The sequence below is a fragment of the Dipodomys merriami genome, unplaced genomic scaffold (assembly GCF_024711535.1).
Source record: "Dipodomys merriami isolate MVZ:Mamm:240054 unplaced genomic scaffold, mDipMer1.0.p SCAF_596, whole genome shotgun sequence".
Classification (NCBI taxonomy): Eukaryota; Metazoa; Chordata; class Mammalia; order Rodentia; family Heteromyidae; genus Dipodomys; species Dipodomys merriami.
The window spans coordinates 3,523-75,611 of NW_027206175.1; the positions used below are offsets into that span (position 1 = coordinate 3,523).

General features: G+C 41.2%; 1 long non-coding RNA gene across 2 annotated transcripts; it reads left to right on the forward strand.

Moving 5' to 3' along the window:
* Positions 1–1,309: 1,309 nt before the first annotated feature.
* On the forward strand, positions 1,310–33,045 carry LOC138813394 (uncharacterized). Of its 2 annotated transcripts, XR_011367769.1 has the most exons (6): positions 1,310–1,419; positions 4,183–4,333; positions 14,360–14,444; positions 23,507–23,727; positions 24,814–25,587; positions 32,581–33,045. It is a non-coding gene; the product is annotated as an uncharacterized lncRNA (long non-coding RNA). The 2 variants fall into 2 exon arrangements; XR_011367768.1 differs by lacking the exons at positions 1,310–1,419; positions 4,183–4,333 and having other exon boundaries at positions 14,054–14,444.
* Positions 33,046–72,089: the final 39,044 nt, after the last annotated feature.

The following is a 72,089-nucleotide window of genomic DNA, read 5'->3' on the forward strand; positions in this document are numbered from 1 at the left end:
ATTATTACTAGATTATTTATTATTACTAGAGTAATTTGTGTGTTTGTGTGTGTGCATGCACAATGCCTGTGCTGGTCCTGGGGCTTGAACTCAAGGTCTGCTTGCTGTCCCTGACCTTCTTTGCTTGAAGTTAGACCTTTAAGGACTTGAGCCACACCTCTACTTCCAGTTTTTTTTGTGATTAGAGATAGGAGTCTCATGGAGTTTTCTTCCTAGGCTGGCTTCCAACTATGATCCCCAGATCTCAGCTGCCTGAGTAGCAGTCTGACAAGGATAGCCACTGGTACCCTGCATCTCTCTCTTTTTTGCAGTGAGAATTTTCATGTAGAATTCTTTTTGCAACTTTCCCCCATCTAGGTGTTCAGACACATCAGCCTCTTGCTTATGTCTTCTTTTTTTTTTCCCCTGTCAGACTCCTCTTAGCATCCCTCATACTGATATTGTTCATACCAGTGAGTACAGTTAAAGATTGCTCTTTTCAGAGTTTGTCCTCAGTTTGGCTGATGTTTCTTTATATCTCTAGATACTTCATCTGTGCCTCGTGACTTGTGGGATCCTTAATCCCATCTTGAATTGAGGCAGAAAAGGTGGTAGTACCTAAAACATGAGTGACACTCTTCCCCCTCCCTGCCTCCACAATTTAAAGCCTGTATCTCTTAGAAAATATGAATGTTGAAACTGCTCATTTTTTATAGTAATAAGGTAATGTGGCAATTAGTATAAAATGTAATTTCTGGACAAATGAATCTTAAGGGTTGTTTTATTTTAACATTTAATTAGATATATTTCTAAGACATATTCTCTGCTAATTGGCTATTTTAAGAAAGTGGAATCCAATGAATTCAGTTTTAAGCTGGTCCTAGAATTTGAACTCAGGGCTTGGATGTTGCCCTAAGCTTTTTTTCTCATGGGTAGTGCTCTACCACTTGAACCACTGCACCACTTCTGGCTTCTTCTGAGTAGTTCATTGGAGATAAGAGTCTCACAGACTTTTCTGCCTGAGCTGGCTTTGAACCATGATCCTTAGATCTTAATTTCCTGAGTAGCTTGGATTACAAGCATGAGCCACTAGTGCCTAGCCCTTTTGTAGTGTTTAAATGAACTATTTACTTTGCCATGGAATGACATTTTCACTCTGAAGTATACAAGTGGTCATAGAGACTAGAATTTTATTTGGTGAACATTTCTTAAAAGTGAATGAAATGAGCCTTTACGACAAGAAAAGCAACGATGTATGAGTCATGATACACATTCAAACTAAGTTTCAATTTTATAGAATGTATTTATTGCTCTGTTGAGCTTTGTAGCTTCCCAGTGCTGTTTACAGACTATGCTGATGAAATCTGTGTTGATAATAACAGCTATATTCATTGATTTCAGGACAGTTGGTCAGCATTTGGAAGATTTGTGTGACTCAGTGTGAGTATTTTCCCATTATTTAATGTGTGATGTTAGCAAATCATGTACAGGCAAAAGAAAAGAAAAGACTAACTGATTTTAATTTAATACATCCAAGCAGAAAATCTTATGGTATAGCTTCAGGCTCATTGCTATGTATCTCATTACAACTAAATTTTAAGAGATGACCACTAGTTGAGTTTTAGTGTAATATTAAGGAGTATGCCAGCATTAGCTTTATTGATAATCTGAGAAGGCAACTAAAATACTTCTTCCTTTCCTAACTAAGTGACTTTGTAAGGTAGATTTTCTGCATATACTTGAAACAACATAACCCAACAGACAGTATAAAAACAGATGAGAGAATACAGGTGTCTTTCATTAGGCTAAAGGATGAAGTGATTTATTAAAGATGTAAAACAATGGGTCTATTCTGCTGAAATTTTACCTTTTTTGGAAAATACAGTTTTTTTCAATAAGCGTATATTAATAAGTAGTGTTTCTTTTCTTTCTTTTTCTTTCTTTTTGGTGAGTTGTGGGGAGTGAACTCTGGGCTTGGGTGCTGACCCTCAGCTCTTTAGCTCAGTGCTAGTGTCCTACCACTTGAGCCACAGCGCCACTTACAACTTTTTCTGCTTATGTGGTGCTCAGTAATTGAACTCAAGGCCTCATGCATACAAGACAAACACTCTACCACTGAGCCACCTTCCCATCCCCAGTGTTTTTGTTCTTAAGTTTACAAAACTACCATAAGCACTTGAGTTCTAAATTTTCTTTTGTTTGGCTTGTGAAACTAGGACTCAATACCTGATGCTTTGCTCATTAGCTGAGTTCTACTTTTTAATATATCTGTCTGTTTCTCTCGTGTGTGTGCATGCACATGCGAATGCATGTGTATACCCTATTTTTTATTTAATTTATTTATTTTTGTGCCAGTCCTGGGGCTTGAATTCAGCACTTAGGCATTGATTCTGAGCTGCACTCTACCACTTGAGTTATAGTTGTACTTCTGGGTTTGTTTTGTTTTGATTTGTTTTGTTTTCTGAGTAGTTTATTGGAGATAAGAATCTCATTGACTTTCCTGCTCCAGCTACTTTTTAATAGCAATCTATAGATCTCAGTCTCCTGAGTGTGTAGCTAGGATTACTGGTGAGAGCCACCAGTTCCTGGCTCTACTTACATTTTTTTTTGTCAGTTCTGGGGCCTAAACTCTGGGTCTGGGCACTGTCCCTCAGCTCTTCAGCTCAAGGCTAGCGCTCTATCACTTGAGCCACAGTGCCACCTCTGGCTTTTTCTACTTATGTGGTGCCGAGGAATCGAACCCAGGACCTCATGCATGCAAGGCAAGCACTCTACCACTGAGCCACCTTACCTGTTTAATTAGCTCTTTGGGAGCTCTCAAAATTTAAGAGTATTAGGAGGTCCTGAGACTAGCAAGTTTGAGAGCTGCCAAATTAAAATTTTCCACATGTCAGTGCTTTTAAAGATGGCTCTCTGTTTTACTTCTTTGAACTGTCAGTGTGCTTGCCACTAATATCTCTAAACCTCATTTGATTTTTTTCTATTTCTCATCAACTGTAAAATAACTAGTCTTCAAGTTTTCTACAAAGCGAATATTTCTCAGTGAGAAACTTTTCTTACTCCTTTAGTATGGATTTTATGCAGACTGGGACATTTTCTTTTTTGTTTGTTGTCAGACTAGACAATTGTTTAACATCTTACTAATAAATGATTCCTTAGTCTATGTAAAAGCTTGATTCCTTTTTATAAAATGTTTTCTGACCAGGTACTGGTGGCTCACACCTGTAAACCTAGATACTCAGGAAACTGAGACGCCGGATCTGGGTTTAAAGCCAGCTCACCAGCAAAGTCTGTGAGACTCTGATCCCCAGGTAACTATCAAAAGCCCAAAGTGGAGCTGTAGCTCAAGTGATAGAGTGTTAGATTTGAGCTGAAGAAGCTCAGGGACAGCACCCACGCCCTGAGTTCATGCCCTAGGACTTGCACAAAAAAAGGAAAAAAGATTTTTTGAACATAAGTATTGAGATGGCAGTTAACTATGATGGGCTTTGGAGTTATCCACTGAGTCAAAATGAAGATCTGTCTTTTACTAAAGCCATGTGACCTGCGATCCTGAACTCTTTTCTCATCTGTAAGGTAACCCAATCTAATTCCTTACAGGTTGTTAAAATAAGTACTAAATTAAATACTTTATTCAGAGGCTGGGAAGGTGTCTCAGTGGTAGAGTGCTTGCCTTGCATGCATGAGGCCTTGGGTTCGATTCCTCAGTACCACATAAGCAGAAAAAGCCAGAAGTGGCACTGTGGCTCAAGTGGTAGAGCACTAGCCTTGAGCTGAAGAGCTGAAGAGCTGAGAGACAGTGCCCAGGCCCAGAGTTCAGACCCCAAGACTGGCAAAAACAAAACAAAACAAAACAAAAATGAAATAATGTATTCAATAAGTGGCATAATAGTCATAAGCAAGAGATGGTAATTATTTTAATGATTCCAAAGATATAATAGATTAAAAAATCTGCTTTTTAGAAGTCTTAACTTAGGAAACACATAAAGCCATTGTGATGTGTTTAGATAGTTGCATTCTTTCTAATTACTCCTCAATATGACAGTTGTGTTATTTATAAAATTTTTTCTGCAATTAACTGCATTTGTTCATGTAATCAGCATCTGTTTGGTGTAGGAATGGGAATCTTGAACTTTAAATACCATTCAGAGGACTCTGAGGGATTTTCTAAACAGTTGGATTTTTGTCTAATATGTTCACCAGAAATGACTCTGAAAAGAGACTCCTGCCCAACTCCTCTCACTCTTTGCCAGCCCTCCTCAGTGATATTTGTTGAGAATTCAGCAGTGATGTTGGCATTTAATGATATCTCAATGAAGTACTGAAAAAATGGAAGTAGCTGACGGGGATAAAGGTAGGAACCTGCTGTTGTGGTAGTGTTGGTCATCTTTTTCTATCAGCATTCTTGGTCCTTGCCATCCCTTTGCCTAAGAATATGTCTTCCGATTTTGGGAGAGTCCTGCCTTTCTCCAAAGTCCCTCCAAAGCCCACACTTTATTCCTTTATTTATTTATTTTGTTATTGTTGTTTTTGGTGCCAGGACCACAGCTTGAACTCAGCTGATGTCTTACTAATCTGAACCACGACACCAGTCTGTCTTTTTCTTGCTAAGTCGAGATAGATCTAAACAGAATTTTCTGCCTGGCTGGCTTTAAACGTCCATCCTCCAGGTCTCAGCCTCCTGAGTAGCTGATTATTGTCGTGAGCCACCAGCACCATCCTACATACTTTTGATGCAACTTCTCCTCATCTCAATGCCAGTCACCAAGCCTCTGGCAAGTACTCTACCATGGAGTTATACCCCTACCTAATATTGGGCCACACTCCTGCCCAATATATACTTAATTCTGTGGAAAGTATTTGGTAGTGATCTTCCACCATTGTTTTCCTTTGTTATGATGGTACTGGGGTTTGAGCTCAGCTCACTCAAACTTAGTAAGCAGACACTCTACCACAGAGCCATGCCTTGGGCCCTGCTTTCCCTTGACTGTTTTCAGGGAGAGTATGGTTTCCTGCCTGGATACATGCCTGAACTACAATTACCGATTTCAGTCTTCCTTTCATTGTTAGAATCACAGACACTTGCCACTGTGTCCAGCCTCTCTGTTGAGATGGAATCTCCTAAAATTTTCTGCCCAGGCTGGGCTGGAACTGAAATCCTCTTAATTTTGGACTCTCACATTAGTGTTGGAGGATGAGCACATACTAATGTAACAGGCTATGGCTGAGAAGGGATCTCACAAACTGTGCTGCCAAGGCTGACCTCAAATTATAATCCTCCATTCTCAACTTCCCAAATAGCTAGGTTTACAGGCATGAGCCACAGCAGTGACCTGCCTCATTTTGTTCACAACACTTACCAAAAAATAAGTTTATTAACACTCAAACATAATACATTGTATATCTGAACATTGTAAATTAAATGTATATATTGGAATATTATTTACATTTTAAGTATACACTAAATAATTTTTTAGAACAGAATGAGATAAATATAAGTGAAAAAAATTCTGCATGCTATTGGATCATTTTGTCAATATTTTGTGATATAGGTATGTCATTATGTTTTCAGATTAATTTCTTGCACCCAGTAGGATTTAGTTGGATGACCCTACGAGTCAGGTTTTAGATTTTTATTCATATTAGGATATAGTTAAATGTTGCTTAAATGAGTTACATTGGTAAGGATGGTATTAATGAGATCACCTTCACAATCCATCTTATACTTGGGATTGCTAAGTCATTTTAATTCTTTCTCTTAAATGCCAAGGGAGAGGCACAAATGAGCTATGATACATTCTTCCCGCCAATCGCGGGAAATTTTGGGGACAATGGTCAGATAAAGCAGTAACAATTTGCCCTTGAAGCTATACACTGCTGATTAAGAAATATATAGATTCTAAAGGCTAAAACCTTAGGCTGGTCTCAAAGTGAGTTAATGGATAGGATTTAGGTGTGTAAAGAGAGAAGGAATATTTCCTGACAGTATGTTTGGCTGTCTTGATTACAGTTTGCTCTTGACTTACCCATATGTTTACATGTTTCTTCAGTGAGGTGTTCTGTTTTCCCATCATCAAGATAACATTTTCCTTAGCACCCTTCCAACATTAATCCTTTCTCCCGCTGATTTAAACATCACCTTGCTCACTTGAATCATGGATTATTCCCTCAATTTTACTTCCTTTTTTGTTCCTAGATTAGTGCTGATCAGTTCTCTACTCAGCCACTAAAATGATCTTCCTTTGATTTAAATTTGATCTTACTTGTCTCTGTTCTAAACATCATTCAGTGGTTCCTCATCTCTTTGTTAGAAACTTTGAAATCTTACCAGGGTGTAAAGGCCCAGTCTTTGCTGGATCCTACTTTGTTGCTTTTTTCCTTTGTTTACATTAAATGCTGTGATCATACTAAACTTCCTGCTATGCTTTCACCACCTAATCTTGGCACTCATTTTCTCTGCCTGAAACTCTTCCCATAACTTGAATTCCATTTTTTAAATTCTTTTTCTTTTCTTTTTTTCTCGTTCTGGGGCTTGAACTCAGGGCCTGGGTTCTGTCCCTGAGCCTCTTTGTGCTGAAGGCTAGTGCTCTACCATTTGTGCCACAGGGTCACTTCTGTCTCTTTCTGTTTGTGTGGTACTGAGGAATCAAACTCAGGGCTTCATGCATGCTAGGCAAACACTCTACTACTAAGCCACATTCCCAGCCCTGAATTCCATTTACTTTATACAATATCTGCTTCATACTCTCCATTCATTCTTCTGTAATGTGACGCAAAGAGCATTGAGAGTGGAGGCCAAGGTTTAACTCCTAACCTTTGCTAAGAAATCTTGTGGAAATTCTTGACCTCTTCCAGCCTTCATTATCTTTATTGCCAAAGTGTGATAATGCCCACCTCTCTTATAAGCCCATTAAGAACATCTATCGACATACTATGCACAAAAAAATTCTATAAGCATGTCACCCAAAGATGTTTGGGGTGGCAACGTGGGTGATGACAACAAGAATGATTCACCCAAGGAAACATTTAGCTTCACTGCTCAGGTGACCTTCCTGAACCATCCAGGCCAAATCAGTGCTAAATATGCCTCTGTCCTGGATTGTCATTCAGCGTAAATTGCTTGCAAGTTTACTGACTGGAAAGAGAAACTTGAAAAGAGATCGTGTAAGAAGTTGGAAGCTAGTCCTAAATTCCTGAAGTCTAGTGATGCTGTCATGGTTCATATGGTTCCAGCAAGCCTTGTGTATGTGGAGAGCTTCTCTGACTATCCTCCTTTGGGTCATCTTGCTGTTTGTGATAGGAGACAGTTGCTGTGTGTGGCATCAAAGATGTGGACAAGAAGTCTGCTGGAGCTGGCAAGGCCACAAAGTCTGCCCAGAAATCTCAGAAGGCCGAGTGATTATTATTATCCCTAACGCCTGTAGCTTCAGCTTAACCAGTGGTGGAAGAAAAGTCTCAGAAATGTTTGTCTTAATTGGACATTTAAGTTTAATAGTGAAAGAATGGATAATGATAACAATGCATCATAAAAACTTGAGAAGGAAAGGAAAAAATTCTATAAGCACTCATATTCCATGCTCATTAAATTGTTATGCATACTTCTGCTGCCTTCACTCCTCTTCCTTCTCACCTTTCTTGTGATCCTCAGCAGTTTTTCTGGAATGTTTTTCATGTAAAACTTTGTTTTTTTCAGGGGATGAAGATTTTTCTGAAGAGATAACAGAGATGTTTTTCCCAACACATCTCCTGCAAACCAGACAAACTGGCCAGGGTAAGTTATTACTTCTTGGTGATTGTGATTCATTTATTTGTGACACTTCAGTGAATAAAAACTGAGATAGTAACCATTTACAATATGGAAGTAAGAGCAAAAGCCTTGCTCTTTGTTGGTGACTTGTGAACTATGTGCATATCCAAGGTCAGAGTGGGCAGGGAGGTTCTATATCCAAAGAAATATTTAATACAACATATATTCCATTGCCTGCTCATGCACAGGACTTGGGATGCTTTTTCCTTTTATGCCTGTCTTTCCCAGGCTCAGGAGACATTCTGTAAACCAGTAAGCCCCAGGCACACAATGCTCTCTGGACAGAGGGAACTGATATAATCAGGATGTCCTGTTTGCTCCTAAGTCCTAGGGTAAGGACCTTAATACTTGATCTTTTTGGTTGTTGTTGTTATTAGAAAATAAATTTTGTTATGGAATGTCTTGGGTAGAAGAAAGACATTCCTCAAGCAACAAAGTAGCAGAATTGCAAGTTCCAGGCTGGCCTGTGCTAGCAGGGTTTTACCTAAAAAAAAAAAAAAACAATAAATATATGAATGTAAGAAAGAAAGAGTACAGTTTCCTGTGAGTATATAATGTCAGAGAGTTTCCTGGAAACAGTAGCCTCTAAAATGGGATGATTGTTTTTCTTTATAGGGGAATAGTAATAAATTTATTATTATAACCACAATTCAGTGACTTTCATTACATTTCCAGTATTGTAGAACCATCACCTTTATCTTGTCCCAAACATATCCATCATCCTCAACAAAAATTTTGGGCCATTAAGCCATTCATGCCTCTTGCCTTCCCTCAACCCACAGTAGTCCTGAGTTATTTTCTGTCTGTGAACTTACTCTTGGTACTTTATTGTTATAGTCTGAATGTTTGGATTTCCATAATTTTTCATATGGTAACACTTGATCTTTTATTCTTATCCCCTAATATTTGCATTCTCCATGAAACCCTCATAGAACACTCGTCGGAAACTCATCTTCTGCAGTTCAAGTGCATCTCTTCACTATTCAATCTAGTATTGTTTAAAAATGGTCAAATTGAAGAAAAGTCATAAAAAGAATATAAACAGTATTTGTGTGCTTTTTATGAAAATTCACTATAGTTAACATTTTCCTTCATTCGCTTAATCACTTATTTGTGTGTATGTTCTCTTTGTGGACATACATTTGAGATTAACTTGTATATATCATAGTCCTCTATTCATACATATTTTAATCTTGCTCTCCTCAGGATAAAAATGTCCCGTTATTACATAGCCACAGTAATTACCGGCTTCAGTAAATTAATCACAATGCCATACTTTTGCTTAATCTTTGTCTATATTTCAGTCTTGCCAATTGGCTCAATTCTGTCCCTGTCATTTTTTTTCTCCAGTACTAATACCAGTACATAATCATGAATTATATATAGTTGTGTATACTTGATCTCCTTTAGTCTATAATAATTTCTCGGCTTTTCCTTATCTTTGTAACATTACTTTTTTTTTTTTTTTTTTTTGTCGGCCGTGGGGCTTGAACTCTGGGCCTGGGCGCTGTCCCTTAGCCCTTCAGCTCAAGGTGAGCGCTCTACCACTTGAGCTACAGCGCCACTTCCAACATTACTATTTTTGAACAACACAAGCACCTGCTTCCCTTTAGTAGCTAGGATGACAGGTATGAGTGACAGCTGACTGGCAAATGTAGAGTTCTTGAGGGTTAAATGTGTTATTTGTTTTTGTTTTTTACAAAGTATGAGGCTCATTGTAAAAAATGCTCAGTGTTGATGACCCCATATAAACCAACTTATTATCCCAAATATACATGTAGATGTTCAATAAGCAGATATGTCTCTATATTTTTATTCTAGTTAATTTGCTAGGTGCTAGGGAAGTAATGATGAGAAGGACATAGAAAAATCACAAGAATAAAAGAAATCATGTTAATAAATATTTTTGAGGTCAATAATTCTCAATGTGGTCCCTATGTGGCAATTCTCGGAAGGCAGTTTTCAAATAATTGAAATTTTTGGCATTGAGATACAGGATATAGCAGGGGCATTGGCCTGGTTGTCTGCACACTAAGGATGTAGGGAAAAGTGCACTGGAGCATGTGGTTCTGGGAATAATTTTTTAATATTTTTGTTTACATTTTTTACCTTTTTTCTCCAGGTTAGCAGGCTTCATACCTTGAACCACAGCTTAATTACTCACTTTCTTTTTTTCTTTGTTCCTTTTTGCCAGCCTTTGGGCTTAAACTCTTCTGCCTGGGCTCTGTCCCTGAGCTACTTTTGCTCACCACTTCAGCCACAGCACCACTTCCAGCTTTTTCTGAGTAGTTTATTATGTTTCTTGGACTTTCCTTCCTTGCATCAAACTGTGATCCGCAGAACTCAGTCTCCTGAGTATGAGTAGCTAGGATTACTGGTGTGACCCTTTGGCACCTGGCTAGGTTTTTCTTATGTTTTGGTTCTGGACCTAGGGCTTGAACACAGGGCCTGGTCAGTGTTGTTTAGTTTTTGTTTTTGATTTAAAGCTGATAGTCTATTTGAGCCAAAGCTCACTTTCTGCCTTTCTGTTGTTGTTTTTATTCTTTGTGTTAATCCCAGGGCTTCAAAGTGGCCTGGCCAGTCTCCAGTCTCCATGCTTTCTCCCACTCCGCACCCCACCCCCTCTAAGTTAGCAGGCACTACATCTTTAGCCAGTGCACTACTCTTCCTTTTTATTTTTGGTGGTTGTATTTATTTCTTTGTATTTGGCTTTTATTTATTTATTTATTTTGGCTGGTCATGGGGCTTGAACTCAGGGCCTGGGTGCTGTCCCTCAGCATTTCAGCTCCAGGTCCTCTACCATTTGAGGCACAACACCACTTCCAGCTTTTTTTTCTGCTTATGTGATGTTGAGAAATCGAACCAGGGCCTCATGCATCCAAGGCAAGCAAGCACTCTACCACTGAGCCACTTTACCAGCCCTGGTTTTTATTTTTTTATGGTCATCCTAGGGCTTGACCTGCCAGTCTTCTTGAGGTGCTGGGCTTTTCCCCCCTTCTAGGATGGAAGTTTTACAATTTGAGCCATAGCACATTTTTTTGGGGGGGGGGTGGTTAATATTGTAAGGTCCGCTCCTGGATGGCAAGCAGACTCCACCCTCCTCACAGCAAAGTCTCCACCCAGTACCTGCATTACCTAGGCAACTGGGACACCTGGAAGAGGTCACATCTGCATCCACTGAGGTCACATCTGAATTTGATGTGGCCACACCTTTCTCCACCCGTACCCTAGATAAGGCCTAGCCCAGGCCCAGACGCCCTCTCTCTGCTCTCTCTGCTCTCTCTCTCTGCTCTCTCTCTGCTCTGTCTCATCTCTCTGCTCTCTCTGCTCTTTTCTATCTCTTTCCTCTCTTTCCTCTCTTTCCCAGATCTCTCTCATTCCAAGGCCTTTCCCAGCCATGAGGAATGCCAACCTTGCCTGGTCCCAGCAGGTCTACTGAATAAACCTACCCCTTACCTGAATACCACGTGCATGGTGCTGTTCTTACTCAGCTATCTCTTTTTTAAAACCTAACAAATATGAGATAAGTGTTCTATGGCTCTAACTACTCAACAGGCTGAGATCTGAGGACCTCAGTTGGAAGCCAGCCCAGACAGAAAAGTCCTTGTGAGACTCTTATGTCCAATTAACCACTCAAAACCCAGAAGTGGCGCTATGGCACAAATGGTAGAGCACAAGGCTCTCTGAGTACAAGAGGGTCAAGGACAGCACACAAGTCCTGAGTTCAAGCCCCACAACTGTCAAAAAATACAGAAAGGAAAAAAGTACTACAGGAAGCCAAGATGACTATACAGAGTCTTGAAAGTTGAGAGCCAAGGTTCAAAGCCATCCTAGGCATGAAAATCAATGAGGCGTTTTTCACCAATTAACCAGCAACAGGTAGGAAGTAGTAGAGCTCTACCCTTGAGTAAAACTCAAGTTTAAGCCCAGGAATAGCATAAATGAAAAGAATTCTCATTTACTTTCCTGCCCAGGCTGGATTCAAACCACAAATGCTCAGATTTCAGCCATTTGAGCAGGTAGGATTATAGGTGTGAACCATATTTTTGAAATATTGAATTGGCTCTAATATTTTTGCCCTTCTTTTCACTTAATTTATTATTCTTTTTCTCTTTTTTGTAAGTTCGGGTCATCTAGCTTATTATTAGGGCTGGCCACTGTTTCTGAGGTTTTTGTTTTGAAGTTTTTTTTGTGGATTTTTGTCCCAACCTGCAGGACGTCAACGAGGGCAATGAACCTAACAGAGAAGGAATGAAGGGACAAGAGACACGAAGAATGACAGCAAGACAGGGATCCTGGTCAAGCTGCAAATTTTTATTTTTCACACAGGGGTATTTATATGCTTGGAATAAGGAAGAATTTTCATTGGCCATAGCAGCTGCAGGATTTTTGCATAGGGCAGGGTGAAAGGGTGGTCATTAGCAGCTGCAGGATGTTTGCATAAGGCAGGATGAAAGGGTCGGATTTCTGAGAGTGGTTCTGTAAACTCAGCCACAAGATGTTCTGGTGAGATAGTCAAGCCTATCTTCATGTTGAGAGACTCCTTTTGGTTCCCGACAGATTTTTTTTTTTTTTTTTGAGCTTGTTATAGTACTTGAACTCCAGGCCTGGTCATTATTCCTAATTTATTCTCAAGACTAGTAGGCTTCCCACCTCAAGACAGTCCAAATTGTGGCTCTATATGTATTTTTCTTTCTTTCTGCATTTATTTTAGGTGCTGCTCTTATGGCTTGTACTCAGGACTTGGGCATTTTTGCCAAGTTTTTGTTGTTGTTGTATTTTTATTTCTTCATTGCTGGTCCTAGGTCTTGAACATAGGGCCTTCACTTTTGCTAGCCATAAAATCAGGGCAGAACCACTGTGTCTGAGGTTTTTCCCTTTTCTTTCTCAAGACTAGCAATCTCCATGGCTTGAGCCACAGATAAAGTTCTGGCTTTATTTATTTATTTATTTTCATTTTTCTTGCTAGGGCTTCACTCATGACATGGCCACTCTCCTGAGGCTTGAAGTCAGGGCAGGGCCACTGTGAATGAAGCATTTTTTGTATTGTTTTTTCTCAAGGCTAGCATACTGTAACAGCTTGAGCAACAGCTTCATGAATGGCTTTGTTTATATAATGTCCTCTACACCCCCCACCAGGCAAATGTTGTAAAGTTCATTTTTTGAAATAATTTCTTGTACATCTCATTGTTGCAATAGGTCTAACTGTATCCCTATTTAAACAATTTGTTTTTTCCCTTCACCTTCACAAATTACGCCAACATCAAATACAGTGAAAATGGGGGAGTTATTTATTTATTTGGTTCTGATCCTAGGGCTGGAACACAGGGAGTGGTGACTGTTCCTAAACCTGAAATCAGGGCAAGGTCACTGTGCTGGAGTCTCTCCCATGTCCTGAGCAAGGCTGGCAGGCTCTAAAACTTAAGCCACATTTCAACATCTGGCTTTGTAAAACAAATTTGGTAATTCATAAGGGTTAAGTGTCTCATGGCGGAGCTGGGAAGTGGCTCAGTGGTAAAGTGCTTGCCTTGAGCTGAAGAGCTAAGGGACACCATCCAGAGCTGGAGTTCAGGCCCCACAACCCACAAAAAAGGAAAAAGAAAAGAAAAAAAAAACTGAGTGCCAGTGGCTTACACCTGTAATCCTAGCTACTCAGGAGGGGGAGATCTGAGGATTGCAGTTCAAAGCCAGACTGGGAAGAAAAGTCCATGAGACAATTATCTCCACTAAATCACCAGAAAACCAGAAGTGGCCCTGTGGCTCAAGTGGTAGAGCACTAGCCTTGAGCTGAAGAGCTTAGGGACAGTGTGCAGGCCGAGTTCAAGCCCCATGACCAACCAAAAAGAAAAAAAAAAGATTCTCATGGGAAAACAGGGACATTAGCCAGGCTCTAAAATCAGAGGATGGTGGTTCAAAGCCAGCCAGGGCAGGAAAGTTGTTCAGACTCTCATCTCCAATTAATCACCAAGAGCTGGGAAGTAGAATAGTTCTAGTCTTGTGCAAAACAGCACAAGTTCAGGCCCCAGGACTAGCACACATAAAACCAAGTGTCATGGAGATTCCTGCCCAGGTTGACTATGAACCACAATCCTAAAATTTCAGCTTCCACAGTAGCTGGGATTATAGGCATGAGCCACTACTTAAAAATATTTTATTGACTTTTCTCTTCTTCTTTTGCCTTCTTATACTATTGTTCATTTCGTGTGTGTGTGTGTGTGTGTGTGTGTGTGTGTGTGTGTGTGTGTGTGTGTGTGTGTGTATGTGTGTCCTGGTGCTGGTTGTAGACCTTGAACTCTGGAGCCTAGCCACAGTCTCTGAATTTGTTTTTCTTTTATTTTTTATGCTGTTTCTAGGCCTTGTATTCAGGGCCTAGTCCCTGTCCCTGAGTCATTCTTTTGCTGCTGGTGGTGGTGGTCCTAGGACTTGAACATAGGGCCTGGTCACTTCCTGGGTTTGAAACCAGGGTAGGGCCACTGTGTATGAGGGTTTTTGTTGTTTGTTTTCCCTCAAAGCAAGCAGTCTCTGTGGCTTGAGCCACACAGATCAACTTCTGGCTTCTTTTACTTTTGGCAGTTCATGGAAGATAAAAATCTCATAGAAGATAAGAGTACTGTATCAGCACCTGAAATCTGAGGATTGGGGTTGAAAGCCCAGGCAGGTAAGTCCGTAAAACTTATCTCCATTTCATCCCCCAAAGAAAGGAAGTGGTAGAATGCTACCTTTAAGAAAAAAAAAATTCTATTTCAAGCCCTGGGTTCAAGACCCACACCTGATACATACTCACAAATTCCTAAGGGACTTTTCTGCCTCAGTTGCCTTGGAACCCAGATCTTCAAGTTCTGTCTTTTGTATAGCTTGAGCTCCAGGTGTAAACCACCAATTCTCTTGGTTTTGTGCTCATCTTCCACTCTGATTTTTATTTGTGTATTTGTATTTAATTAATTAATTAGTAGTAGTCCTGCCCTATGTATCTGGGCCTGGTCACTGTTATTTTGCTTTTTCATTCAAGGCTGTTACTTTACCACTTGAACCACAGCTCTACTTCTGGCATTTTTGCTGGTTAGTTGGAGATCAGAGCCTCATGGAAATTCCTGCCCCGGTGGGATTTTAACCACCATCCTGAGATTTCATGCTCCTAACTGGGATTACATGTCAGCCACCAAAAAGTGCCTGGCTCACTCAATTTTAATATTCTTTTTTTTTTTTTTTGGTTGCTCATGGGGCTTGAACTCTGGGCCTGGGCGCTATCTCTCAGCTCTTCAGCTCAAGGCTAGCGCTCTACCACTTGAGCCACAGCGCCACTTCCGGCTTTTTTACTTTTTGCTATATGGTGCTGAGGAATCAAACCCAGGGCCTCATGCATGCAAGGCAAGAGCTCTACCACTGAGCCACCTTCCAAGCCCTCAATTTTAATATTCTTAATAGGCTCTTACAGTCTTTTTATTCACATGATGATGATGATGATGATGATGATGATGATGATGATGATGATGATGATGATGATGATGATGATGATGGTGTGCTGGTCATAGGTTTGAAATCAGGGCATGGGTGCTGTCCATTATCTTCCAGTTGAGCCTCAGCTCAAGTCCTGGACTTTTCTCTATTTCTTTTAGCTTCTTTCTTGGTGGTTAATTTGAGAGAATTGTCTCATGAAAAAGCTTGGCACTACTCAGGAGGTTGAAATCTGAGGATTGTGGTTTCAAGCCAGTCCTGACAAGAAAGTCCAAAACACCCTTTTCCTTTTCTTTTTGTTGTTGTTGTTGTAATGACAAAGGTGAGGTGCAGTGGAGTTGCAGTTTCATTAGCAGGTAAAGAGGATGTTTGTTTTTGAGCAATGGCCTCTCAAAGTACACTGTCTCTTGACTAGGGATGGTCCACTGATGGTTAGAATGACTTGTCTTCCTTCTATGACCCTATTACCCTGGTAACCGATTGTTTACAAAGATGTGATCCTGACTCCTTAGCAACATGAGAAGGGACAATATCATTCCTAGGTTGGGATGAAAACCAAGTGGATCCGCCCATTTGTTGTGCTGCCTCGCTCTGGGGGGCCAGGATGATAGTGCACCCTTCTGTGAAGAAGGAAAATGACTTGAACAATTCTGTACTCTTTGTTCATTTCTGACAGATGAGGGCTGTGGATATATTCATGGACTCATCCAGGGACAAGCAGGGAATTGTCTAGGATCTCCATTGTGTCTAGGAAGGAAGGGCCTCAGGTTTTGCTGCAGAGAGATGCATCCTATGGTGCGGTTGCAGCAGCCCTGGCTTGCTCCAATGCCAGTGATTTCCCAGATCAGCAATATACCTGGACCCAGGAAATGTCACCTTGTGCAGATGAAATAGCTCTCAGGACATCTATCCTGATGACCACGAAAGCCTATGCCAGTGCAAGCGATGGTGACACAATGCTGCTCATGTGGCTGGGAGTATGGAAGTGGCACAGGTGTGGATTAGAGGTGTTGGGTAGCACACGTGGTGGATGCCTTCTGCTCTGCCCACCACATGACTAAAGGCAATGCTGGATTCTGTCTGAATTTAACTGGGGTCTGGGGGACTATGGATTTTCTGGGATGCCATAGCTCCCAGGGGACACAGATTTAGCTGGACTAGGTGAAAGGGAGTGAAGGAAACCTCCAGAAAAAAGGAAGTCTTGATTCTCTTTAAAAGTTCCTTTAATGCTTAAATTTTAATCAAAATGGAAAATAAATGGAAAAAGTGATTCTAGATCTCAGTTTCCTGAATAGCTAGCATTACAGGTGTGACACTAGTACCCAACTCACTCTTTTGTATCTATTGAGTTTATTAGGTTCTAGACACTGTAGCAAGGAAAAAAATAAAAACGTTGTTTTGAAGGTCTATGCCTTTGTGTGTGGAGTTGGGGGAGGGTAGAGAATGTATACACATAAATATGTTTAAATATATGATGGAAAAAATATATTGAGAGATGTGCTAGGGAGGAATGTTAGCAGTTTGCGGTGATGTATGAGTTCAGAAAACCCTCATGTGGTAAATGACTTAGAAGAGATCAAGGCAGCTCATCCAGGCCCCAGAATCAGGTAGAGTCATGAGCTCGAAGTATGAGCACCTACACGCGGGCCCCCTCCCATTTCTGGAGTTCCTTCCATACAACTGGCCCCTCCCTCTCTCTGCCCAGACCCACCTGGACTCCCATCTACCTCACTTCCTTTTCCCTCAGATCCTCCTGCTACCAGGATAGTGATGGAGGTCATGTGCTCCCTATTGGGGGAAATATGGCTCCTCTAATAAACCTTGTAATAATCTTTCTCCTTTGCCTTCCTGCTTCTGCATGGTCCCCTTGCATGGATTTTTGTCTGATCCTCTTACATTGGTCGCCCTGTGGGGATAGGCTCCCCAGTGGGTTTGATCCTCCCTCCACTTTGGAAGGAAGTTCAACCAGCTTCCCTGGGACCTATCCTGAGATCCTATCCGCCAGTCACCAGAGGACCACCAAGGTAACTTTCTCCTGACTGAGCGCTCTACCAGCCCATCCAACACTGCTAATTAAGTCCCACTCCAGGGTAAGTGACCTGTTTATCTGAGGTCTGCTTTTCTGATTCTGATATCTCAGTGGTAAGGCCACCTGGGCCTCTGTGACTAACCGAGCCCCCCTTTCCCCCATCAGAGTCAAACGTGGACCAAGTGCCAGGGGCCTACCTTGGCCCAAGGACCCCTCCCGCATGTCCCAAGGAATGCGCACGGACAAACATGAAGACATTCTCCACTGGCAGGGCCACCACCCCCTTTAGGAGCCAACCTGTACTGTGGAGAACACTCTAATATAGGCCCATGGCATCAGGTCCCTTACCATGGGAAGGACACTAAATTTCTTTACATTAAGGCCACCTGGGCCTTGGAGGGCTGCTGAGCCCCTTCAATCAAATTTTGCCCCAAATTTAAAACTCCACTTCTGTGAGTGCTTGGGCAGATAGCTCTGGCTCTCTCTCTCTCCCTCTCTCCCTCTCTCCCTCTTCCTCTTTCCCTCTCCCTCTTTCCCTCTCCCTTGCAACTGAAGATAAAAGTATGGATGAGTTTAAGTTTAAACTCCTCCTCTGTGTACTGCCTTTGCAGTTTCCCCTCCTCTGCAGTCTCCCCTGTGAGGCCCTCCCCTCTTTTGCGGCCTCCCCCACAAGACACCCTCACTTCTGTGGCCTTCCCCATGAGGCACCCGCAGTTCTGCGGCCTCCCAGTGAGGTACACCCCTTTTTGCAGCCTCTTCTGTGAGGCCTCATCCCCTGAAGGACTTCATCTGTGAGGTCCCCACTGCTCTGCGGGACCCCTCCTCTGCCTTTGTAGTGGGGGTGGAAACTGAAGCTCCAGTTTTGCCAGAAACAATGCATAAAGCATAAAGTGACTCCATTTAGGGTATCATCTCTCACTCTTTTCCATGGTTTTCCATGGACAGGACTGACTTTGTCCTGGCCATTGTCTCAACATCCATTCCTGGGATAGCTTGTCCCGGTTGGCATTTACAGTTTGGACTCAAGGCCTGGGCACTGTCCCTGAGTCCTTCTGTTCCAGGCTAATGCTCTACTACTTAGAGTCACAATGCCACTTTCAGCCTTTGGCTGGATAGTCCTCGTTCTGTGCTGATTAGTAGCGAGATGGAGTTTTAGAAGGATTTTTTTTTTTTTGTGCCCAGGATGGCTTTGAACTTTCTTACAAAAGCTCTTTTTATTTCCAGTTAAAGCAACAAGGAGATCAATGAGATGGAGGTTACCTATAACTTGTTCACAATTGACTAACAATTACTTGTCAGAGATTTTTAAAAGAAAGCCCAGTAGATGCTTTTAACCTGAGACTGATTGGCACTCTATGACCCACTGCCTCTGGGTAGCCTGCTTAAAGTGGCTTATAGACAACATTTAACCTATAACAAATGTACAGGCCTTTTCTTGGGCTACAGCAGCATAGCCTGTTTAACACCCTGGTTTATAAAAGCATTTTCTGTCTGGCAGAGGAATGCCTACCTATGTAGGCCTTTAGACAGATCTCAATAGGAACATAATCTCAGCTCTACAAGCTTTTCAACAGATGAATTTAACCAGCTCAAAAGTTACTGCCAATTAGGACTTTGAGGAGATACAGGGGTTTTGGGATTTACATTCTACAATCTTAGCTTTTATTACCCACTATCACAGATCTCTGGAAAGTTTTGCCCAGTTAGACCAACATGGGTGATAGGCATGTTTACAAACTTATCTTTCTATGACCTTCTGGCTTGATCAATTTTTTGGAGGACCAAGCTCAAGTAACTCAGGACCTGATACCACTTTTGTCATCCAAACATTTGTTAGTAATTGCATCTGGATGTTTTAACATTGTCAGGGTCCCTGGAGTGCCTTTCTTATGTTGGGATAAATACATCTTTGGCACTTTCCTTGGTCAGTCACTGGACTTGAACTCAGGGTTTGAGTGCTGTCCCTCAGCTCTCCAGCTCAGGACTAGCACTTGGCCACTTTAAACTCCAAAACAACTCAGCTTTGAGCACTCTGTTGGCAGATTAGAGATGACAATCTCACAGGGACTTTAGTTTGCCTGTGCCTGGACTGGCTTCGAACTGCAGATCAATGAGTTTTTTTTTTTTTTTTTTTACAAACAGTCACTTTTACTCCAACTAAAAGCAACAAAGATGGTCATTGGAAGTAGTTTTATAAGCATGGTTTTACTTATTAAATTACATTTGACAAACTTGCCCTATCTTTTACTGTGGGCCTTCTGGCAACTGTTACAAAAAACTTTAAGGGCAAACTAGAATACTTTTACTTTGAAATAAACCTTTAGGAAAAATTTATCTTTTAAACTTGTCTGGGAGGCCAGCCACTCCCCACAACTTCTCAAATTTTTACAAGGGGGATGTCATTTTAAATCCTTTTTGTAAAGTTATTTTAATTTGCATTTAAATGCATCATTGAAACACTGGGCTGTATATTCTTTGCCTGTAGGCTGTCCTGTGGGCAGTGAATAGAAAGAGTGGCCATTTTTTTTCTGCAGTCTGAGTTACCTTTAGGAATTTACCTCCAATTGTAAAATAGTATAGAAATCAATTTCTATCCTTTGCTCATACACCCCGTATGGTCTAACTTCTGGCGATGAACATTTACAGATCCAAATATCTAATGTGGCTTGTGTTTTACCCTTAATTAACAGGCTTTTGGTCATGTGAGATGAAGCAAGGCCAGAGTCTGAGAGAGACTGTGGCATCTCCCAGCATGTATGGACTGTTGCACCTCCTGTTGGTAACCTGCAATATTTCTACATATACTGGTTAGAGACCTGGTTTACACTGGCTTTTGCAGGCTGGTGCCACTGGTTTAGGCAGCTGTGCCTGGGCCTAGTCACTCTGGTCCCTTGATCTTAATTGAAGTTGATCGGCACACAGGGGAGAAAACTAGAGAATCAAACCCTTAGCTTTAGTTTACTAGCCATGGTCAGTGTACAATAGTTAACTCTTAGCATAGATGGACATAGGAATGACATAATTCACAGCCAACTTAGTTACCAATTTCATTTACTTTGTAAAGGACATTGTCTTTTTTAAGTCCTTTTCCAAGGTCTTTTAAAACTGCCTGTTTTTTCTTTGGCTTAGTCAGGTCACAAAGTTTTAAAGCAATTTAGATTAATTCACAGCTTCCATTGACAAAGATTTTTAGTAGGCAGAGTAACCTTGAAACCATAATCACTTACATATAGTCAAATAAGACACAGACAGAAATGTTTGTGCACAGATAATAGAGCGTGCTTAGATTTTAAAATAGACTTTTAAAGTTTTGAAATTTTAGTGGAACCACTTTTCTAATTATGATGGAACCATGTGGTCAGTTTAAAATACAAAACTTTGCCAACAAGAAACCTAGTGAACAGGAGGCAATAGGAACATACACTTGGCCTAGCATAATGGCGCCACAGGACAGGGGAGGGGGGAGGGGTAGTACCAAGCTGAAGTACCAAGATGCCAATTTGGCACATCCACCACTTGCTCAATGCTAGAGAGAAGAGTAATACATTTTTGGTAATATCCAAACTTGTTGGCCTTTATTTCGGGGAGTTTAGACTTAAACTCACCCATTTCCTATCTAATGAGTAGAAACAAGCAATTACTGGTTACATTCTTCCAGGGCTTAACCAAAGCGTTTAGCATATGAAATACTTGTGAAAGAGGTTACAAGCAGGTAATTTTGGCAAGAGGCAGAATTTAAGGGGAGGGGGAGAGAGAGAGAGAGCTACTTGCTCAAGCATTCTCAGAAGTGGAGTTTTAAATGTGGGGCCAAATTTAACTGATGGGGACTGAACAGCCCTCCAAGGCCAGGTGGCCTTAATGTAAAGAAATTTAGTGTCCTTCCCATGGTAAGTGACCTGAAGCCATGTGCCTAGAGTAGAGTGTCCTCTGCAGTGCAGGTTGGCTCCTAAATAGGTGGTGGCCCCACCAGTGGAGACTGTCCTTATGTTGGTCCAAGGTGGGTCCTTGGGCCATGGTAGGCCTCTAGTGGCTAATTCCAGCACTTGGCCAAGTTTTTGGTCAGATGGTGAGGGTGGGGCTCAGTTAGCCCAGAAAGGCTCAGGTGGCCTTACCACTGATATTGGAATCAGAAACCCCAACCTCAGACAAACTTGTCACTTACCCTGGAGTGGGAATTAATTAGTGGGGCTGGATGGGCTGGTAGAGCACTCAGTCAGGAGAAAGTTACCTTGATGGTCCTCTGGTGACTGGAGTGAAGGATCTCAGAATAGGTCCCAGGGCAGCTGTTTGAACTCCCTTCAGAAGTGCAGGGGGAGCAAATGCACTGGAGAACCTATCCCAGTATGGAGCCACCAGTGAAAGAGGATCAGACACATCCATCCTATGGGACCATGCAGAGGCAGGCAGGCAAAGGAGAAAGATTATTACAAGGTTTATTAGAGGAGCCATATTTCCCCCAAGAGGGAGCACATGACCTCCATCATCATCCTGGTAGCAGAAGTATCTGAGAGAAAAGGAAGTGAGGTAGATGGGAGTTCAGGTGGATCTGGGTGGAGAGAGGGAGAGACCAGTTGTATGGAGGGAACTCCAGAAATGGGAGGGGGCCCAGATGAGGGTGGAGCTGAGGACCAAAGGTGAGCGATCTACAAACTGCAGTTCAAAGCCAGTCCAGGCAGAGAAAGATTATCATCTCTAACTAGCCAGCAGAGTGCCAAAAAAGCGGGCAGAGTTGCTTTGGAGACCGAAGTGGCAAAGTGCAATCCTTGCACTGGAGAGCTGAAAAACAGCACTCAGGCACTAAGTTCAAGTCCAGTGACCAAGGGAAATGTCAAGGTTGCGTTTACCCTAACAAAGAAAGAAGCACTCCTGGGACTTTGGCAATAATGTTTGGCTCTTCTAAAATTGATCAGAGCTGAGGTCATGGCAAGCTACTTTATAAGCATGCCTAACTGGGCAAGAACTTGTCAACCATTTGTAATAGTTGGCTGTAAAAGGCTGAGGTTGTGAAATGTGGGGAATAGCTTAAATCCAAACTGCTCTGTATGTGCTTAAAACCATAATTGGCAGTAAATTCTGGGCTGACACTAACCAAATAAATTTGTTTAAGAATAAAATATGAAATTGTTAGGACCAGATCAAAAGTAAACAGATAGGGTATTAATTAGAACAAGGAAGGAGAAAATTCAAATTTAACTGAGACAAATAAGTCCCAAGTAAGGAGAGAAACATTGGTATAAACACCAAAATAAAACAAAATTGTGGTCTGATAATTACTAAAAAGATCATTTATATCAAGATTTAGACCAAATGTTAAATTTTCGAAGATAAGGGCTTAAGTAGAGAGTTAAGCACCAGGAGCCACACTAAACATCTGTATTCCAAAGGATGGCCTTTCCCTCCTAGGCTATTTGAGGAGCTAAACAATGCTTTGGCGTATTTGGGGAGGTAATGTTTTCCTAGGATTTCAAGGTAAGACTTGTCCCACCTCCAGGCCTTGAAACTGGGTGCAATGCCCCCATCTCCAGCCTAGATACCAGGATGTCTACAGGCAGTTGTGTGGACTTAACCACCCTATTTGCCTTGATGCAATTTGTAATCACTAACTGTTCGTTCTGCTTTTATAACTTGTTTGTCAATTACAAAACTGCCACTGAACACCTACAAGTGGAACTTCTTATGGATCTTACCTTTAAACATCCTAGACTATTTAAATCTTTTACAAACCAAAGTACTAAACAGGCTATGCTGCTATAGCCCCCCCCCCAAAAGGGTCCATACAGTTATGAAAAGTTAAAAAATTATGCCTAAACTCTAGTTTGGAATAAAATGTAATTAGTAAAAAGTTGTCACCTTGACAAACTACCCCACACTATATTATAAAAGCCAGTGTACAATCAGAAAAATATTAGGAGAGTTTACTAAAGTTAGTCCCTAGGTAAAACTTCTTTAATCAACCTGTGTAGACTAATGCCAACTGTTTACACACCCATAAAACATTTAAGCTTCAATTATTAAAAAAAACAAAAAAGGGGAATCCCTAAGGGAAACTTTTGCCTTAACCTTATTTACTCTAAATTTTTAAAATTTCACTCAAAGTGATCCTTTCACTAAAGCTGAAAAGCATTTTATCCCTCTAGCAGCATCTCACTATCTATTCCCATATGGTTTAAAAAATTTAATCAATGAAGACTAAGACTAATGCCCCATAAGGGAAAACAGTGTTTCTATCATTCCAGATGGATCCACTGGCAACATCTGGGTCCCTTTTTGATTCATCCGACCTCCAGAGAAGCAAAAACAACACAACACAACCCTGAGGAAGAAGATCTAGTAAGCAGCTTTGCATACCTAAGGTTGAAGTCCGGAGGAAGCCATCATCCTTATCTTAAGAAAACCAGCTTGACCCCAGCAACATGGGGTCAGAATAAGGTGTTGACACAAGACCGAAGCCACCCTGGTCAGTACAAAAACCCCTAGAATACCTGAATATCTGTTTTGGCCATGATTGCACTGCTTGTGAATACTTCTGCAGTGGGTAGTGAACATGCATATTGGGCCTATATCACTCACCCACCATTGTTAAAATTAGTGGATTAGCTAGACCAAGGTCCAGTGGCGTACACAAATGACAGCACGTATTTTCCTCCACCATGGGATCATGCAGACCCTAATCATCCAGGTGAGGAAGGAATACCTTATATTATTTCCTTAGGATTTGAGTCTTTACCACTGTGTTTAGGGACATCACCTTGCTTACCAACCAGAAGACAGGTATGGGCATACATCTTGCCTGATGATAAAATCAACAATCATATGGGGCGATTCAGCACAATTTCCTTAAATTTTATTGGTAAGGATCATTCTTATACAAATAAGACTGGGCAACCACCTAACCTAGTATGACAGGACATTAATTATTGAATTTTGTTTATGTTTCTATTCAGTGGTCTCAGTGTCAAAACCCTAGAGGAAAGATTATACAGCATAATGATAACATCTCATTTATAGATTGAGGTCCTCATGGATGTTTCATTGCCAATTATTCTGAAAAGCATGTTGGTGATTGGTATACTAATAATTCTTCTGATGGTGACGTCTATACAATGGAGTTATAAATCATGTAGAACCCATTGGCTTGCTCACCTGACATGATGGAGGCCTTGTGCCTCATAGGCCACATATAAATTTCAGGGGACACTTAGGGCCTGAGCAGTGGCATTTATAAAACTTGCCACGCAATTTTATACAACTCAGAATTGGGTTGGTCACTTTACTAGGGCCCATGAGGCAAATTATACATTTTACAGGAACCATTCTTTTACTGTACAGGGTTGTATTAAACTTTCCTATGTACTAGCCCACAGGGACAGTGTCAATCAATGAGAACCCACGCAGCCTGGACTCTTTACATGCTTAAATCATACTATTTCTTTTAAAATGCCTTCTCAGTCTCTCCTGATATTAAGATCTCGCTTAGGGGTCTGGGTGCCTGTTAATCTCACCCGACCTTGGCAGGAGAGCCCCACTGTTGGTTTGTTGACAGGAGTCTTCCAGCAACTGCTGAAGAGAACTAGGAGATTCCTGGGTCTGAGTGTAGCTGTGATCCTTGAAATGACTGCTATCACCATGACTGCTGCGACTGCCGGAGTGGCCCTGCATTCCTCCATCCAAACCAAGGACTTTGTAGAGAAGTGGCTGGACTGTCACCAGCTATAGACTCATCAGCACAATATTAAACAGGACATTGATTCCCGTCTGAACACCCTGCAACACACGGTGCAGTGGATGGGAGACCAGATAATTGATCTGCAGAAACAGCTAACCTTCAAGTGTGATTAGAGCTCAATAAACTGTGCATCACTCCTACTTGATTCAACACTTCTAACATTACTTGGCAGGGACTTCACTACCACCTGCCGGTCTTGCAAGGAAATTTGACTTGGGACATCCACTAGTTACAGCAGGAAGTCATTGAGACTTTCTTGGCACAACTCCCTGGCGTGGGATATGAAGGTCTGGCTGAGGGAATTGCATCTGTGCTAAACCAATTGGACCCTCATACCTGGTGGCACAGTTTTACCCATAGTGTTTCTACAGGATTGATTGCATTATGTCTTGTCAAGATATTGCTGTCTACATTCCAAAATAGTTTCTGCAAATCCCTTCTGCAAAGGATCTCTTGCTTACGGTTGTACTTAAAAAACAAAAAAGGGGGGAGATGTCAGAGGCATCAACCGGCATAACCCCATCTGTTGCTGTTTCCACAACGGGATCTGGGAACACGATGTGTGGTATAGGCAAGAAGGGACTACACCATGTGAGTATAGACAAAATTTATTGGAACATCACATGTTTATATACAGCACACAAGCAGGAGAAGTAAATCTTCAGTCAGGGGCAGAGAGTTAAACAGTTTTATGGGAGCACAGACAATGAGAGTTTAAACAGAAAAAGCTAATCCTTGTCAACAAAAGTGGAGCAGTTCCACTAATCAAGGTTGTAAAAGCAGGTAAAGCACAGTTGATTACACATAGGGGGGGTCTCCAGGTGCTGTTCTACATGATTAAGAAGATGAAGCACGAATGGTACTTTTTGCAAACCATTACCTGAGCCTTGCACCGGGGGCAGAACCTTTGGCCAGCATGGAGGAAAGGGTGACCCTTCCTCCCCGAGAAGAATTGGAAGTGGTCCTGTGGCTCAGGTGGTAGGGCACTTGCTTTCAGCTGAAGAGCTGAGGGACAGCGTCCAGGCCCAGAGTTCAAGCCCCACGACCAACAAAAATAAATAAATTGGAAGGAAGGAATGCATGCCTGCATGCACCCTCAGAGCACACAGGTGCTCAGATGGGGTTTTGCAGGCCTATGCCTCCAACACCCATATGAACCCCTCTCCTTTTGCTCCCGATCCAGCTCCCAGATCTTAGGCAGATTGGGTGGAAGGAGGCTGTGTCAGTCCTGGAGTTTTTCTCTGCCTCTGGCTGTGCCTGAGCAGCTGCAGGAGCCCTGGCCCATGCTGCAAGAGGCAGCAACAACTGCTGCAGTCGCTGCTGCAAGTTTGGCCATTTGGCTCCACTCCTGCCTGGTTGCCCTGACACTGGAGGAGTCTCGCTGGCTCCTTTGCTGTTTCACACTGCACCTCCAGCCTAGGGATGAGCCCAGGAAGCTCGGCGCTGGAGCCTTTGAGACCTGGGGGATTTGGAGGGGCTGCCCTGCCTGCAGGGTCTGGCCTGAGGAGCCTGTGCCCCAGCCATGGCTGCTTGCTGCTTCTCACTGCTGCTCAGAAGAAGCGGCGGCGGCGCTGGCCTGTAGCCGGCTTGTTTGCTCCCTCCGAGGCTCTTAGAGTTGTGTTACTGGCAGAACACTATCCCAACTGCTCTAGTACTATTTTATTGTATTTTAAAAATAAAAGACTTCATGGGCCCCATAAGTGCTTTATAAAATATGACTGGCAGCCGTTATTTAAATAAATGTGAGAATTCGGGAGTTTTTTTTTTTTTTTTATCTTTCTAAGTGATTTTTTTTTGTCTGTCTTTGGACTTGAACTCTGGACCTGGGTGCTGCTGTCCCTTAGCTCTTCAGCTAAAGACTAGCACTCTACCACTTGAGCCACAGGACCACTTAGGTTTTCTGGTGGTTTATTGGAGATAAGAGTCTCATGGTCTTTCCTGCACTGGTTGGCTTTGAATCTCGATCCTCAGATCTCAGCTTCCTGAGTGGCTAGGATTACAGGCAGGAGCCACTTGCGCCCAGTTCTAAGTGATCATTTTAAAGGCTAAGCATGATAGTACCATCTACTTGGGAGGCATAGATTGAGAGGACGGCAATCCAAGACCAACCCATGCAAAAAGTGAGATCTGATCACAATCATCAAGCTGGGCTGATTCCAATAATCTCAGCTAGATGGGAGGCTGGTCCTGGGATGGGAAGAAAACAGGATGCCCTAACTTAAAAACTAAAGTACAAAAAGGCCGTGGTGTGGATTAAGAGTTAAACACCTGCCTAAGCATGAAATCCTTTGTATAAACTCTAGTACTGAGAAAAGGAGGGAGGGAGGAAAGCAGGAAGGGATATAGGGGAGGGAGAGAGATGCTATTTCATTAATTTTACATTTTTCCTAACACCATTCACTTTGAGTTTCTTTTGCTCAAGACTAGCACTCTACCACTCAAGCCTCAGTACAACTTCCAGCCTTTTCTCTTTATGTGGTACTGAGGAACCAAACCCAGGGCTTCATGTATGTGCTAGGCCAGCACTCTATTACTAAGCCACATTCCCAGTCCTTCTTTTATTTTGTAAGATGAGGTTTGGTTTTGTGTTCTTCTCTTGGCATGGAACTTAGGCTAGTCTCAACCTAACTTCTGACTCAGCCTCCTAAATTCAGAGATTGCAAACATAGACCACCATACTCAGCTCAGGATTCCTTTGAGAGAATCATCTTTTCAGAGACAGAGTTATTCTGTCTTCCTTGGATTGGATGGCCTTTTGCTTTTGGCATTGTGTTAATCCCATTTCTTGTCCTGATATATTTCTCCTTCTAGATCAATAGAAAATGTTCAGCTTCCCAACTTGAAGCCTATTGGTCTCATCCAATAATATAACAAAACTTGTGAATATCATTACCTGGCATCATGGGCATGCCAGCCAGCTAAAACTCAGCTATCAGGTGGGTTTGGGCTTCAACAATGCAGGCAATTCTCTGCATAACCTGAAAACTGTCATAGATAATGTTGGTTTATTCCATCCTGTTTTCAGCTGCTTGCCATTCTGAGCTTTGTATGTTTTTGCTTTCTTTTATTTATTTATTTATTTATTTTTGAGTCATAGGCCTTGATCTCTGGGCTTGGCTTGGGTGATGTCCCTGAGCTTTTCAACTCAAGGCTAGCACTCTACGACTTGAGCCACAGAGCCACTTCTGGTTTTCTGGTGGTTTATTGGAGATAGGAGTCTCACGGACTTTCCTCCCTGAGCTGGCTTTGAACCACGATCCGCAGATCTCAGACTTCTAAGTAGCTAGGATTACAGGTGTGAGCCACCTGTACCCGGCCCTGACTGAATCTTGAAAAGAGAACACAGGAATAGGTCAAGAGACACACAGTATCAAAATGGGGATGGGAGGGATCGAGAGTTCTGACTGAGCAGTGGATCCATAAAAAGTCTGATCAGACTTACTCCAAACATGAAGGAACATCTTCAGTCTGGATATGGGATGCCTATAAACATTGTCAGGGACATGAAAGGAGCAGGGTTGGGATGAAGGTTTTAGGGAGCACTGTGGGATGAAGTGTCATTAAAAACTCTCAGCTCTGGGGCTGGGAAGTTGGCTCAGTGGTAGAGCGCTTGCCTTGCGTGCCTGAGGCCCTGGGTTCGATTCTTCAGCACCATATAAGCAAAATGGAAAGCCAGAAGTGGCGCTCTGGCTCAAGTGGTAGAGCACTATCCTTGAGCTGAAGAGCTGAGGGACAGGGCACAGGCCCAGAGTTCAGGCCCCACAACCGGACCCTCCCCCCCAAAAAAAACCTCTCAGTTCTGACAGCACAGATCAAGTGTTTGTCTTGAGAGTCCCCTGTTGTGCTGTGGCAATGCTCTTCCTGTGTATGTCTGTCTAGAGGGGGAGGTGTTTGCTCCTCATTTGTCATTAATTCTAGAGGACAGAGGAGCCCCATGAGTCCAGTAAACAGATGCTTTCTGGCAGCTTCTCACAGTGTTTCCTCCAGGCAGCACCAGGCTCTTTACTTGCTCTGATGAGGCAGCTGCATATGGGTCTGCAGGAATTTCTTGTCAAGAAATTAGAGAGTCATTCATTCATTACTCTAGAACAAAGAGTGGCAATGCCTAACTATAGGTTGCTTTGTTATTCCAATGTGTGTGCTACTGGCACTGGCTTGTCTCTTCAGTCTGCACAGGCTCAGGACAATACTATAGTCAGCTCGGACACACCAGCTTACACCCAGTCACTACTCAGAATGTGATGTCAAAGCTACTCCTGGTAATAGATGACAAGGCTGTTTAAGTCAGAATAAGATCACAGCAGAATGCACTACGATATCTTTTTGCTCCTCTGATTTAACAGCTTCTAAGCTAGTGTTTCCTGGCTTCCTATCCTTGTGGCGTAGTATGAGAGCCATCTAGGTTGTTGCAATGCATCAGCCAGGAGAAGGGTGTCTATAGTCAGAGTATGACACAAAAAATAGCATCTGTGGTGAGGTTAGACTTGGTGTTGGATTATAATTAAGCTATTTCTGCAAAGCTGGGAAGCATGGAAATGGACTGCCATTGTGAAATGGACATGGGATAATTTAGGAGACAACAAGGATCTGAGTAGCTCTCACCTGTAATCCTAGCTACTCAGGATGCTGTGATCTGAGTACTGAGGTTCAGAGACAACCTAGGCACAAATATCAGATAGTTTCTTTCTTCCAATTAACTAGCAAAAACGAACTAGAGCTGTGGCTGAAGTACTAGCCATAAGAAAAAGAGCTAAGGGTCAGCACTGAGCACATGCTAGCATGAAAAAAATGAGAAAGACATAAGAAGGGAAATTACAAGAAACTTACTGTGAACAATTAGACCTCTAATTATCTTTCTTTTTATTAGCAAGTATTGGTTGTACAAGAAGGAGGTTGTGACGTTCCCATACATGGATACAATGTATCACAGTCATACCCACTCCATCACCTACCCAGTCTTATTTCCAGTTAACACTAAAAAGCCAGAAGCAGTGAGGTAGCTCAAGTGGAAGAGTCCCAGCCTTGAGCAAAAAACTGAAGTGACATTACCAGGTTCTGAGTTGAAGCCCTAGTACAAGGACCACCACACCCAACAAAAATAAAATATTCCATGGGAATGAATGTAGATCTTGTAACATACAACTACAGAAAATAGTAATGTCTGGCATTGAGCTCCCTTAAATTATAAATAACATGAGGAAACAAAGGTCCAAAGTCTTTTTGAATAGCATTTTATTTTCTGAGGATAACAGAATAACAAGACATTGTTATTGTCTGTTCTGTCACATGGTGTTAGATATAAGTATGAGATACTCTGCAGGAAGAACCTCTGTGCAACTTCTGAGGAAACAGAAGTTGGCTGTTCTTTTAAGGGTGAAGGAAATACTTTGTATCTTTTGATGGCGGTGAATCTATGGGAAATCATCAACCTATTAAAAACTAGATATAGTTATAGAATTATATCATCTTATATTAAGAAAGGTCATTAAAGGCACTTTAAAACTAAACAAAGAGGGGCTGGGAAGGTGTCTGAATGGTAGAGTGCTTGCCTCACATGCATGAGGCCCTGGGTTCAATTCCTCAGAACCACATAAGCAGAAAAGCAGAAAGTGGTACTGTGGCTCAAGTGGTAGAGCACTAGCCTTGAGCTGAAAAGCTGAGGGACAGCTCCCAGGCCCTTTGTTCAGACCCCATGGCCAACAAAATACATACATGCATACATACATACATACTTACATAAACTAAGAATAAGAACTTTAAAAGAGTAAATTAATAGAAATTGAATATAACTTAAATAGCAATCTACAAATTTATACTGTTAAATTCATTGAGTACTTAAAAAATGGGGAAATTCAATTCTTTCCCATAATAGATTGTTAACTGAAAAATATAATTTGAGTGAGGGAATTTTGTGTACATGCCTATTACATATCATCTAATAGAAATGCCATGTAAGCCAGAACACAGAAGCCTCCCACAGAACATAGTGCTGTCTGAAAATGAACTCATGGAAAAATGGTACAAAACCTTGTTCAGAAGTCATACTAAAATTTTTCTGTGTATATGCTGATCCTGGGGTTAGAACTGAGGGCTTGGATGCTGTCTTTGAGCTAATTTTGCTCAAGACTAGTGCTGTGCCACTTGAGTCACAGCACCACTTCCAGGAGTGTTTTAGTAGTTTTTTGGAGATGAGTCTCATGGACTTTCTTTCATGGGCTGGCTTCAAACATTGGTCTTCAGATCTCCACCTCCTGAGCAGCTAAGGCTATAGGCATGATCCAGCAGTGCTGGGCTCCAAACTGACAATTTTCTCTCAAGAAATATCATTTCACACTGAAATAGTGAATCCAAATAGCTCATAATGGAACAAGGAATAATATTTCCACAGCAACCTATAGTGGATCTATTCGCATATACTGTGACAGATACCAAATGTTCCCAAATCAAATCTACCCTAACCATTTTTCTCTCATAGACCCTTCTTAAAGCAATTTCAGCAGGTTTTGTTAGTTTGTTTTGTGCTTATTCTAGGTCTTGAACTCGGGGCCTGAGTACCATATCTATGCTCCTTTTGCTTAATCTTAGCATGCTACCACATGAGCTACAACCCATTTCCTTTCTTTTGGTAGTTTTTTGGAGATGAAACTCACTGATTTTTCCTGCTGACAAGCTTCTGAATAGATGGGATTAAAGTTGTGAGCCACTTTCCCCCACCTTCATTGTTTACTTTTGTAGGAGCACATAAAGTACTTCCACCACATTTGTCCATTTGCCCTTCCCCTCACAATGCTACCCCCACCAAAAACCTTATAATAGCTTTCTTAATCCCTTGATTAAAGTAAACTAAGCAAAGAGACAATTAAAAATGATATGCTATGTCTTAGGTTGCCTTGATCTTAGCAGAGTATCACTTCAAGTTAAAAACTGATTAACAAAAATTAAAGAAAAATACCGAGGAGACTCAAAATTGAACAAAGTAAATCCTAATCTTCAAGTTTCAGGTCTCCAAGTAAAAGGAAAGCAGAAAATGTTGCGAGTTCCAGGTAACCAGTGAGGCTTGATAGTCAAATGTGATGTGTGATCCTGGAGTCTGAGGGGAGGATGAGCAGTACTAATGTATAAGTGTTTAAAATCCCTCACTTCAATGGTTATGCTGGGGTGAAGTTGAGAATGTCCTTGTTCAAGGTTTTGGGTATCATCATATTTATGACTTCATGAAATCCCATAACATCATGATGCCTCTTCCTGAAAATTCATTGAGTAATCCTAGCTACTCAGAAGGCTGAGATCTGAGCATCATGGTTTAGTTATCTCCAATTAATCACCAAAAAGATGGAAGTGGAACTGCAGCTCAAGTGGAAAATCACTAACCTTGAGGGGGAAAAAAAGCAAACAAGAACAGATTCTAAGCCCTGAGTTCAAGCCCTAGGAGTGGGAGTGGGGGGAGTTTGATTGAGAAGGAAGACAAAAGACAGTCAAAGCCAAGAGTAAAGTAGGTCCTAAAAGTTCAGAGATTACAACCTAGAATGCCTTTAACCAAGGATGCTTGTCTTAGTTGGGTTTTTCTTATTGTGATTTTTATAGGCAAACAGCATTGAATTGGAGAAAAAAATAGCTTTCTCAACCTAAACCAAATGTCAAAATGAAGAAAAAGCCTATCTTGTGCAAGCCTATAAAGCAGGAGTTACTGGAGGGGAATGAAGAAAGCCTAAAGAAGAGCTCAGCATCCCAGAGAATGGTGTGTCAGACCAGGAAGGCAAAGAGGAGGACCAGGAGCCAGAATCATCATGTGACTTCAACTCTGTGGATATGTGCAGAGTCATGTGTTCACTCACTAACTCTTAGGATTTTGTCATGGCTAGGACACTAAACTCGCTCCTTACTCAAATTTTCCCTTTCATCTGCTTGATCTCAAAACTTCTTAACTTGGGTGGCATTTTTTGTGCTTTTGAAATTTTTATTATTTCTCAAAAACAGCCTTTGAAGTGTTAAAAAGACATCTGGGTGAATAAAGTGGAAATTTTCGAGTTTTGTAAAAAAAAAAATTAATGAACTGAGGCAGTTGGAAGACCATGGGAAGAGGTGTAATAAGAATAGTCTCTTCCGTGGGAAAAGTCTCAACAGTTTTACCTTCAGCTCCATCTATAAGAAACCATTAACATTCTCTATTAGTAGAGTTATTATTTGTATAATTAAATTTGGAATTGGCACTTGATGATCCAAATATTAAGTACCAAGTCCACTGAGCAAAGTTGAGGTTGTCTGATATAAAGTTGAAGAGCCTACAAGTTTAAATTTTTCTTTAATATAATAAGTAACAGACTATTTTTCAAAATCTACTTGGTATGGCGAACTTGAATTGCTAGGCCTGGTAATACTTTTCATTGTAGGAACAACTAGTTTTTCTACATAGCTCTTACCCTATACCCTGATGCCCTACTCTGTTTTGTTAGCCTTGTCCAATACTTTGGGATGTAATCCTTTGGTTTATTTTTATCATTCTAAAGCTAGTCTCTATCATCATAGATATATCAGAATTGGCATGTTGGTCTAAATATCTGGGAATAAATCTATTTCTTCCACTGTTCTCCCCACAGACATCTTTAGGTAGAAAAATGTTGTTTCCTGCTCTTTGCCTTAGCACCATCTTCCTAGAAAAAACAGCACCATGAGAGCCAAGTAGAGGAAGCGAATGCGCAGGCTGAAGGGCAAAAGAAGAAAGAGGAGGCAGAGGTCTAAGTAAACCAGTTTGTGCACCCATCGAGGCCAGAGGAGCAGGAGGAATAAGGAATGCCATAGGCTGGGATGCTGAGATGTTGGACTGCATGCCGCTGTGATTTCCCAGTGGATCCAGAACTTTCATTGCCAAGATCATCTCTGAAAGACACACCTTGCTCATAACCAAGCATCCCCTGATGGTCCTGTGCCCCGGACCTGTGACATTCTGGACTAGTTCTGTTCATAGTTGTGGCCAAGTGTGACACATGTACAATAAACCATCTCTTTTGCTGTTGCAAGAAAAAAAAAGGAAAGAAAAATGTTGTTTCCTTATTGAAAATTCACCCATTTCAAATATTTTGTGAAAGTTTCTTTTTTGTTTATTGTTTTTTGGATTTTGTTTTGTGTTTTGTCAGTCATGGGACTTTAATTCTGGGCCTAAGCACCGTCCCTCGTTCTTCAGCTCAAGGCTAGCACTCTACCACTTGAGCCACAGTGCCACTTCTGGTTTTCTGAGTAGTTTATTGAGATAAGAGTCTCAGGGACTTTCCTGCCTGGGCTGGCTTTGAACCATGATCCTCAGATCTCAACCTCTTGAGTAGCTAGGATTGCAGGCTTGAGCCACCGGTATCTGGCTGGAAGATTTTTATATGTGGATTTATGGAGGGTTGTATTTGTTTTCTACTTTTCAAACCCTTATTTAATGACCATTATTTTGGTTTTGAGCAATTTTATTATTTTAATTTGGGACATTGCTTTATTTTGTTTTGTTTTTGCCCATAATGGTATTTGAAATCAGGGTCTCATACTCACCTTACTTGAACCACTGCTCAAGTCCAGCTCTTTGCTTGTTGAAGATGGAGTTGCAGACTTTTCTGCCTGGCCTGGCTTTGAATCACCATTCTCCAGATCTTAGCCTCCTAATTGAATTTTATGTGTTCAATAGTGTGGAATGTAAGCCAGGCATGGGAAGCTAACAACTATAATCCTAGCTATTCAGGAGACTGAGATGTGAAGCCAATCCCAAACATAAAAGTACGTAAGTCTCTCAACTCTAACAAACTTCTCAGAAAAGGCTAGAAGTGGTGCCATGGCTCAGGTGGTAGAATGCTAGCTTTGAGCAGAAGAAGCTCAAGACAGCACCTAATCCCTGAGTTCAAGCCTCTGCCTGTTGGGGTAGGGGGCAGAAGATTGGGTTTCAAACAGTCAATTGGAAACTCTTCTTCCCAACATTTCATGATCAGTCTTCCCTCTCTTCCTTCATAAAGGCCACAGTACTACATGTTTTCTACCAGAGTCATAGAAACTGGTAATATTAAGTGCTTTTTGTTTTACATTCAATTCACTTTGGAACTTTAAAAAACTTCTATAACTTATAATAAAGATTTATACTACTGAAAATTAACTGATTTTTTGAAAAGCATACAAAAAAATCTTTGTCAAGGGTCCCAGTGAATACTAAGGAACATTATTGGGAAATTTTTACTTGGTTGCTTGTCTGTTGCATCATTTAAACACATGTGGAATTTGGGGTTTTTCAACATTTTACCACCAAATCTTCAACAAACTACATTGCCTCATTGGATTTTGCTTCAAAAGTTATAAAATATTTTGACATGTTTTTGGTTTGGTCTTTTGGGGATTTTGGCTTTTGGAGTGGTAGTTGGCAAGTACGTAGGCTTGAACGGAGGTCTGGTATCTTGCTTAGATTATTGTGCTCAATGCAGTCACTGTGTCATTTAAGTCACATTTCCACTTCTGGCTTTTTGCTACTTAATTGAAATAAGAATCTTGAGGATTTGTTTCCTTGGGTTGGCATCAAACTGTGATCTTCAGATCCCACCTTCATGAGCAGCTGAAATTACAAGAATGAGCCAAACCCTGGATATATTGTACTACCTATAAAACCAAAAGATGGACAAAATTCTGAAGCAAGTGTGTATGATATGTATTTTACATAATTATATAGACAAATATAATCATGTAAGTGTGTGTGTGTGTGTGTGTGTGTGGGTGTGGGTGTGGGTGTGGGTGTGTGTGTGTGTGATTTTAAATGTGTAGAGGGAAATGAAGATGTATTGAGGAAAGATTTCACCTAGCGTTTTTCATAGACTGGGCTACAATACATTCATCATCCCATCCATCTGCATCCTTCCCTAAGATATGCACATCCTCTGGTGGTATCATGGTTATTTTTTGTGTGTGAGAGCCACTACCGAGGCTTGGATTCAGGGCCTGGATGGTGTCCCTTAACTTTTGTTGTTGTTGCAAGGCTGGTAGTCTGCCTTTTGAACCACAGCTCAGCTTTCTGTCTTTTTCTGGTTAATTGGAGGTAAGGGTCTTTTTACATGGGTTGGCTTTGAACTGGGATCCTAAGATCTCAGCCTTCTGAGTAGCTAGGATTACAGGCCTAAGCCTCCAGTGTCTAGCTTTTCATTATTACTTTTACAACCTACATACTCATACACATCCCTTGCATCCAAAAATCTGACAGTTCAGGCTAACTGACAAGATGTGAGGAAAGATGGCTGAGTGGATAAGTTTCCAAATGGGCATCTAGCCATATTAATATCATTTTGGTAGGTAACTTACCCTTTAGTGAGCACATATTTCCTCTTTCACTCTTTCTTTAGAAGTCAGTGAAATGTTTTTGATATATCTTTCAAATATTATCTCCCAAACAGGAGATAATATTTTAATATATTTGACAATATTTCAGATGAGGGGTCTTCGTTGTCTGGAGCTCTGTGGGAAGAAGGCATCCAGCTGGGCTGTAGGCACAGAGTTGATGTTTTCTATCTGCTGGTTGCAGAGAAAAAGGTTTTCTTCCTGGGAAGGCTTTGAATCCAAACCCTCTGCTTTCAGGCTTCTGAGGATTACAAGCATAAAGCACCACCAACTGGCTCATTTTAGAAGCCTTAGTTGCTTTTCATTCATCCCTTTTTTCCTGCAAGGTTGATCTAGGCAGCCTGGTTGTACCTCATGATAAAGTGATTTTTATAATACTTTGCCTCTGCCATTTCTGAAACTTATTTCCTCAGTACTGGGTATATGAAGTTGATCTAAACCCAGTAACATTTTCCTTCTGAGATGTTAGGTAGCTTATTTAAATCATTTATCCTTTGCTTTGGCAAAGCAATCAAGATGTTTCTGTAAAACCCAATTTCATGAGAGTATTATAGTTAGAAATTATCATATGCACTCTTCAGTATAGTCTATGCTTTATTTTATTGATTTATTGATTTATTTATTTAGGTCAGTCGTGGCGCTTGAACTCTGGGCCTAAGCCCTTTCCTTCAGCTCTTCAGCTCAAGGCTAGTGCTCCACCACTTGAGCTACAGCACCACTTCCAGTTTTCTGATGGTTTACTGGAGATTAGAGTTTCACGGAGTTTCCTGCCCAGGCTGGTTTTAAACCATGAGCCTCAGATCTCAGCCTCCTAAATAGCTAGGATTACAGGCGTGAGCCACAAGTGCCCGGCAGTCTCTGCTTTTATAAACTTATAAGACTGGTTGGAAGAATGATGATTGTTGAATTAATTTAGTAACTATTCTATAGATTTTATTCCTTAAGGCTTATTAACTCAAAAAGGGATTAAATACATTCAGAATAGTGGAATGTGGCAACTACTGATTTGATGTATGTGGACAAATGATCAGATTTCTTATGATTACTAAAAAGATTTCTTCAAATTTCCAGTGGTAGGCTGCTGTGCTAACTTGGAGGAGACAGTGGTGATGCTGGAGCTCTGAAAACTGGCTATGAAGCAGAATTTCAGAGGAGAGCATTTGCTAAGGATATAATTTCCAAGGCTCATACCAAATATATTGAACTAGATTGCCCAATGATGAACAACGGGTCATATTTTGTTTGTTGGTTTGTCTTGTGAAAATTTAAATTTTGAGCCTGGGTACTGTCCCTTAGGTTTTTTTTTTGTTCTGAGCTAATGTTCTACCTCTTGAACCACAGCGTCACTTCCAGATTTTTGGTGGTTAATTGAAAGTCAGTCTTACCAAATTTCCTCTTTGGGCTTGTTTCAAACCTCATCCTCAGATATTGGCCTTGGGGGTAGTTAGGATTCCAGGTATGAGCCACCAGTACCCGGCTAGCATCACATTTTAAAAGTATTCTCTAGGTTAGTCTGGTGTGTCTGGTTACAATTTGAGAACATTGGTTCCGGTGGGTCATGTCAGATTTAGAGTAAAATCAGAACTTTTCTTCCTGTAACAAGTAGCACACAATATCTAATTTATTCCTGTCTTCATCTCTGATCTCTTTCTTCTTCATTGTACCAGTCCTTCCTTGTTCCATGAACCTCAGCATGTCAGTGCTGTCTTCCTTTTCTTAAACAAGTCAGGTCCGTTCCCACCATGGGGGATGTACTTGCTGTTCTTGCTACCTGGAACATCTGCTCCTAGAAAATTGCATGGATGATGGCCTTGCTTTCAGATCAAATGTCCCCTCCTCGGGGATGTCTCTGCCTATCCCCACTGTGAAGTTGTACCCACAATACCACCAATGTCATGCCTCTGATTTATAGAAATTGTCATTATGATTTCTGGTTTTCTTCTCAGCATGAAATAGGCATGGAGGCAGCCACATTCACTTCTGTTTCTCCAACCCCTAGTGCCTGGTCTTTAGTGCTCAGGAGCCTTAGCATGGGAATAAGCCTGTTCCAGCTCAAGTAATCCTAGCTACCAGTCAGGACAGCTCATCAAGCTGTAGCCTGGTGTCTAGCAGTCATTTCCTCTCATCCTTTGTGCTCTCTGTGTAGCTGAGTCCACCTGATGGCCAGATCAGTGCCTGAAACCTATCTGCTGCCATGGCAAAAGTATCTGTGATGTCATAGAAGTTATGGCCATTGTTTTGTGAAGCTGTGAGGACACCCACCCCCACAAAAGGTCACCCAGACAGGGATCTCCCATGCCCAGAAGTACATTAAAAAGTTCAGCAACCAAACCATCCCTCACCCCCTGATGCACTCAGTGTGTTTCCATTTCTTTAAAAAAAAAAAAAAGAAAAAGAAAAGAAAAAATCAAGACATGCCTTTGATGATTTGTCACAGAATTATTGAAACATAATATATAATTTTATATGAGTATTTGTTAGACTTTGTCCATCTCTGGAGCCATTGGAATATTTATATGTGTTTGCAGCTTGGGAACAATAATAATCTTTAATTCAGTATAGTCAGAGACTATAGTTCAGAAGGCTCTTTTGAGACTCTTTTGGAGAGAATGCTAACTTTCCATCTACAGGTGGCCATCTTGGTACAGGAATTGAGTAGATTATCATAGGATAAGAAGCTTGTCCTTATTTCTACTGACTTTTCTCTGGGGTCAGGGAGGGTGATCCAACGGCATATGTGTCTTTGCTATCCTGGAGGGGCCCAGACTTCCTCTCAAAGTCTAATGCCATGATGGTAAAAGAGGCTAAAACTCAGAACCCACCTTCCTATACAACTAGGATTATAGGCCTGAACCTTGTACATACAACTCATAGCCCTTTTTTGGGACATAATGTGGTCAACTTAATTATATTCACTTCATACATAGATGCACAAATGTATATACACATGTATTTATTCATCTATTAATAAACAGTATTATATCCACACACAAATATATATTTATATAATTATAATCAAAGTTATATCACCACTTTCTCCAATAATTTTTACATTGGTTTGTGAAAAAATACCCTTGAGACTAAAAATGTTAAATGCTCTCATAGTTTGAAAAAATCATATTCAGTCTTATATAATATATTATATATAATATAGTGTAAAGAATATAACATGTATTTACATATAACTAATTTAATTATGGATTTCCTTCCCAATTAATTACAGAACCATTTAGACAATGATAATTGTCTAAATCTAAATCTATTTTACTGTTGTCAGGAAATACATTATTATAATAAGGCTTGCAAAATTCACAGTGGTGAGTTACAAAGCCTCAATAATTAAAATATACAACTAGGATGATAGAAATAAAATAATAGAAAAAGGAAGAATGGGAAATTGTGGGAAGGAAAAAACCTCCACAACCCAAACCTCCACAACCCATGCATTTTTTTTCCCAAAATCTTTAGAGACTTAATATATTGGAATCAACACTTACAGGCACTACCCAAACAGAAAACAATCACAAATTTAGAATTCAGCTATTCTAGTCTCAATCCATGCCTTCTCTCAGACAAGCAAGTATTCATCATCAATCTCCTTTTTAAAACAATTCATGTGTATGAGTCTTCTCCATTAACAATTTGATATACCAGAATTTGTTCAGAGTAGGTACTTGTGGCTCACACCTGTACTCCTAGCTACTCAAGACTGACATGGAAGGAAAACATTTGGCTTGTCATTCTTTAATGACAGCAGGGAAGCTCAGATGTGTTTAGTATGTAAAAGACCCTTAGGTCATTACTCAGAAGCATAATAAAGAAATGGAAAGGAAGAAAAAGGGAAGAAATATATGTATATGTTACATTGGGTAGGTTTGTGTACATATGTGTCTGTCTATATGTACATAGGCATACATATCCTTTAAAATGTGTATTGTATTGAATGTTTCCATTTTAATCCCCCTTTCTATCCTCTCCCTGCCCTGTACCTGCCATTACTTCTGATTTCACTGTTAGTTCCCTACTTTTGTCCATCTGGAGTCTGTCCATACTGCTTTTCTGGTGGACTTCTTGACATCAATCATTCATTTTCCTAAATTTTACAGATCTGACATGCAATGTAACTATTTTAGAAATGATAGTGAGGGACAACTTCAAAAAATCAATTTCAGAGAGTTCCGGGAAGATGGCGGAGGAGAAGCTGGAATCTGAACAAGCTCTCGCATAGAAAGCAGCTTTAGAGTTCCAGTGAACAGTCCTAAGCCAGAGAATCACACCAAGTGTGCCATCACAGGACAGAGAGTTAGACAAGAGAGGGGAAGCCAAGGCAAAAAGAAGCACCCGAGTGGTCGCCAGCAGCCGCCACGGCGGCGGCGGCGGCGGCAGGGTCGCAAGCGGCAGAGACCACAGCCGGGGGCCATACCTGAGCGCTCACACAGAGAGTCCGGGACGAAGGAGCCAGACGCAGCGGCCGAGCGGATTCTACTCAACACCAGCAAGAACCAACAAAGAGCGGACATCTTCACCCTGCAGCTTGCAGACCAGAGACGTCCCAGGATCCAAGACTCGGCACCAGAGACGACCCAGGATCCAAGACTCGGCGTGAGTACAAGCCCGACATCCTCACTCCTCAGGGAGCAGAGGAAGGAAGGCCACCCCTCCCCCCCCAGCACCGGTGATCTCCATCTTGGATACCGACAAAGCTCGGAGGAGCTGCTAGCTCCAGCTCAGGCCTTGGAATAAAACGAGTCATTTAGCAAGCAGGTCACAAGAATTTAACTGCGAAGTGACCTGCCAGACTCAGCTCCATCCAGGGAAAAGTCACCCAGCTCAGGCGCCAGCCATCAGAGTGCCTAGCCTCACTGGGTAACCAGAGCCAGAGGCTGCCCCTCCCTCTAGCAGCCACCACAATCAATTGAAAAACAGAAACCCTGAGAATGGCTCCAGGCTGGGCACTGTGAGCTTTATCACAAAATAGCCCCAGGGAAAAGCTACTGTTTGTTGAAAGGCCTCAACTCTACCCAGAACCTAGCCTCATCACCACATCCCCCTCTTTTGTGACTCTCAAAGCAGACCACCCTCCCATTAAACTAACCTGGGAGGGGGATCTCAAAATCTTGGGTAAAGCAGAGCATTTTTCTGCCTCTTCCAACCAACCGACTTAAGAAACCAATCAAGCCACAGGACCTCAAGCTGACCAGAGACTCCAACAAGAGACTGGTTGCAGACAAAAGGGAGATACAGGATTCTTCCCACTCCTCCCCCCCCCCAAAAAAAAATCAAAAGACTTTTTTTTTTTCTTCTTCTTCTTCTTTTCTTTTTTTTGCTTGTTTTTTGTTTTTTGTTACCTTATATATATATATATATATGTATATAAATTTTTTCCCTTCTAAAACTTTTATTAATCTTTAATTTTTGCCTCTTCTGAAAAAATAATTGTTTTCCAGTAACTTTTTTTTTCTCATCTTATAATTTTTATTTCAGAATTACGTGAATGAGAGTTTTCCTTTCTTTTCTTGTCTTCTTTCTCTTTTTCTTTCTTTCTTAATTATCTTTTAGTTTTTTGTCTAGCTCTACTGAACTTCTGATCTTTTCTTCTCCCTTAAAGCTTTTCACATCTCCTCTATGTCCCTCCCCTTCTCTGAACATATTCACATTCCTCTCTAAATAGACGGTCTTTTAACCTCTATAATAACATTAATTTTTACGTTTCTATTCTTTTTCTGGTCTCTCTTTATTCCCCTTTCCATCTCTTCTTTTTCTCTCTCTCTCTACTTGCATCCTACCCAACCCATTTCCTGCATTGTGATTAGGACATAGTTAACTCTCCCTGTGCCTCCCCACACCAATCTATTCCTATTTTTTACCCACATCTCTCCCTAATCCTAATAATTTCTGGTTTTCCAAATTCTTTTCTGCTGTTCGAAGTCCTTTAACATATAGTCGTTTGATGTTGAATAGATGTATCTGTTGAACTAGATTGTATCTGTAGACTATTGACTGTACAAATGCAAACTTTGGTTGATAGTTGCCTTAAGATAGTGTTCTAGCACAAAACTGGTGCAATCTTTATCTCAAATGGGCCGAGTAAGCCGGAAAAACACAAGAAAAATGGCAAACTCGGGTATCTCAATTCCCAACCTTGATAATCAGGGATTAGAACAGATAAAGAATAATCCAGAGGAGAGTTCCCAAATAGCTCTACAAACACTAATAGCAAACATGATAAATGAGAAGTTTGACAATGTACAAAGGACTCTGTATGAGCGTGATAGGGAGAGAGAGGAGGCATCCCAGAAGTTTATACAGGAATATCATAAGCGTGAGGAAGCTTCTCAAAAACTGATACAGGATTTGCGTGAACAACTTGAGAATACTCAAAGAGAAAGGGAGGAATGGCGTGAGCAGGCAGAGAACACTCAAAGAGAACTGCAGGAATCCCACAGAAGGGAGGAAACTAATCAAAGAGTAATTCACGAATTAAGAGACCAGGTAGAGAATACACAAAGATCACTAAAGACATTCATGGAATCCATTAACAAAGAGCTGAAGGAAGTCAGGGAGACCACAAAGGGAATGCTGAATGGAACCCAACAGAAGGAATGGGAGTCCAAAGAAACCATAACCAATCAACTAAGTGATTTGAGAACAAACACTGAACACCAAATTAAGGAAGTAAAGAAATTCATACAAGACCTAAAACAGAGCTTCAACAAAGAACTTGAAGCCATCAAAGCTGACCAATTAGAAGGAAAAGAGATTAAAAACAAAGTAGAGAGTCTTGACAGCAGGTTAGACCATGCAGAAGATCGAATCTCAGGGATTGAAGACAGCCTAGATATTATAGAGAAAGAACATACAACCATCCAAGACAAGTCCAAGAAATATGATAGGTCTATCCAACACCTGGAGGACACCATCAGAAGGCCCAATCTAAGGATAATGGGTGTAGAGGAGCACCTAGAAACAGAAGTTAATGGTCTAGGAAATTTGTTTAACAGGATCCTAGCAGAGAACTTCCCAAACATACAAAAAGATAGGCCTATTCAGATACAAGAAGCTTTTAGAACCCCAAATAGACCAGACCAGAATAGGACATCCCACCGTCACATTATAATCCACACAGGATCAACCCAGACCAAGGAAAAGATCCTTAAAGCTGTCAAGGAGAAAAGGTTAATCACCTATAAAGGGAAACCAATTAGAATTACCTCAGATTTCTCAGCAGAGACAATCAAAGCAAGAAGAGCCTGGAATGACGTATGCCATGCCCTAAAAACAAACAACTATCAACCAAGAATACTGTACCCAGCTAAACTCTCCTTCATAACTGAAGGCCAAATAAAAACCTTCCATAGCAAAGAAAAATTGAAACAATACATCTCCACCAAACCAGCCCTGCAAAAGATTCTTAAAGATGTCCTACACATAGAAAACCAACAAGAACGCAACAAAGGCCAAGAAACTGCACCCAAAATGAGAATCCAAGAACCTTAGGAAGAACGCAGTTTTCACAGCCCCCAAGAAGGTGGATAACATGGCAGGAACTCCCAAATACCTCTCAGTCCTATCTCTTAACGTTAACGGACTGAACTCTCCAATTAAGCGACATAGACTGTCTAGTTGGATTAAAAAACAAGACCCTTCTATCTGCTGCCTGCAGGAGTCACATCTTGCCCGTAAAAACAAACATATTTTCAAGGTTAAAGGCTGGAACAAAATCTACCAAGCAAACGGCCCTCATAAACAGGCGGGAGTTGCAATCCTAATATCAGATAAAATAGACTTCAAATTAAAATTCCTGAGAAGAGATAGAGAAGGTCGCTACATACTAATTAAAGGATCTCTCCTTCAGGAGGATATTACAATTCTCAATATCTATTCGCCAAACAATGGAGCACCCAAATTTATCAAAGAAACACTACTTTCCCTCAAATCCCAGATAGATCCAACGACATTAATCGTTGGGGATTTTAACACACCACTCTCCCCACTAGATAGATCAACTCGGCAAAAACTCAACAGAGAAACCGCAGATCTAAACAGCTGCATAGATCAACTAGACTTAACAGACATTTACCGAACATTTCACCCAGCAGCATCAGAATACACGTTCTTCTCAGCAGCACATGGAACGTTTTCTAAAATAGACCACATTTTAGGCCACAAAGCAAACTTGTCTAAATTCAGAAACATTGAAGTTATACCTTGCATTCTCTCTGACCACAAGGGAATAAAATTAGAACTCAACACCAAAAGCCACCAAAGAAAGTCCGGTATCACATGGAGGCTGAACAACACACTGCTGAATCATGAGTGGGTCATGGAAGAGATTAGAAAGGAAATTCAAATGTTCATGCTATTCAACAAAAATGAACACACAAATTACCAGCTCCTCTGGGACACAGCAAAGGCAGTACTCAGAGGCAAGTTTATAGCTCTGAGCTCCTACATCAACAAATTGGAGAGATCGGAAACTAACAATTTAATGACACATCTAAACCTCCTTGAAAAAGAGCAGCAAGATAAACCCCAATCCAGTAGACGGAAAGAAATAATCAAAATTAAATCAGAATTAAATGAATTAGAATCCAAAAAAACTATAGAAAGAATCAAGAAAACAAAGAGTTGGTTCTTCGAAAAACTTAACAAAATTGACAGACCCTTAGCAAACCTTATCAGAAAAAGGAGAGAGCACACCCAAATTAATAAACTCAGAGATGAGAATGGAAACATCACCACGGAAACAACCAAGATTCAGAACATTATAAGGGAATACTTCTCAAAACTTTATGCTAATAAGTTTGAGAACTTGACAGAAATGGACCTTTTCCTAGCAAATATTGACATGCCAAAACTAAACCAAGATGAGTTAAACCAGCTTAACAGGCCCATATCAAGCATTGAAATAGAAACAGCAATAAGAGACCTCCCAGCTAAGAAAAGTCCAGGACCAGATGGTTTTACAGCGGAATTTTACAAGGCCTTCAAAGCAGAGCTCACACCAATACTCCTCCAACTCTTCAATGAAATTGAAAGAGAAAGCTCACTACCAAACACATTCTATGAAGCCATCATAACCCTCATCCCAAAACCAGGCAGGGACTCATCAAAGAAAGAAAACTATAGACCCATTTCTTTGATGAACATTGATGCAAAACTTCTCAACAAAATTTTGGCCAATCGACTTCAACAATTCATCCAAAAAATCATACACCACGATCAAACAGGATTCATTTCAGGGATGCAAAGCTGGTTCAATATACGCAAATCAATTAATATTATTCATCACATCAACAGGAGCAAGACTAAGAACCACATGGTTATCTGAATAGATGCAGAAAAAGCATTTGACAAGATCCAACACCCCTTTATGATGAAGGTTCTGGAAAAATTAGGAATCCATGGAACATTCCTCAATACAATAAAGGCTGTATATGACAAACCTACAGCCAGCATTATACTCAATGGTGAAAAACTAAAGCCATTTCCTCTTAACTCAGGAACAAGACAAGGATGCCCACTCTCTCCACTTCTCTTCAATCTAGTATTAGAATGCCTAGCTACAGCAATAAGACAAGATGCAGACATAAAGGGGATCCAAATAGGGAAAGAAGAAATAAAACTCTCCCTCTTTGCAGATGACATGATCTTGTATTTAAAGAATCCCATACACTCCACTCCCAAATTACTCAAGCTGATTCAAAACTTTGGCAAAGTAGCAGGTTATAAAATTAACCCCCAAAAATCAATGGCTTTTCTATATGCCAACAATGAGAAAAGTGTGGCTGAAATTAGGAAAGCAACTCCATTTGTAATAGCCCCACAAAAAATAAAATACCTAGGAATTAACTTAACCAAAGAAGTGAAGGACCTCTATGATGAAAACTTTAAAATCTTGAAAAAGGAAATCAACACAGAACTTAAAAAATGGCAAAACCTCCCATGCTCCTGGATTGGCAAGATTAACATCGTGAAAATGGCAATACTTCCCAAGGCTATCTACAAATTCAACGCGATACCTATCAAAATTCCACCCTCATTCTTCAAGGAAATAGAGGAGGCAATCCAAAAATTCATATGGAACAATAAAAGACCCCGAATAGCAAAAACGCTCCTCAACGGAAAGAACACTGCTGGAGGAATATCAATACCAAATTTCAAACTCTACTATAAAGCCATAGTAATCAAAACAGCTTGGTATTGGCATAAGAACAGACCTCAGGACCAATGGAATAGAATTGAAAACCCAGAAATGAACCTACAGACCTATAGCCATCTAATCTTCGATAAGGAAGCTAAAACAATAGAATGGAAGAAAGACAGCCTCTTCAGTAAATGGTGCTGGCAAAATTGGTTAACTACATGTAGAAAACTAAAGCTAGATCCTTATATATCACCCTGCACCAGAATCAACTCCAAATGGATCAAAGACCTTGAACTCAAAGCAGACACTCTGAAAACATTACAGGATGGAATAGGAGAAACCCTAGGTCTCCTTGGCTCAGGTCGAAATTTTCTGAATAGAGACCCGGAAGCACAACAAATCAAAGAAAGGTTGGACAAATGGGATTGCATAAGATTGCAGAGCTTCTGCAGGGCAAATGACATAGCTGGCAAGATCAATAGAAAGCCCACCGATTGGGAGAAGATCTTTACTAGCCATACAACGGACAAGGGTCTCATATCTAAAATATACTTGGAACTCAAAAAATTAAACCACCCAACAACAAATCCTCAAAGAAACAACTGCCCAATAAATAAGTGGGCGAAAGACTTAAAGAGAAGCTTCTCTGAAGAAGAAAGAAGAATGGCCAATAGACACATGAAGAAATGTTCAACATCCCTAGCCATAAAAGAAATGCAAATCAAAACAACATTGAGATATCACCTCACTCCAGTTAGAACAGCAAAAATCAAGAACTCTAATAACAACAGATGCTGGAGGGGATGTGGACAGAAAGGAACCTTACTTCATTGTTGGTGGGAATGTAAACTTGTTCAACCACTTTGGAAAGCAGTATGGAGGTTCCTCAAAAGACTTCACATAGATCTCCCCTATGATCCAGCAATCCCACTTTTGGGCATTTACCCAAATGTTTACAAACAAGACCACACTAAAGCTACCAGCACAACTATGTTTATTGCAGCATTATTTACCATAGCTAAGATATGGAACTAACCCAGATGCCCCTCAGTAGATGAATGGATCAAGAAAATGTGGTATATATACACAATGGAATTCTATGCCTCCATCAGAAAGAATGACATTTCCCCATTTGTTAGGAAATGGAAAGGTTTGGAAAAAATTATATTAAGTGAAGTAAGCCAGGCCCAAAGAAGCATAGGTCCCATGGTTTCCCTTATTTGCAATATCTAGTATAGGTATGAGTCAAGCGGAAAAGGCCAGATAATGTGAGGTTAGGAAAATGAACCCTTAAATATGTATTTTAATGTTTTCGTTTCTTTCATGCATGTGTTTCTAATGCATTTATAAGATTATTTCTTTGTTGCTTTGTATGTCCCTCCCCCACAGTGTAACCCCCGCTTTCACTATATTTGATGTCAGTATAACATGTGGAGGAGATGGGGACAAACAAGTCGTTTAAGGATTCAGGTGGACCTGTTGCAACAATGAGAAGTACAAAATGTCATGTCAAAACCAGCTTTACAATTTCGGTGTGGGGGGGGAGGGGGGTATAATTGGGTGGGGGGAGGGGGGTAAAATTGGGTGGGGGGGGGGAGGCGGGGAAGGGAAGTGAAGGGTAAACAAAGGAGGAGGCTGCAATGCTTGGTAAGAAATGTATGCATTATCCTGCCCATGTAATTGTAGCCCCTCTGTACAGTATGTTCTCAAATAAAATAAAATACAATTTAAAAAAAAAATCAATTTCATGTATGCTGGAGACTCACCTGTAATCTAAGTTCTGAGGATGCTAGGATTCAGTCACCCAGGGCAGGAAAGCCTGTATAACTCCATCATATTCACTTAATTAGTTAAAAAAACAGGAAATGGAGCCATAGCCAAATTGTAAAAAAAAATACTGTAAACCTAAGAAGAATTTTATAAGAAAAGCAATATATGCTGACCTCTGCAATTATGGAGTTGGGAGCATTTTGTGAGCATCCAAGACTTGAGTTCTAATCCCAGTACCATAGCAACAACAGCAACAAAAACCATTTTCTATTACTAAACTAGTCCTGACAATTAATAACCTAAGTTGGTAATGTGTATTTAGTCCAGACGATGCGTATCCAGACTCAAGGGTAAACAGACTGAATTAGGAAAATTGAGACAGAACTGGAGCTAAGGAAATAATACAAAAATAAAAGACTAAAACCTGAAATTAAAATTTAAACAAAATTATAGCAGTTTGAACAAGAAAAGGATATTTTTATGAATAATGGGGTTTTGTGTTTTCTTCTGGCCAAGGACTTGTACTCAATGCCTGTGTGCCGTCCATTAGCTTTTTTGCTCAAGACAAGCACTCTAGTGCTAAAACCACAGCTCCACTTCCAGCTTTTTTTTTTGGATGGTTAGAGCAGATTATTTCTGCCCAGGCTGGCTTTCAATTGTAATCTTCAGATCTCATCCTGGTATCTACGACTGCAGGTGTGAACCACAAGCACCTGGCTGGAATAATAGTTTGAAAGATGCAGTTTTAGAAGAGTTGGAAGACTAAGCCGAGTGAGCAGGTATGCTGAAGCCAAGAAGCTAGAGGCTAGAGGTGTGTAATACTTTTATTATTTGTTCTGATGTAGGAGAAATTATCTTCAGACGGTTTTGATCCTGGACAAAAACACTGTGGAAAAAAATGCAATGATGTAAGGAATTTTGTGTTCTCAATTTGGGAATCACTGAGAGAGAGAAAAAAATAATAAGCTGTCCTGGCATAGAGCTCAGAAGTTTAAGTTGACTAGGGAGGTATTCTATTACTTGACCCCTGCCCTAGGCAGTTGGTTTTGTTTATTTTCAGATGAGGTGTTCAGTTTTTGCCCTGGGATGGCATTCAGATTTGCCTTTCCAAAAGCTGTGATTGATTATAAGTATGCAGCTCTACTACCAGATTTACAAACCAACAATTATATAAATGGAACAGTTGTGGAAACAGAAGAAGAAATGTAGAAGTCCTGTAAAACTTTGTGTTCCTTGGAAATGGAGGTATAGATGATGGAGAGCTAATAGGTTATAGAAATCTTGCCCATGTAATTGTAACCCCTCTGTACAGTATTTTCACAATAAATTAAAAAAAAGAAATTTGAATCTCTGGACTCAGAGCCTATAGCACAATTGAACAGTACTTTAGTAGGCCATAAATGTCTGATTTCTACTCCCAAAATGACAATAAATACCACCCAGGATATTAAATTGCCTCAAACTGGCCAATTTCTTTGCTTGTCACATTTAAGTCAGGCTTCAAAGCTTTTCTAGGACCTCATTATATGATTTTGTAGAAACTCAGATTTTTCCAGATATCACTGGCTGGGAACTTATTGATTCTCCTGAACATAGACTGGGGGCATTTTCCATTAGCCCCATGGGTAATACTTTATCCTGCACAACAAAACAAGTGCTGATTTGACTAGTTTAGAGCAGATCTAGGTGGATTCTAAACGTCAATGGAAGTCATTCTGGATCATGTTCTTCCTTGCTGGTTCATGCAGGTACACCTGCATCACATGTGGGGTTCAGAACCACTGGAATATGCACAGGACTCAAAACCTGTTTGGGCTTTGCTACCAATGGAATAAACCCCTCTATGTTCACATGCTTTCTGGAGTGCAGGGATGGCTCCTGATCTCCATTGGTTACCAACACCAACATCACTAATAGATTCCTTATCTGGAGTTCAGGAGAAGCTGCTGTACAGTAATGCTAACCTGAGAATGGAAATAGGCACAGGATTTTAGAGTGGAATCTAGAAGGTAAGGTGCAACTAAACTTCCATGAGGATCTAATGGGGGATCTCTATAGTTTGAACTTGGACTGAACACTGATGAGTGGCTATGTTCATGTATTTTCAAAAAGAAAAATTACCTGGCAGAGAATATCCATAAAAGAACATTTTGCCAAGCCGGGTAGTACTAGGGGCTCTTGGCCATTCAGGCCTATCCCTAGACACCCAGGCTCCAACCCTATTCATAGGCTATGAGGCATCTAAACAAGGACTTCTTCCTCTTTTTCTTGGACTCACTGGTCACACACTCCTCCAGCTTGTCAAGAAGAATATGTAAGGGGAAGACCAGTCCGAAGACAGCAAGTTGAATTTGACATACTGTGTAAGTTCTTTCAGGGTGTCATGGTCCTTACGCTCATAAAAGTCATCATTGTACAAGTCCATCCACAGAGTGAAGATGAAACAAATGATGCTGTGGGCAGTTTGGTGACAAGGAAAGTTAGAGCCTGACCTCCCAATCCTGAGCCTTCTACCACAGCCCCTTTCTGCCAGGACTCATGCTGTGGCTGTCCATCATATATGCAGACTTGCATGTTGAGAAAGGGAGGAGACTCCTGGGAGCAGAATGATCATCACAACATACTTCCAGGAGCTTCTGAAAGACAATTCTCCAAAACTCACCCTGTGATAGCCAGTGAGAATGTTGTTTCCCCACAGGATCTGATTTTCTGCACACTGCTTTCCCTGTCATCCACGAGAATCCACAATTGCAACCACATTCACAACTGTGTTATTTGGCATTCACTGAAGTGCCAAGCATCAACCCTCATAAGTGGTAGGCAAACAAACTTGCACTTTGGTTCAGAAGCCTCAAAGATACCCAGTTTTCAGGAACAGAACTTCTTTTTGTACCAACATCCACTTACTGGTTTACTTGTTCATCTTCCTCCCAGTTATGGTGAAGGGATCTGTACCAATAGGAAGAGAGAAGGAAGTCAACTCTATGGTTCTCCTTTTCTGAACTAAGAGGACACTATGGGACTGGCTAAGTCCTACATGGTAGTATAAAAGTGACAGAGAAACAGATGAGGTATGTCTCTACAATTCTGTGAAAATTCTGTGAAGAGGCTTGTATGCGTCTGTCCAAAGTAAATGCCTGTAATCCTAGCTAATCAGGAGGCTGAGATCTGAGGATCACAGTTGGAAGCCAGTCTAGTCAGTAAACTCTAAAGCCACTCATCTTCAATTAATCAGCAAAAGGACAGAATTGGACCTGTGGCTCAAAGGGTAGAGTGCTAGCACTGAGCATCAAAAGGACAGCACTAAGGCCTTGAATTCAAGTTCAAGTTGCAGCCTTTCCTCTACCTACATTACTTCACAGGCCTGCAAGATGGCTACTGAACCCTTATTTATTAATTTCATAGGGCCTCACTTAGGTGAGGGTCCTTGTTAGGTGCCACTGGCTCATGCCTGTAATCCTAGCCTCTCAGTAAGCAAACTGCTGAGGCTCCAGTATCTTTTAAGGAAAATGAAATGTCCTGGTGACCCAGTCCTAAGAAACTAGCCAGAGTGTACACTTCTTTGTCTTATGCCAACCTCCCATGAGAATACCCCAAGAAAACAGGAAGTGGAACTGTGACTCAATGTGGTAGAGTGCTACCCTTGAGCAAAAAAGCTCAGGGACATGACCCAGAGCCTGAGTTAAAACCCCATGACTGACAAAAAATAAAGATTACATTTGTAGAAAGTAGCAGAGCCACAAGTCAAACACTAGATGGTTGAGTGCTGGAGTTGAAATTCTATAATGTTTTGGGGCATATTGTAAGATGTTATTAATAAGAAGATCAAAACCCCATGGAGATAAACAAAAAATCATCAAGTAGATGCTTATCATTTTTGGGTCAACTCCAGCTTTGCCGTGGGTGGTGTGCAGTTCCCCAGAAAAGGAGAAGAAAATACACCATAGAGGATTCCACAGCACAAGCAAGAAGCTATGGCTGGCATATGTGAAGCATGGAGAGCAGAATTTCCATGACTTGAGACAAACAGGACACAGGATACATACTACAGGTGCTCAAAGAAGTCCCAAATTTCATTCCCTAAGAAGGCTCTAGGGGGTGATGAGATTTGAGCTGCACCTTGAGAGACAGACTACAACTGTGTATAAAGAGAATAATAAAACCAGGCACCAGTGGCTCACTCTTATAATCCTACCTACTTAGGAGCTAAGATCTAAGGATCAAGGTTCAAAACCAGCCTGAACAGGAAAGCCTATGAGACTCTTATCTCCAATAAACGACTAAATAAAAAAGTCAGAAGTGCAGCTCAAGTTTTAGAGGACTAGCCTTGCCCCAGAAAGCTCGAGAACAGCACCATGGCCCTAAGTTTAAGCCCCAGGATTGGTACAAAAGGAGGAAGAGGAGGAGGAGGAGAAAGAGAAGATTCTAGTAGACTGGAAGGAAATACAAAGTTGAAATTTTCCAGGTATACACACTGTATAATTGGCCTTTCAAAAACTTAGATTAGCCACCTAAGACTCAGCAGGAAGCAGGCGGTCAGTCACTGCACTACATGTGTAGACGCTGGAAGTGAAAAGCAGAGATGCTATACCCTGGACTCTCAGAAAAGAGAAAACTCAGAAAGAAACTGGAATCTACCTATCCCCCATCTCTGTAGCAACAAGATGAATAAAAACCTGGAAAAGGAGTGTGTGTGTGACTGTGACCCACACACCACTGTTTTGTTTTGGGCAGAGAAGGTAGGATTCCTGAGGTCTGGACACTCATCCACGAAATGGGACTAAATGTATTTTCCCCCCTAGGGAGATCAAATTAGATAATCCATTTAGAAAGCATTCTAGCCTATGAAACAGAATAACATGAACATTCCCAGGACTGGACAACCTCCTTCTATACAAGTGTATGCATTCTATTTGGGACCAACCTAAATTAAGCTAAAAGCTGTTTCTTGATCTTTTTTTCTTTAATTGTGCATTGATCTTTTTTAAAAAATTGTGTCTATATGCATGTGTGTGTGCACGCACGCGCACAGCACACCACACACACACACACACACACACACAGCACATGCACATGCATACTGGAATTATGCTAGAACTCAGGGCCTGGACACTGTCCCCTAGCTTTTGATTTTTTAAATTTTTTTCTCAATGTTGGTGCTCAACCACTTGAGCCACAGCACTACTTCTAGCTTTTTGTTGGTTAATTGGAGATGAGTCTCACAGACTTTCCTACCTGGGCTGTCTACAAACCACTCTCTTCAGATATCAGCCTACTGAGTAGCTGGGATTATAGGTGTGAGTCACCAGTTCCCAGTTTTGCACTGGTTCTGGTTTTATCTTCTCTGCTGCACATAAAAGTATCTATTCTATTTTCATATCTTAGTTCTCCAAGTATTTGCAGCCAATAATTACCACCATTTCCCCTCTCCCAACCAAAGTTCTAGACTATTCAAAACAATCCTTTGCCAGCTGCCAGCGGCTCACAACTGTCACCCAAGCTACTCAGGAGGCTGAGTAGTGGTAGGATTGTGGTTCAAAGTCAGCCCAAGCAGGAAAGCCTCTGAGATTCTCATCTCCAAATAACTACCAAGAAAAAAAGGCAGAAATGGAGCTGTGGCTCAAGTGGTAGAGTGCTAGTCTTGAGCAAAAAAATAAATAAATAAAAAGAAAAGAAAAGAAAAAAAAGCTCAGACGCTGCATCCACACCCAGAGTTCAAACCCTAGGTCTGTTCATATATGCGCACGTGTGCACATGCGTGCACGCGCGCGCGCACATACACACACACTATAGTATTCCATCTCCTTCTGAGGCTCTTCAGGGTTTTACACAAAGACAGAACACCATCTTCTGTCTGACACTTTCTAGAATTTTCCATATGATGACCAGTAAGAAACATGAGTTCTAAATGTAGCTGTACCTAAAAGCTAGTTGATCCTCCTACCTTTCATGGTTCTGAACTACCTTACTTTCCTTCTGGAGCCAATCTAATTCTTGCTGGCTAGCTCAACATTCAGCCCACATCCTTGAATAAATAAAGCCATTTCTGATGAAAGGTAGTGCTCTACCTCTTGAGCTACAGAACCATTTCTGGCAATTTCTGAGTAGTTTATTGGAAATCAGAGTCTCATGGACTTTTCTGCTCTGAACTTTTCTGACTTTTCTGTTTTGAACTGCAATCTTCAAATCTCAGCCTCCTGAGTAGCTAAGATTACAGGCATGAACCACTGGTACCTGGCTTCAGTCTTTTTTCTTTGCTCCAGAATTCCTCTCATGTTGATCCTCATGCACTAAAAGACAATTCAATGTTACTGTCAACATGATGGCTTTTAAAATCAAATTTCTCTGCATAAAGTCTAGACCCTTCTGTATCACAAGCCACTAACAAGTTATCTGAGATCTGATCATCAACACAAGGCAGGTGACACTAGTAATATTTAGAAGAATTGTCAATCTGCAAAACTGAGGATTAAAGAAGTAGTAAGGTGGGCACTAATGGCTTGTGTCTGAAATCCTAGCTATTCAAGAGACTAAGACTTAGAGGATTGTAGTTTGAGGCCTGACTGGGCAAAAATGTCTGCAAAAACCTATCACCAAAATAACCAACAAAAAGCAAGGCTGGAGAAATGGTTCATACAGTAGTGCACCTAGCCATAAGCAGCAAATTCAAGCCCAGTTACTGGTTAAAAAAATAATAATTTTTACGTTTCACTGTACACTTGAACCACTCAAATGCATATCACCAGACAGCCCAATTTTAAATGGTTTTCCTAGATAATTAATATATAGACAGGGATGAGAAGCTCTGAAGTAATGACTTTGATACTTAAAAGTTATTTTTAATACATCATTGTTGTTCTATATTTTTATTTTATTTTATTTTATTTTATTTTATTTGAGAACATACTGTACAGAGGGGTTACAATTACATGGGCAGGATAATGCATATATTTCTTACCAAGCATTGCAGACTCCTCCTTTGTTTACCCTTCACCTCCCTTCCCAGCCTCCCCCCTCCCCCCCACCCAATCATACCCCCCTCCCCCACACACACCGACATTGTAAAGCTGGTTTTGACATGACATTTTGTACTTCTCATTGTTGCAACAGGTCCACCTGAATCCTTAAACGACTTGTTTGTCCCCATCTCCTCCACATGTTATACTGACATCAAATATAGTGAAAGCGGGGGTTACACTGTGGGGGAGGGACATACAAAGCAACAAAGAAATAATCTTATAAATGCGTTAGAAACACATGCATGAAAGAAACGAAAACATTAAAATACACATTTAAAGGTTCGTTTTCCTAACATCACATTATCTGACCTTTTCCGCTTGACTCATACCTATACTAGATATTGCAAATAAGGGAAACCATGGGACCTATGTTTCTTTGGGCCTGGCTTACTTCACTTAATATAATTTTTTCCAAGCCTTTCCAATTCCTAACAAATGGGGAAATGTCATTCTTTCTGATGGAGGCATAGAATTCCATTGTGTATATATACCACATTTTCTTGATCCATTCATCTACTGAGGGGCATCTGGGTTGGTTCCATATCTTAGCTATGGTAAATAATGCTGCAATAAACATAGTTGTGCTGGTAGCTTTAGTGTGGTCTTGTTTGTAAACATTTGGGTAAATGCCCAAAAGTGGGATTGCTGGATCATAGGGGAGATCTATGTGAAGTCTTTTGAGGAACCTCCATACTGCTTTCCAAAGTGGTTGAACAAGTTTACATTCCCACCAACAATGAAGTAAGGTTCCTTTCTGTCCACATCCCCTCCAGCATCTGTTGTTGTTAGAGTTCTTGATTTTTGCCGTTCTAATGGGGGTGAGATGATATCTCAATGTTGTTTTGATTTGCATTTCTTTTATGGCTTTTAAATAAGAGTAGATTAAATAAGAGTAGATTATCAAAACCAGTTAATCAGTGAGGTCTAGCTTTCACTGTCAACTATGTTTAATTATTTCGTTTATCATAATCCATGAGCTGGACAGTGTTTGGCAGTGTCTTTATATTTACATTTAAATCACTTTCAGTATTTAGCTGTTCTGAGAAACATTATGTATGGGCTTAAGTATGTAAATATCTTCATAGCCACTCAACTGTTTACCTAGGATAAATTCTGAGACGAGGAAGTACTGGCTTGGAGGGTAATACACACTTTTAAGACTTTTGAACATGTCAAATTGCTATCCTTAATGGAATGGTCAATAGCATTTGGGGTGCATTAGAGCTAGAAATAAGAAAAAAGTACAGTTCAAATTGATTTAAACAATAAAGGGGATTTATAGGATCATAGAACTGGTAAGTATAGCATTTAAATGAATTTCAAGGCTAGCAGGATTCTGCATTTTAATAATATCATCAAGGATCTGTCTATATCATTTCACCACTCCCCTTAGCCCTGTGAGGTACCAGACTTTTTTTGAGTTAAAATAGCTTTTTCTGTAGCCAGCAATTGCAAATGCCTATACAGGGAGAAAAGGAAGCTGCCTAGAAATGAATGGGCCTGGGGAAAATTATAGTTGGTTTTGTTTCTGTTGGATGGGGGGCTTGAACTTGGGGTCTGAATGCTGACCCTGAGCTTTTTCTGCTCAAGGCTAGCCTTTGTGCCATAGTGACACTTCCAGTTTTCTGGTCGTTTATTGGGGATAAGAGTCTCATGGACCCTCCTGCCTATGCTGGCTTTGGGCCATGATCCTCAGCTCTCAGCCTCCTAAGTAGCTAGGATTACAGGTGTAAGCCAGCGGTGTCAGGCTAAAAAATTATGTTAAAGGTAGTAACTCAGGTCCAGAAAGACAAAAGCTCACATGTTGTTTCTCATAGATGGAAGAGAGACCTCATTTATAAATATATATAAGCACACAGTGGGTCATGTGCATATATACACACACGCACACACACACATACATAGATACATACTACAAATGTATTAACTAAATTATATGGTATATCATTAACGGAAATAACGTGGTATATGCAGGAGAGAATTCTTTGAAAAACTAATAGTCTAACAAAATGGATAACAGGAAGCTAGAAATTGAGGTGGGGGGTAGGTGGATGAGGTGGTATGATGTGGACGGATGGAGAGAGGAAGGGTGGGAGAATGCAATCATCATATTCAATGTACATATGTAAAAATGGAAGTAGGTAACTTGGGTGGGGTTGGGAGAGATGGGAAGAATGATGGAAGGAATGGCGTGGATCAAGCTGCAATGTACAGCTGATAGCTGGTGACTTTTGCCCATAATCCTAGCTACTCAGGAGGCTGAGATTTGAGAATAAAGGTTCCAAACTGACCTGAGCAGGAAATTCCATGAGTTTATCTCCAAATAACTACAAGAAAACCAGCAGAGGAGCTGTAGCTCAAAGTGGCAGAGGGCTAGCCTTGAGTAAAGAAGCTCAGGGACAGCAACTAGGCTCTGAGTTCAAACCCAAAAACCATTTTTTTTTTAAAAAAGATGCCCTGCGCTTCTAAACTGATGTGTTGAATTGAAACCTCTTAAAGATAGATAAATAAATAAATCCAGGAGGAAGGCTCTTTCTTCCACATTAGGCCTCGCCTGGAATTGACTGATCAGAGATGGGATCATTCTTATTCACTTAAGCTCAAATATAAAGGAGGAGCCAGCTGCTCCTTCCAGCCCTTATAGCTTTCAGGGGTGATGTTCAGATGTACTGGGGAAAGGAGAAGGTGACTAGAGGAGGCAACTACAAGGCCCGTACTGGATGAGCAACATGTGAGAAAATAAAAACTTGGTGCTGCTTCATATTTGAAAAAAGAAGGGAAGAAAATGGATTTGTGAGAAATGGGCCTAACATTCAATCAAAAAAGTCTACCGTAGGTCATTTCCACAGGTAGTGAATCCATTAGCAGGCCTTACGCCCAGGAATAGAAAGCACATAGACTATACTGTATGTAGTATGTTACATTCACACAAGTGCTGTGGATGTAAAGAACTGTAGTATTGGGAGCTGGTACACCTGTAATCATAGCTACTCAGGAAATTGAGATCTAAGGATCAATGCTCCAAGCCAGCTCAGTTCTGTGAGACACTTATGTCCATTTAACCACCAGAAAACTGGAAGTGGCACTGTCGCTCTAAGTGGTAGAGCACTCATATTGAACAAAAGAGCTCAAGGACAACCCTGAGGCCCTGAGTTCAAGCCCCAGGACTGACAAAAAAGAAAAAGAAAAAGAAAGAAAGAAAGAGATATCTTGGAATAGGTAGATTAGTCAGGCAGAAGAAATCAGGAATAAGCCTGCAAGATTTCTCTTAAAACATAGAAAAATAGGGCTGGGAAGGTGGCTTAGTGGTAGAGTGCTTGCCTTGCATGAATGAGACCCTGGGTTTGATTCCTCAACACCCATAAGCAGAAAAGGCCAGAAGTGGTGCTGTGGCTCAAGTGGTAGGGTGCTACTCTTGAGCTGTAGAGCTGAGAGATAGCACCCAGGCCCAGAGTTAGGCCCCACAACCAACAAAATAATAAATAAATATAAAGGAGAGAGAGAGAGAGAGAGAGAGAGAGAGAGAGAGAGAGAGAGAGAGAGAGAGAGAGAGAGAGAGAGAGAGAGAGAGAGAGAGAGAGAGAGAGAGAGGAGACAGAGAGAGAGGTACAGAGAGAGAGAGAGAGACAGAGACAGAGACAGAGAGATAGTGGATGATTTGAGAAAACTTCCCAAGCATTCTAACTTCCCTTTGACCCAGATAGGTTGGATAAAATGAAGTTAGGATAGACTTAAATGTCTTTAGGTAATTCCATGCCCTAATAGCTAAAAGGGAATGACAAATTAAAAATATCACGGGTTGTGACCAATGAGCAAGTCACCTTCCAAGCATCTCATTAGCATAAAAGTTAAATGACACCTATATAGATTAAAAGAAAAGAACCCACCATAGATTAAACCAGTTAGTTGGCAAACCCCTATCATGACCCCTCTCACCCAGCAAGAACATTTTCTCTCTCCTCTTCTCACATGCATAAATTGAATACTTTTAACACTTACTCCTTGCTGTCTGTGGATTTTATTCCTTGAGTTCTCCAGGCAATAACACAGCAAGATAAGGATCTGCTGCAGCTCTAGTGGTGGCCACTGGTGGGGTGAAAGCACTAGCAGGTATTGTTTGTTGCTGGGCTGAAGGTGGTGACATAATTGGCCCTCTCTGGCTATGAAGGAAACAGCAGGTAAGAAAAGTCAGTGTTCTAGGCTGTCAATATTCACGTGGCTAGAACTGGCCTTGTAGCTTTAAGTCTAAGGTTAAAAAACTTCTATGAGAATTTCTTGATGTTTATGATACCTTGCATATTTACCTCTTGAAATAGCAATTGCTCTTACTTTGAGTTTATCATGTGTCAGAATTTTCTAGAAACATACAATTGGGCCCACCCAATTCTATCCCCTGTTCCCAGGCAAGGTTGTTTAGGATGTTATTGCCCCCCTTTGAGAAAAGTTGCCACTGTGTATGGTCTTATTTTTTCCAGTCCCGGGGCTTGAACTCAGGACCTGGGGCCTGTCCCTAAGCTTCTTTATGCTCAAGGCTAGTGCTCTGCCACTTGAGCCACAGCACAACTCCTGGATTTTTCTGAGCAGTTTATTGGAGATAAGAGTCTTAAGGACTTTCCTGTGCAAGCTGGCTTTGATCCTTAGATCTCAGCCTTCAGAGTAGGTAGGATTACAGGCATGAGCCACCAAACACCTGGCCTATAGTCCTTTTATGACCTCATAGAATAGCTATGGGTCCAGCTAGCTGCTTATCAGCTCTGAAACTACTGCAGAGAACAAAGCATTTGCTTTTCCTGTCCCATTTCAAGGGCCCTTGACCAGGTCATTATTAGGTCATTTACATGGCTCAAATACAGCAAAACTCTTTTTTTTTTTTTGGTCTGGTCGTGGGGCCTGAACTCTGTGCCTGGGTGCTGTCCCTCAGCTCTTCAGCCCAAGGCTAGCACTCTAACACTTCAGCCACAGTGCCACTTCCGGCTTTTTCTTTTTGCTTAAGTGGTGCTGGGGAATAGAACTCAGGTTTTCATGCATGCAAGGCAAGAACTCTTACACTGAGTCACTTTCCCAGTCCCACAAAACTCTTTATTACACCCCTCCCCTTTCCTTCCCTTCCTTTCTCAGGGCTACTTTCCTATCATGTGTCATTTTAGGTACATATCACTCAAACACAACAAAGCTCCTCTCTTTTTTTTTCTCCCTTCCTCCTTCCCCACTCTCCTTCTCCTTTCTCCAATCCCTCTCTCCATTTCTATTCTTTTCTTTTTTGCTGGTACTAAGATTTGAACTCAGGGCCGGGTGCTATCTCTTAGCATTTTTTATTCAAGGCTAGTACTCTGTCACTTGAATCACTTCCAGCTCTTTCCTGGTTGATTGGAGATAGGAACATTATAGATTTCCCTGCTGTAGCTGGTTTTGAACCATGATCCTTAGATCTCAGCCTCTTGTTTAGCTAGGATGACAGGAATGAGATGGCTATTTTTTGAAGAACTGTGTCTTCAGTGTCCTTGACATTGTACTAACACCTGCTTCACTTTTATCTTTAAATAAAATAACATTTAAGTAAAAAAGCAACATATGTTCTTGAATTTGATTTTCATTACAACTGTTTCTCATTTGCAATCATGCTTAAACATGTTTCTTGAAGTTAGGGAATACAGGGTTTTGCAATTGCATGTATGAAATTCACTCCCAAATGGTAACAACTCCTCTCATTGCCATGAGTATTTGAGTACAGATGCCTTCGACTCACTCACAGAGCTAACCAGTTCACTGGTTCCCACTGATGGAAAGGTAGACTTAGGAAGACATTCCCAATTGAGGAACATGTGTTTCTATAGCTGTCAGATGGAAGTCAGTGTGGAGACCCCATTTAAGGAAACATGGTGGACAGAGAAATCACAATAGCCAGGAGAAAATGACCAGGTGCACCAAGAGCAAGAAATGGACTAAGTGGAAGATGCTCCCAAGATATTCCCCATGCATGGAAGTTTCCAACCATGGTCTGTAGGAGAGACAACCAATCAACAGGGTCCATGAAAAGGGAGACAGTCAATCAGCAAAATCCCCACTCCACCATACTGGCTCAGTAGCTAGAGCAACAGAACAGAACAGAACAGAAGCAGCAGCAGAGTACTAGCAAAAGCAGCTCTTTTGATTTGTTGTCCATTAGTTTTTGGTATATATATATATATGGGTATCCTGATGTGGACGCTCAGTTCTCCCATTGTCCTATCTGAGTACATGCTTTTCCCAACCTTGGACTCCAAAAAGAAACAGAAAATGCCACATGTCTGTCTCTGTTGGACGTTGGGCATAGGCATCAGGGAAAGGCCATAGACTGGTTTGCTTTGAAAAACTTGGGTGGGGTGTGACCAGTTTCTAATTGAATTCCATCCTATCAGGAACAAGATCTTCATCTCTTCTCAGGGTGCCCTTGACTAGCAATTCCCTCTGCTAACATTGCAGTCGGCTACAGTTCTTTCAAACCCTGGGCCCAGAGGAGTCTGGGATGTGAAAGTATTAACATGTAGATTAATTTCTCATGGCAGTTGTGTTATTGGATTTCCCTCTTTGCCAACTCACTTTAAATGGCTGTAATTACTGAGGTCTCCAGTGAACCTCAAAGTAGAAATGATGTTTGCAGAGAAGGACTGCATCCATTCCATCTACCCCAGAGCTCCTGCACAGACCCTTTCTCTTCAGCAGAATGGAAATGCATTTGTAAAGGTGAAAGAGTTTACATTCCCAGGACCTTTAAAGAGTATTAACTTCCTCCAGGTCTCTGAACGAAGCAATTACTTGGCTAGAGATAGAACCATAGTGATACATATGAGACTAGGTTTCCTTCCCTCCTTCTCTCCCTCTAACCCCCTCTTCTTTTCTCCCTCCCTTTTTCTTTTTCCTTCTTCCTCCCTCTTCTTTACTTCCTTCCTTCCTCCCTGTCCTTCCTTCCTTTTCTTTTTATTCTAGTACAGGGACTAAACTCCAAGGGCTGGCTGTCCCTTAGATTTTTGCCCCAAGGCTAGCATTTTACCACTTGAGTAAACTCTATTTTTAGCTTTTTGCTCATAAGTTGGAGATAAGAATCCCATAGACTTTTCTATCTGGGCTGGCTTCAAACCAGTATACTTAGACCTCAGCCTACTGAGTAGCTAGGATTACAGGTGGGAGCCACTGCCTTTCTGTTCACATCAAATATGCACGGAACTGTTTCCAATCAAGGCCTCTGAAGGGAGAATTGGGAGAAGAAATCTGGGGGCTTGCAGTGTGGCTATCAGATGAATGATTCTGAACTACAGAGTAGAAACTAGTTTGAGTGTAATCAATATGGATTTTGTTCCCATCTCTAAGTGTAAGAAATAGCCAAGCAGTTCATTGCTCTATATCCAACGAAATGCAGTTCTGAGTCTCAATTTTCTAGTTGCCAAGTGTTGGAGTTTCCCTCCCTTTCTTTCCCATGGAGCAGGGTATCCTATGTGACTCTGGACACATGGGTAATAATGTCCACAAAGTGCAGCTGGTGATGGGGCTCCCCCTTCATGCTTTAGAGTCCATCAGAAGAAGGCCATGGTGTCTCTGTGGACTGAGTACAGGTCTGGCCACCCCTGGGGAAAGTCATGAAATCACTCACAGGAGAACAGGCTCTTTTTCTGAGCACACCTAATGCTATTGTTCTCAATTTTGATGGCTTATCTGAGCATACAGTGACAAGCAGATGACAAAACACACTCAAGAGTTATATACAAGCTGGGCACTGGTGACTCACACCTGTACATGGAGCTACTCAAGAGGCTGAGATCTGGGGACTGTGGTTCAAAGCCAGACTGGACAGGAAAGTCTGTGAGACTTTTTTTTTGGGGGGTCCGGTTGTGGGGCCTGAACTCTGGGCCTGGGCGCTGTCCCTCAGCTCTTCAGCTCAAGGCTAATGCTCTACCACTTGAGCCACAGCGACACTTCAGGCTTTTTTCTTTTTGCTTATGTGGTGCTGAGGAATCAAACCCAGGGCTTCATGCATGCAAGGCAAGCGCTCTACCACTGAGCCACTTTCCCAGCCCCCAAGTCTGTGAGATTTATAACCTCGAATTAACAATCAGAAAAACTGAATCAAAGAGGTAGAGTGGGGACAGGGAAGGTGGCTCAGTGGTAGAGCACTTGCCTTGCATGCATGAGGCCCTGGATTCGATTCCTCAGCACCACATAAGCAAAAAGAAAAAAGCCAGAAGTGGCGCTGTGGCTCAAGTGGTAGAGCACTAGCCTTGAGCTGAAGAGCTGAGGGACAGCGCCCAGGCCCAGAGTTCAGGCCACATGACCCGACCAAAAAAAAACAAAAGAGGTCGAGTGCTACCCTTGAGCAAAAAAGCTCAAGGGACAGCACCCATGACTGACAACAACAACAACCAAAAGAGAACTTGTTACGGGAACCTTCTTGAAAAGCCTAGAGGTGAGACAGGACATTTTTTGGATTTCATACATGTCATCCTGTTTAGTCCCAGGAAAGTTTTGCTGTAGAGAATGCTCACCCCTGATTGTTATCCTATATGGTTAGCTTGTGGTGAGCTTTGTCCCCACCCACAACATGGTTTTTGCCTTTAAAAGCTTTGTGCAAGCTCTGTTCTGGGCTGCAGGTCTTTGGGACAGGAGTCTACCTGTAGTCACCGACATTTTACTAAAACTCCCAGCCAATCGCTGGTGGCTCACACCTATAATCCTAGCTACTAAGGAGATAGAGATCTGAGGATCACAGTTCAAAGCTAGACCAGGCAGGAAATTCCATGACACTGTCACTGTGGCTCAAGTGGTAGAGCACTCATCTTAAGCTGAAGTGCTGAGGGACAGTGGTCAGGTCCAGAGTTCAAGCCCCACACCTGACCAAAAGAAAAAAAAAAGATTCCCAATTTGACCTCTCAAGATGTGGCTTCTATGTATCTTGCAAACTATTCCCATAAAATAGAATCCAGTGAGAAGAAGCCACGGAGGATTTACAAGGAGATGTTCACCCGGGACATCCGGAGGCCTGCTGGCAGCAAGATTCTGCAATTCTTCCTGAAAAGCCTGGAAAGCAGTGAAACGCTCCTCTGTTGCAATAACTCAGAACCTCATTCTGAGTGTTTCCGGCAGAGGTCATTCGGCTGAACACAACCGTGGACTAATTAGAGCCTGATATAGCCAGTGCCGTCCATAAGCCTGGATGGACAGTGGACGCGTGCCAAACAACTGAGGTCTGGTTCTCCAAACTTTCACAGAGTGCCATAAGTAGAGGTTCACCTTACTCCTCAGGTTGAGTAGAGTGTAGCCGTCAAAGCTGGAATAAGTAGCACTCAGGTGAGAAGAATGGGAAGCAGATATACCCAGTCCGCTGGCAGTGTCTTACAGGGACAAGCCTATCTGGCTGCCAAGCCTGAATGTTTGCAACCATGGCAGAGCTCTGCAGGCGCAATTGTGCAGCAATGCAAACTACGTACCCTTGCCAAACTTCACGGGGGTAGAAGAAACCATGGAGGAATTACAAGGAGATGTTCACCCAAGACACCCAGAGGCCTGCCGGCTGCAAGTTTCTGGAATTCTTCCTAAGAAGCCTGGAAAGCAGTGAAATGTTCCTATGTTGCAATAACTCAGAACCGCATTCTGAGTGTTCCCGGCAGAGGTCATTCGGCTGAACACAACTGTGGACTAATTAGAGCCTGATATAGCCAGTGCCATCCATAGGCCTGGATGGACAGTGGTCCCGTGCCAAACAACTGAGGTCTGGTTCTCCAAACTTTCACAGAGTGCCATAAGTAGAGATTCATCTTACTCCTCAGGTTGAGTAGAGTGTAGCTGTCAAAGCTGGAATCAGTAGCACTCAGGTGAGAAGAACGGGAAGCAGATATACCCAGTCAGCTACGGGTACAAGCCTATCTGGCTGCCAAGCCTGAATGTTTGCAACCATGGCAGAGCTTTGCAGGCGCAATTGTGCAGCACCTACATCTCTTCCTTGTCCCCCCTCCCCCATTCACTCTTACCCATTTGTCCTCTTGGAAATTTAACTGGTCATGCATGCCACTACAGCCATCTCCACAAACAAAACCTGCAAAAGAAAATTCAAAACAATCTTCCATTCAGAAACCTGACATTTGACATATGTGGTTGTCCCTCAGGTATATCATTCAAGTTACAGCTTGATGGTAGAAGGAATTGCTGGTGTGCTACTGCATAGGAGACCCTAGGTCCAATTTCCAGCTATTCCACACACCAGCTCCAGCCTCTTGTCCTTATAAAACAAATAAAGACACACAGTGAAGGTGAGAGAAAGGAAATTTATTATCTTGTAGACAAGGGGGAAGACAGCACTTCAGCCCTTCTTCAGAGATATAGACAGGATCAGTAGCTTTGAATACATAACTGGGGAAAGGGGTATAAGAAGTACAGTCTTCAAGCTATGTGCTGGTACTTCACATCTGTAATCCTGGCTATTCGGGAGGCTGAGATCTGATCATAGGTTGAGACCAGCCCTGGCAGGAAAGTCTGTGAGACTTTTATGTACAATTACCCACCCCCAAACCAGGAGTTGACTTGTGGTTCAAAGTACTAGAATGCTAGTCTTGAGGAAGGGACAATTCCCAGGCCCTGAGTTCAAGTCCTAGGACAAAAAACGAGTTACAATCTTTGGTCAAAATTTGGTTTCTTTCTCTCATACAACTTTGTATAACCTTTGAAATAAAAAGCTATTTTAATTAAGTCCTATCTCGTTATATTAGTTACATCCTGTTACAAGTTCCTGCTTTGGCCACCTTGTATGGCCTTTTAAATTTTCCTTTTTAACTACTTAAGTCACATTGCTAAAGTTTTTTCCTCTTTTAAAAAATTTTCTTTTTAAAGAATTATCTTTAGGTAGTTATACATAGGAGCTTCCATTTAATAAGTGAATACAATATGTTTTGATCAGTGTTACCTCTTGAGACAAGGAGAGGGAGACCCCAACACTTGGCAACTAAAAAATTGAGACTCAGAACTGAATTCAGATAGTTGTAGAGACATGAACTGTCTGGCTGGTTCTTACACTTAAAGATGGGGAAGCAAATCCAAATTGATTACATATAAATCAATCTCCACTCTGTGATTTAGAATCATTCATCTGATAGCCACCCTGTAAACCCCAGATTTTTTCTCCCAATCTCTCCCATCAGTGTACTTGACTTGAAACAGTTGCATGCTTATTTCATGTGAACAGAAAGGCAGTAGCTCCCACCTGTAATCATAGCTACTTAGGAGGCTGAGCTCTGAGTGTTGTAACCCAATCAGTAACAAAACAAAAGATGCCACAATTAATAAGCCAAATTATAGGAGTCTTTATTGTCACCTCTGCAGACCAACAGATGCACAGGAGTGTAGACGTCTGAAATTGTGCTGTCCTGAGACAGCTCAGAGTTAAGTCTTTCAAAGAGAAAAAACACATCTTTTGACAAGCAATGCATAAGACTTTTTTTGTTTTATTTTACAAAGCATATACAGACACAAAACTTAGCATTATCAATAAATTTAGACTTACTTCCCAAATATGGGGTGGCTGGAATACTTTCAGGGAAGGGAAGGGGGAAAGGAGAGAAGAAGAAGAAGAAAAAGAAAGAAGAAGAAGAAGAAGAAGAAGAAGAAGAAGAAGAAGAAGAAGAAGAAGAAGAAGAAGAAGAAGAAGAAGAAGAAGAAGAAGAAAAAGAAGAAGAAGAAGAGGAGGAGGAGGAGGAGGAGGAGGAGGAGGAGGAGGAGGAGGAGGAGGAGGAGGAGGAGGAGGAGGAGGACGAGGACGAGGACGAGGACGAGGACGAGGACGAGGACGAGGACAAGGACGAGGACGAGGAGGAGAAAGAATGCACAGGTCAACACCCCTCTCCTAGTCATGGCTGCCTAAACACCTTGAGCTCTTCCTCTTTCCCAGTACCTCCCATGCCACTTCATTTGTGGTCAGGGAGTGGTTACAATTCTAGGCCAGTTCTAATGGAAATTGAGGTATGTGTGTAGTGGAACCTCTTGTGCCTTTAGCTTGACCTTTGGGCAATAAAGTCCTACTAGGGCCTCATGCACACAGGTCGCATCTCATTCATACTTACATTATGGGATGCCAATCTTACACATGCACAGATTCCCCTCTTAAAAAAAATCTTCCCAGTCATGATCCCCTCCTCTGCTATAGTTACTAAGAATTCCTCCCACACATCCTGAGTGGTAGAAAGCAGAAAGTCCTCCTTGGGTTTCCTATTTTGATTCAGGAACAGATAGTACCCCTATGGTCCTTTTTCAAATTGGAAAAAGAAAACATTTTATCTATTTAAATTTGAATTGTAACTACATGTTAGTTCCCACAGTCAAACACCATTTATGAGAGTTATTTCACCAAGCTGGAATTTCACCTCAGTCAATTCAAGCACTCTTCTGTCTCAGGAGTGAAGGCAATTATAACCACAATACCAAAAGTTCATTTTTTAAACAGTCAACATCATCATTCTAATTATTCAGTCAACAATTACAAAAGGAACACTTTTACAGTGGGCTTTTATAGCCAGGATATTATTAAATGTGAATCCCAAAAAGGCAAATTCATAGAAGGAGGAACATGTGTTTTATTAAAACAACAGTAATTTGTTGACATATTCTGCACACAAATGATGTACATTATGCAAACTAATTTGGCTTTGCTGTTAGCAAAAGATTTTTGTAAAATGGGGGAATATTTGTTTTTTCCATAATAGAGTTTGAACTCAGGGCTTTGTATTTCCTAGACTGGCATGATACTACCCAACCTGCCTGCCCAGATTTCTGACTGGTTGCAGTGAAGCCTTGGGTCTCACTTTCCACCTTGGCATGATCCATAGACAGATATGCCTACTTTTAGCTATCATCAGCTGTGTGCCACCACATCCAGCTTCTGCCCAAGTTGTCCTCAAATCACAATCCTCCCATACTCAGCCTCCCACATAGGGAACTTTTTTTTGCCCCATAGATATTAAAATATTTAAAGACATAATTTATTTCTTGCATTTCCTAAAAGTGATTACAGGCATATTAGATTTAATTTCTGTAACATTATACGTCAAATCTTCTAGAAAAGCTCCTTTGCTTAGCAAAAATAAAAATAAAAAAAAATCCTTTCTTGTCATCCAAGCCTAGTTTGTCCAATACGGTAGCCAATAGTCACAAGCACCTGGGGACATTTAACATGTGACTGAATTTTATTTTATTTTCTGTTGATTTACCTTAAAAGTTTTAAACATGCCAGGAGCTAGTTTCTCATGCCTATTAGTAGTCCTAGCTACCCAGGAGGATTATATCTGAGGATTGTGGTTCACAACCAGTCTGAACAGGAAAGTCCATACAACTCTTATCCCCAATTAACCAGAAAACCAGAAGTAGAGCTGTGTGTCCAAAGTGGTAGAACATTAGCCTTGAGTGAAAGAGCTAAGGGACAATACCTAGGCCCTGTGTTGAAGCCCAACTAAAATAGAACCATTCTAAAGATTTTTATTGAACTTAACTATGGTTTTGATAGTACATTATTTCTTTTAAACTGTTGAAGATTTAGCACCTAAATTAGGCTGCTGAAAATCCATTATCCGTACTGCAGGTTTAATGTAAAAATAATGAAAAGCATCTTAATGTTGTACTGGTAATTTGTAGAAATAGTAACACTTGCAATCAGTTGAGTTGAAGAAAATAGACTACTGACATTATTTTTCTACGTATCTTTTCAAATTTACAAAAAGGTGCTAGAAGGTTTAGATAAAATCTAAAGAGGCATGGTATCTTTAAGCCACTATTTCTGTTTAGTTCAGCTCATTTTACAACCTATTTACAACAAATTTACCCTTCCCACAGACAGTATTTAAACACTGAGCCAAATAGAGGATAAAAGATTTTAATTTTTGTTCCCATACCTGGACTTGAACCTGGGCATTGTCTCTTAACTTTTTCACTTTCTTCAATCAAAGTTGGTTCTCTCACAGAGCTCTATTTCCAGCTTTTTGGTGGTTAACTGGAGAGAAAAGTCTCATAGACTTTCCTGCCTGATTTGGCTTTGAATCAAGATCCTTAGACCTCAGCCTTCTGAGTAGCTAGGATTATAGGTGTGAGCCATCAGCATTCAGCCATAAAGGACTTATGAAGACCTTAGAAATGGCCAAAATGATTTTTTAAGAGAGAATTAGTTGGACTATGGGAGAAGGAACTTTTCTGGATATAATCCTACCCAAGGCATCACTTAATCTGCAGGACTCTGACTGTACATAATTCAGGCAGTCCCAGGCAGGAGACCTGAGAGGATAAGGCTGGAGTAGGGGGGTGGAGTCCAAGGGGTTGGGGGGGTTGGGGGAAGAGCCTGCCTGAGCTGCAAGAAGGTGACAGAAGCTGCTGGAACATAACATACAGGAAGCTGCAGGAAAGGGAGGCCTTCCCTCTGCATGTGAATGTCACACAGTGGGAAGCCCCAGGGTTCACAGACTAAAACATCTGTGAAGCTGAAGACACTAAGCAGAGATCTTACTGTCTATGCACTAGAAGAGACAGTTATATACTAATAAAGCTAAAGACAAAAATCTTGAGCTGGCTTCAATGTATATGTGTGATATTTGTTGTTGAACTGGGTGCTATCCCTGAGCTTCTACTAGCTAGCTTTCTACTACTTTGAGTCACACCTCACCACTTCTGAAAACATTGAACACTGTTTTGTGTGTGTGCCAATCCTATGGCTAGAACTCAGGGCCTGGGTTCTGTCCTTAAGCTTTCTTACTCAAAGTTAATGATCCACCACTTGAACCACAGCAAAAGCAAAGTCATTTCTGGCTTTTCTGATGGCTAATTGGAGATAAGAGTCTCATGGACTTTCCTGCCCTGGCTGGCTTTGAATTATGATTCTCAGATCTCAGCCTCCTGAGTAGCTAGGATTACAGGTGTGAGCCACTGGTGTCCAGCCTAAACTAAATAACAAAAACAAGCAAAACACCACATACTCATTCTATTTTAGAATTAGATATTGATGATAGAAAGGTAGAAAAATTCAAGATCTGTGTCATTGTAAGGAGTTCATGTTAATGAACTGACTCTCATGTGGTTTGGAACAAAGAAAACATCCCTGAGCAGTCAGGATGAGAGAATGATGACCATGGAACATGTAATATGGAAGAGGAACATAAGCCAGCCTTTATCATGAAAGATCAAACTTAGACATTGATGGAAGCCGAATTCATATTACACAATCTCAATGTTAACCATGCTTGCCCTCTATTTCCCTAGATAATAACAAAACCTTGCTTTATTATCCCCTACTCAATAAGGCCATCTAGGTTCCCATTTGAAGAGACTTTCATAGGTCTTTTGTTGTTGTTGTTGCCTGTAACTATGTATAAATATGAACCACATTTTACATAGAAAGACTTAGTTCAAAATGATGCAAAGCAGCAATGAGCAATTAGTGGAGGCAAAATTAGGATCTAGTTCTGATGAGCTCTCTATAGGATCTCACAATTTTGCCCTGGTAATTCCTGCATTAGGAAACTCAACACTGCCCTCTAGTGACAGAAAAATCATTACAATCCAGAACTCCTGAATCAGCCACACCCCCCTTTTTACTTATTTTCCAAATAGAGTAATAGGGTATTACATTTATGTCTGGGCCAGCTTGGATGGCAAATTTCCTATTTGTACTTCCCAAATATCTGGAACTACAACTATATAATCACACGTTCAGATTTTTATTGGTTGAAATGAGGTTGCTCAAGATGAGTTCTCTCAAACTTCTTGTCTAGGCTGACCTTAAACTGTAGTCCTCCCAAGTAGCTAGGACTACAGGCAGCACCACTTCTTTTTAGATAAGTTTTCACTGTGTAGCCCATACTGGCCTTGAACTTGCTGTCTACCCAGACTGCACTTGAATTCTCAGTTCTTCCTCAGCCTTCTGAGTGCTGGGATCAGATATAACTTAGAGTGATATCTCCACTTCATTGAAAAGCAACCCAAAAACTCACCTTAAAGTTAACTGTCACTCGTACCAACTACTGCAGTTTTCACAGCTTTTCCCTTTCAGAGGTAATTAAATTGACATTGTTCATTTGGATGATGCTTAATGGTCTTGTGATCTGCTGTTCCCTCTCCCTGCTTTGGTAGTCAGCTTCTATAGCCTTCCCTAGCTTTGCACTTGATAATAATGTGGTAAATGATGTTCTTACCATATAAAATATTAACTACTTTATGTTTTGATAGATGTGGGACAGTTTCTGGTAAGCATGAGAGTGATTTTAGAATCCCTTTTGTCACAGTATAGTGGAAAAAACATAGTAGAAAAACTGTGTAGGGCTGAAAAGGTGGCTCAGTGGTAGAGCACTTGCCTTGCATGCATGAGGCCCTGGGTTTGATTCCTCAGCACCACATAAGCAAAAAGAAAAAAGCCAGAAGTGGCACTGTGGCTCAAGTGGTAGAGCGCTAGCCTTGAGCTGAAGAGCTGAGGGACAGCGCCCAGGCCCAGAGTTCAGACCCCACGACCAGACCCCCCCTCAAAAAAAAGAAAAATTGTGTAATTCAGTGTTTTCCATGGCAGCTCGTCAACTGGTAAGGAGAAGTGGCTATTTTCAATAAGCAGGGAGGGGGCTGGTGGAAATACCAGCATGTGCAGTGAATACTGAGTACATCCTTCATCTTCCTTTAGCTCATCTTCCTCCTAGACTTCTGTTCTTTGGACATTTCACAATGTACTCTCTTGAGAGAGTTCACTACCTTAACAGAGCTGTTGAAGAAGCTCTGCAATGACCCTGAAGGAGGACTGAGCAAGATAACTTCAGTTGGCCCTGAACCTG